Source organism: Dermacentor silvarum, chromosome 1 (assembly GCF_013339745.2).
Source record: "Dermacentor silvarum isolate Dsil-2018 chromosome 1, BIME_Dsil_1.4, whole genome shotgun sequence".
Classification (NCBI taxonomy): domain Eukaryota; kingdom Metazoa; phylum Arthropoda; class Arachnida; order Ixodida; family Ixodidae; genus Dermacentor; species Dermacentor silvarum.
The window spans coordinates 9,532,189-9,604,277 of record NC_051154.1 but is presented as its reverse complement, the minus strand read 5'-3'; the positions used below and the strand labels follow the sequence as shown (position 1 = coordinate 9,604,277).

General features: G+C 47.1%; 1 protein-coding gene and 1 long non-coding RNA gene across 2 annotated transcripts; one reads left to right on the top strand and one right to left on the bottom strand.

The window, feature by feature from the left end:
- The first annotated feature begins 32,676 nt into the window (after positions 1-32,676).
- LOC125944399 (uncharacterized) lies at positions 32,677-44,032 on the top strand. The gene is made up of 4 exons (XR_007466202.1): positions 32,677-32,952; positions 33,185-33,257; positions 33,350-33,412; positions 43,844-44,032. It is a non-coding gene; the product is annotated as an uncharacterized LOC125944399 (long non-coding RNA).
- Positions 44,033-51,664: 7,632 nt separating this feature from the next.
- On the bottom strand, positions 51,665-55,517 carry LOC125942683 (uncharacterized). Its single transcript, XM_049660945.1, has 4 exons — positions 55,284-55,517; positions 54,173-54,628; positions 52,962-53,081; positions 51,665-52,159 (listed from the first exon to the last, which is right to left on the bottom strand). Exons 1-4 carry the CDS (start codon positions 55,515-55,517, stop codon positions 51,665-51,667), a joined length of 1,305 nt encoding a protein of 434 aa, XP_049516902.1.
- Between the last annotated feature and the right edge of the window lie 16,572 nt (positions 55,518-72,089).

Genomic DNA, 72,089 nt, shown 5'->3' with positions numbered 1-72,089 from the left:
CCAAAATATTAAAAGTGCGAAACAATTACGGAAACCTGAAAATGATATAATTTTTTGGCGCGGTTGTGCACTATCTCCGGGATCGGCCCACGCACGAGGCCGCGTTTCCACCAGAAAGCTCGCCCACGTGGATAGCGTTAGCCGCCAATGTTTGCCAGTAACCACTACGGTTGCATAAGCTGCACTCGTCGGGAACTATGAGTAGCAGTCAGGGATCTTTGAATGATATCGCGTTCCACTCTTAAAAGCGAAGCTTATGCGTCCTCCCAATTTTTTTTAATTCTTATTCCTGGCGATATCTGCGACGGACACAGTCGGTGGCGGACAGCATGCCACGAAAAACGGGTATTGGATTGAGCTTGTAACAGCTTACGCTGTAAACAGTTCGGCAGGTGTTACACTCTTGTAACTCAAGAAGGCGAAAGCCTGCTGCACATTAAGTAATACAATCGGGGCTAGACTTCTTGCAAGACATAACGAGCCGCAATGGGAAGCACACGTGTGGCACTAAGGCGACCTCCTGAACGCCGCGTATGGACGCATGACGTAGTACTTTAAGTGCAGCGTGTTAGTGCACGCACTAGGCCACGCCTTAGTAAGCGAGATGGCTGCGACGTGATGTGTGCAATCACGCATGCACTAGGCACACCTTTAGTAAGCCACAACCTTGGAGCAGCCGTGGCTTCAGGGAAGCGTGTTTGATCGTCTCGCACCCCGGAGGCCCGGGTTCGATTCCCACCTAGACCGAAAGGTACCAAATTTCCTTTTCAGAGCCACTAATTTACTTTGTTTACAGGAACCTCCCTGAGAAATGTGACGTCATTCCATGCATTCTTTGCGGCGTTGGACATTCTGTCTGTGTCTCCGTCATTTCTTCATTTCCTCTTTTCTTTCCTCCTGAAAGAGTAGGCAGGCGTTGTGCCCCTCTCGGTGGCAGTTGTCAGCTTGCTCCCTCCCTATTTCCTTCGTGTCCTTGTGTTATATGTACACAAACCAAATAATAATAATAATTTTGTCCCGGCGAGTGAATTCAGCTTCGTGCTTCCCATCGCTTTAACGCGAACTAAGTGGCGAGAACACAGCGTACACGAAGCTGTCAGTACTCGGCGCTATCAGTACACAACGCATATTGCTTTCAACATAGGGCCCGCGCGGCCGCGCCATACGCATCCACCGCTGGAGTACGGTTGATCACAGTTTATAATGTTTCGACGCGGATTGATAGGGCGCTAAAGAGCGATAACGGCTTATAATGATCGGAACGTCATCAGCGAACCTGGCGCCACCACCTGCATGCTTGCCTCATCAATCCACCTTGCGCCGCCGTCCGCAGCAGTTCTTGTCGCCGCAGCGCTGTCGTTTAATTATACTGCATGGTCGGATCAAGTTTCACAACATTGATAATGACACCGAGCTGCGTGGAGATGAGCAAGTGGCACAATGCTCTGGCATGCTTACACTACTCCCAGAGAAGTTTCCGCGTAAGTTTTTTTTTCTTCTTTTTTTTTATGCAGCGACCGTGACTATATATGCGTTACCCTGACCAGGCCCCCCATCCTCCGCTTTTCTCTGAATTGCGCGGCAAACGTTGTTGACCTTATTTCATTAAGACAAAATGACGTCGACCTCGCGCCTACAGCAACCTTGAGATGGTGCGACACCGATAACAGGCTCGACATAACGACTATTTTCCCCTTTTTTTTTCGAAGCAGGGGAAGAATCGTCAGTGTTTTGTGTTGCAGCTGCTTTCTTTTATTGCCATAGCAATTATATGGACATTCAGCGGCATTACTGCCACCGTCGTCGCCGTCGTCGTCGCTTGAGGTTCCATATAAAGCCCAAGGGCGATAAGATCGTCGCGCGAGTGAAATCGTATGTGTGAGTGAAAGCGTGCGAGGGTGAGCCGGCGATCACGGCTCAATCTCGCGCACGCAAGGGAGGAAAGCGGGGAGGAAAGCGCGCCGTCTTCCGTCACCCTCAACGCTCCGGGGGGAGGGGGGGGGGACAGGCACGCATTACTTTGGGCGGCCCGCGCGACCGCGCACGCACGCCCGGGACGCTGTTTCTTGAAAGCCATATGCGACGGGGACAGAGTCTGCCCTGCACTGTGTCTTTGCGGCTTAGTTCGCGTTGATGCGAGCTGCAGCACGAAGGTCAATTCGCTCGCTGCTGCAGCCGCGCTTCCTCATTCCAGCGTTTTGACAGCGAGTTTTCCGTGGTCATCGAGTGATATGTGGTCATCTTTGCTTGTGCGCGCGTCACACTATGCTTGGAAAGTTTATACGGTGGATAAAACTACTATCCTTACTTCGTATAGCTGTCCACTAATTTGCTATCGCAATCGATGCTTCGCCTTTCTTGCGAAACTACGACTTTTTTTACGTGTAATACGCACGAGCCAGAGATGCCGCTACGAGTCATCGTGTCAAAAAAGTCCTATTTGGAAAGAGTTCTTCAAGGAAAATTCGGGCAAATATATCACTTGACAGCCCTATAGAAAAGAATTCAAACGAAGTTGTGCAACACCTGGACCATGGACTAGGGACTAACTTAGCCTTTGACTCACTCATATCACAGCAGTGCGACAGAAGATTAAAGAGTGTGGTAAAGTACCATTTCAGAATTGCACGAGCATAAACATGGAGCAGTTTTTAAGACGGGAATAATTTGATCTACAGACGACAGCTACTTGCTTCAATGGTAAATTTTACATGCAGAAATCCGGCATTTCATTTGTTGCAGTTCATTCCTACGGTCTTTGGCGTAAAGGAAACTGGAGCGCGTATGTGCCCGCGCGTACCCGTGCTACGCAGTGACAAACCTTATATAGGCTTCTATTGCATCATTTCTTCTTATTTAAGTGCAGCGGTCGCTTCCTGACCACTCCCCCGTTGTGGGTATGTACCGCAGAATAGGAACTATAATCATCATCAACACGCGGCAATCAATTCAAAGAGCTAGTTGGCGTTAGCTTGAAGTGAACCTCCCGTTTCATGTACATGTTTGAGTGGAATGGCTGATAGCGCCGAGTGCATCCTTCGGTGTCGATGAGACTATTGAACACCTACTGTGCTAATGCCCATTGTTTGAAAATGAGAACCTTGAACAAGATCTTGGGACCATGGCCTCGCATATCACAGCTAAAAAAGGCTACAAAAGCGCTACTGCGAATTTTTGAAACATACCTGATTGAGTGACCGTTTCTCATCCGGACTGAGTAACCGTCTCTGATATAGAGCAGAGAACTGTTACTACATCGGCGATATCCACAGCGGACTTTCTCTTGTCTTAATCTTTCCCTCCCCTTTTCCCTTCCCCCAGTGTAGAGTAGCTGGGCTCAGTCCTGGTTAGCCTCCCTGCCTTTCATGTATCATTCTCTCTCTCCCGCTTCTTGGCCAAATCCCCATCGAGGGCATGTGCATTGTACCACCCGCTTCTTCACCAAGTGGGTATATACCGTACAATTGCATGGAAATCATCATGAAAATCCACACGCGGATACGCTTCCTGGCCAGTCCCCCATTGCGCGCAAGTGTCGAACAAGGAGGTGGGATAGTTGGCTTTGGCACAGTGTATGTACCGCCCGCTTCATGGCGAATGCCTGTTGTGGGTATGTGCCATAATAAAGAAATCAACATCATAATCAACACGCCGATCCCCCGTTGTTGCTATGTGTCATAGTATGGAAATCAGAATCAACACATGGATACGCAATTTGGGTAGGCATGGCACTAACACTTTTGTGGATATGTGCCATACGTAGTAGTATGGAAATCACAATCATCATCAACACGTTGCGATCGTCAGAAAGAGCCAGTTGGCGTTGGCATGAGAGTTGTGTAGGTGCGAGGTGGCATATCTGTGCTTGATGGCTTGGCTTCCATGAAACCTTTTCTTAGCCGAAATTGGGGCTTTTTAGCTATGTTTAAATGTTTTCATATGTATTCATGCATTCATGCATGAAAAAAAAGCAATAAAGAAAGGAAGTGAGCTGGCCTAATGGTTCGAGCATCGAGCGGGACCGTGCTGGGGTTGCCGAGGTTCGACTCCTGCCGCAGGACGCGCTTCATTGTTTTAAAGTGAATGCGAATCTACTCGGCGAGAACCCGACCATCGACCGATCGAGCGAGAGACAGCCAGACCAGCCCAGGCGAAACCATCGAATGGCAGGCGAAGAACGCGTTGCTTTAAAAGCAACTATAATACGCAGAATTGAGGAAAAGAAAGGGAGAACAGCAAGCTTTAAGGCAACTTTTACCCGTCTTGGACACTTATCAAATGCAAAAACAAAATAAAACGTTTCGATGCAGTAACCAAGCATTACCCGAGGTAATAAAACCGCAAGGCTAACACCGAGATAAATGAAGCGCAGAGGTAAGTGCAAAGAGCAATATAAAACAAGACTATCGAGTACCATGCGTCAAAATTATGACGACGCAAAATGTGTGGGCAAAAGAACTCAAGTGAACCTTGCATTAACCAGAATGGGAAAAAATGTGGTTGATCAACGCAAAAGTGAAACGTGTCTTCAAGAAGTAGTGTAATGTTTATTGCAAAGTCCTAAAGCGCCCTTAATTGTACGTCTCCTCCATCACGACTCATGATGAGCAACCGTCGTGCAGGAAGCACTGCTGCACACGCTGCACAACGCGAAAGACGAAGCACGTAACTGACACACTAATACAACGCGCAAGACAAAGCACGTCTGAATCTGAGTTCAGCGCGTTCCTGCGATCAACTTCAGAAACATTTAGAGCTATATTGCGGAGGCACGCTCCGCTGTGCTGAAAGTAGCCCAGCCAGCGTCCCTTCGATGGGCATGGGCGTCGTATGCAGACCACCGAAGCGTACCTGCGCGTTAGTGCAACGCAAAACAACAAAGTCCAGAATTGTAAGTCAATTAGCACTGGCGCTGTGTTGTCCTGTTTTTCCTGCGATGTTTATGACACAAAGTAGCCCAGCTCTATGGTGGGATGCAGTACCTTCAGGAGAACCTGTCATAGTGCGTTCTGACTCGTATACAATTATAAGGAAGCCTTGCTAATCTTTTAGAAGGGATTTCTGATTACTTCAATAATTCTTCTGAAGGGTTAAAATTCCCTTGGGGAGTGCGATCTCATGAAGGCAACAAGTTCCTTGCGAGAAAAGTGCGCTTGTTGGGAACACAAGTCGAGAACAAGGAAAATCATTTTAGCTTTGACAATACCGCACTCGAAACTATAGCAAAATGAGGCATCGCAATATATTGTCTGCAGTATATACTAAAGAAATGGTGCGAGCCTCTAAAATCAGACAGCTTCGAATTTCAATAAGCGGATCAAATAAGCGTTTAGAAACTGCAGGTTATTCCCGTGGCCTAATTTCAAATTTCTGTGCACAGTTTTTAACAGGCTTTAAAGAAACGACAAAACTCAAGACTGCAGAACGGGAGAAGCTATACAAGCAATCCAATATTTGGCAAAGTCTCACAGAACAAGAAGCCGGAATATACGGTGTAGGCGTGTTTTTTCTGCACCATGCCGATTATCAAGGGCTTGTTCGATGACTCAAAAAAAGCTTCCGGTTCTGGCGCGTTTTCTTTCTGTTTCCTTTTTGATAAATCATCTAGCCAACTCTAAGATTATTCTGCCCCACACGCACTCATTATATTGCTCTTCAAAAACGAATATTTTGCCGCAGAAAATTTACATTTTAACAGCGGAGCTGTTTAAGCCGGCCGCAAGTTGTGCCGCAAGCCGCAAAACATCGATGAACAGTGAGTCACCTGGGTTGCCTAGCAACCACCCCGCGGACGCGGCGTGTGCTTCGCCTCCTCTCCGTGCCGTGCACATGTTGCCTTGAGACGGGACGTTAAGGAGAGGGAAGGTGAGCATGCGCGCGGCGCGCGCAATGCTCGGCAGAGGGAAAGAGAAAACGAGAGCAAAAGCGAGAGAGAGATAGAAACTGTAGCAGCACCACCGAGGCAACGCGCAGAGCTGCTGCCGACGCCGCTCGCGTTACCCCGTTTCCCCGCGTTCGTGACTGCAGCAGGCGCCTCTGGTGTCGGCTCGCCAGGTTTCGACCAGCCACGCCCCGGCAAGTGGGGAGGCGCAGCTTGGCCGTGACGTCACCGGGGAGATAAAGCTCGGAGCCGCCGCGACGGCGGCAGAACTCTCGTTGACTCTGTGGCAAGTACATGTACCCTTGACATGGCACGACCAAAGAAGATCCGGACACCCGAAGAAGAAACCGCTCATTTTAAAGTGCGTCGCGCGGCGAAGCGAGAATCTGCGCATCGGCGGCGTACCGGTTCGGAATACCGTGCCTAGCAGGACTTAGCATTTCCTAGCAACACTTAGCCAAGCCTAGTAAAACCTGGCAGAAAAGCTAGGTCGATCACCAGTTTCGATGTTTATTCCAACCTTGCACGACAAGTACAAGGTGCCCACGTCTTTTTACGTTTGCGGACAGACATTTCGCTAAAATAACTTATAGTATTATGTGCAAATTATTTGCATTGCGTCAACCTTAACCTATATTGTGTGAAATTAGACACTCGTGGTAACCAATATACAAGATAAAATTTGTCTTGAATTATCAGCCAATGTTGTGTGAACGCACAAAACGTGTAATATTTCATTCCGCGGTACCTACACTGCGCCTGCAGCATGCTTATCACTTGCTGGATGCCTCTGCTGCTGCCGAGAGCTTGAGAATACCCAACTGTCTATGTTAATGCTCATCTCCACAGCACAATGCACGCGCAGTGTAGGTAAGTATGACTATTTTAAAAAACAAGAAAGTTCACTGTTCTACTTATGGGAGCCTAGCCTTCCTTTTGTAGCCTTTTCTACCGCCTTCTGTAGCAATGGAGTGAGTTAGTTATATATGGAATGCCGAGGTGAACGCAAAAAGAATTCAATAATTGGCACACGGAAAATGATGTTATTCGTGCTCAAAGTTCAAGATCCGAGAAGATTACGAAGGAAACCCTACCCTTTCACATTTGGCTCTCTATGGTGACCTCACTGGTTACTTCCAAGCTCTGAGCGTCTCTCATAGAGATATACTGGAAGTCTCGCCTCATGGGTGGCTTTACAGACATCTCTTTTCTACGGCGTTGTTTCCATGATTACAGCGAATCTCCTCTCTGGACTGTAAGGTGGGAGTGCAAAGGAATGCCCGCCAGGGTGTGCAGTGCTTTTGCGTGGGGGTTCACACGCAATTACCACAGTTCTACGGTGCAAACCGTTGCACATCACACCTAGATTGATGTTGCAATTCTTTTTAAAATATAATAATCAAAAAACACAGATCATTTTGTGTTTGGGAAAGCACAAATGATGTTTTCATTTTTCTAAGCGTGTAATGGTGCTACTGCGCTTCGACTATTAGAATGTTACTTGCGACCTGGCGTGTCAAGCCATTGAGAACGCACAGCCACTGGGGTCAGTGTCACATGTACCATACGTCACTCCCGATGCCATAATTTGCCGTTGTGGGTAGCTGTGGTCGCAGCAAGAGGCGGTTTTTCCAATTAAATAATAAATACTTTGCTAACGGCATTCCCACTGGGGCTACGATATCGCCGCATCCCATAGTACCGAAAGAAGATATGAAAACCACATGCCTAATTTGTGTCGCAAAGCCCGTTTAAAACCCATGAGACCTGCGATGAAACGCCTCAATTTGAGTGGGTCACCTTTCGCGCATTCCCTGCGTCGAAGCGTCCAGAGTTCACTAAGTTAGTGTGTTATCAAACCTATCAATAAAAACATTTTAACTTTTTTTAAGTGCCGACAAATAATAACTAGCAAGAAGGAAGCAATGAAACTAAAAGTTCAATAAACGTTACTTGACAGGTGTTATATGCGTTTTTGCTCTGCGCGCAGGAGGCACTCATGACAGAACAAATCGTCCCCGTTGGCTTTATATACGCTTATATGTCACGGCCGTGTGACGAAAAACACAAGAGGAGAGGCCACTCTTGCGTTTTTTTTTTTTTTTTTTTTTTTTTGTCTCACGCTGGTCGACGTATTGCTCTATCATTCTATACAGCGGCAGTTCGCCGCCGTCCGTGGTTTAACCAATACGGAAGGAGCCCAGTCGGTTTTGTGGTCTACCCTTGCGCCTATAATTTACGTCAATGAAAGCCGTTCATTTTCAAGTTAATATTTAACTGTGACAATTGTGCGTTATGCACTATCCTGGCGTTCCAAACCGGTCAAAACAGATTCAGTAAAAGCATCCGGCAGTTGTGCAGTATAATAAATGGACGTAAATCTTCCATGAGTGCTCAATCATGCTCAATGCCAGGGCACTTGGCCTACTCTATTCGTTCTAATAAAGCATTGAAATCTCAGCATATAAATACATAGGAGTATCTAACACTAAAATTATGTATTAGAACAATCAGATTGATAACTTCTGCTGCAGCGCATTGAGAGTTTTATGGGGCAGTGATTGTAAGCTCCCCCGCTAAGCTTAGAGCCACTACTCCGGTCAGGCCTCGTCTCGAGTACGCCTGTAGGATCTGTACACTAAATAGAAAATATAAGTGCAGCGAGCCGTAGCCGGGTGCATCTGCAACCGTTTTAAGCGAACTGACAGTGTGTCGGAAACGCTGTTTCCTTCACCTAGAATCGGGCTTCAGTCTAAATATGGGACACAGATCCTACAGTTATTGAACCTGACACATGACGACAAAATAAAGTCAACAAGTCTCTTCGCCTGTGCCGTCTATTGCGCTATCACAGTGCGAACACTCCTCATAACAATGGTATAAAGTTCTAAGAAATGCTTGTTTTTATCGACACTTACAAACATTCGCTTATTTGTTTTTCAGGACTGTACGAGAATGGAATGTATTACAAGAAATTGAATATACATGTACGCCTTTTTCGAAAATTTTGCATAACGTTATATGTCTGTTCTATTATAATTTTGACGCGCTTAAGTTATATACTTGCACCTTTTTGTAATTGCACCTGCTTTTGTTCACTTCAAGTTGATCTCAGGGAAGTCTGCAGCATTAATAAGGAAAATAAACCTACATACATTTTTTTTCGCAGATTTCGGTAACCTGCCGTTCGTAATTTTGGAGCGCCTACTCATTGTGCTTCAATGCTCCTTTATTCGTCTTGGAATGACTTTCTTAGAATCCGGGACGCCGTGACTACTTGCCAACGGAACGCGTTGTTTCACTGCCGAAAGACTGTAAATACCAATCACGAATTCTGAGTATAGCCGACTGCACACCCACAGAGACATAAAAAATAACACATCACCGCAACGAAGGTTTTTCGGGCTAGGGCCAAGGTCGTACCATTGAACGTGTGTTGACCGATCATCGCTCATTAGCATTGATTTCCGTTCGACACAGTTCGCAGGCGGGGAACATGCTTACGCTGCTTAAAAGCCAAGCTGTCCCGACAGCTTTCGGTGGCCCAGAGAAAATTGTAAAACTGCAAGGCCATCGTAATCGCCCTCGTATGGTCATCGCCGTGGTAGAACTTTTGACACTACCTCTCCCACCTTCGATCTCCCGTAAACCATTTTCTTGGTCTTTCATCCTGTCTGCGTGACCCACGTGGACAAGCAAACCTTCAAAACCATGGAAGTAAATTTCTATGAGTCGCTGAACCACCAGGTGCGCTGCTGTATAGGGCAGTTTTCGAACAAGGATATTTAAATTACTGTAGATTGGCTTAGTTATTGTCCTGCAATTCTTCAGCTACTCTTGAATGCGCTGTTATACACCAGCAAATCCAACAACATTGAAATAGGACAGGATCGCGGTTTTATAGAGAATATTACTAACACAAGAAAGCTGCGTGCGAAATTAATAAGGCTGGCCAAATTAATAAGGCGTCAACTTAACAAGGCTGCGGCTAAAGGTACCTCCGACGTCTCCCTTCAACTTTCTTTACAGGTACGTTAGACGGATCTGACGATGTTTGTATTGAAGTACGTCCGACGTATCTCGTCGGTTTTTGAATTATTCACGTTAAGATACGTTACGCACGCTGAACAGCTAAATACAACTGCAAATAAAACAATTTTCACATAACACTCACACACAGGAACCTAACACTTTTTCGCATATGCCCCCTGCACCACAATGTAGTTTCGGTAACGTGCAATCAGCTTCTCCAGTCTGCGAAGGTGCTCGCGAAGCCACGTCTGCTCCCCTTGCTGGACCTCCACATCTGACCTTGACCGATGACGACACAGCGCCTCCTTCAAGTGGCCGAAGATGCAGCAATCCGATGGCTCCCCATCAGTGCTGTGCGGAGGATGGGGAGGTGCATGGCCACCGGTTCGATTCCCACCGACCACAGAAAGCGACTTATGGCGGGCTGTTCCTCGATGGTGCCGAAGCAGTGCGTTCATACGTGTCACCTTTTTTTTCCGCCACACTCTTCTGAATGGGGCAGTCTTCTACTTCCCCGCCACTCCAAGGATACATGAGGTGACGTCATACACACGTGGTCTTTGTTAATTCTGCAGTGCTAATGCAGGCTTCGTACATGCTTCTCTGGCGTTAGCGCTCATTATGTGTGTCTTGCAGTGCAGTGCACCTGAGTCGGCGTAGCCAACGCAGATCGGCGTGCTCACTGCTGCAACGGCCGCATCTGCTTCCAGAGAATTGACGCGCGCTTTGGCAGCAAGCACAAGGCACTCAATTTGGGGCCCCTCAACGCGACTCTATGACAACGTGTGCCTCTCGCAAACAGACCAATAAGGCAACCCCGCTGCCGATCCACTAAAGTGATTGGTGCAAATGCACCTGTGTTGTAGCATTTTGCAATTACCAAGGTGTCAAAGCGAAAACAGCAATCCACAAATTAACAGAAACGTTAACTAACCGAAGTCGAGAAGCGCAACTCTTCTCCGAACCGTTAGCTCCACTGATCGCTTTTGAAGTCACCTTCAGTTTTCGTTCGCGAACTGGCACGAGTGACAATTGTGGTACAGTTTGCTTTGTCGTTGAAATATGTTCTTGACGTTTCTTCGGGAGAATGCTTTCATACGGCTATGCACACCAATAATATAAACTTAAGATTCGTTGCGCGAGTTTAGGCCTCGTATGAGACGTCGTAGTTCTGCATAAGCTTAAAAGCATTTTCGGCCGTTTCCGTATCTGCACACTTCTACTGGGATGCTGTTTCGTTCACTTACAGTAGTCAACGATGTATAGATGGAGGTCTGCGCCAACGTGGCGGAGAATACACGTGCAGTAGCTCACTTCGATGGTTATCTGGGCGAACGAGGCTGAGAGACGCTTTTCTATACGAAGTATGCGGTGCCTGTTTGTGTTCTAAAGTTATAGATAAAAGGTTAGAGTAGAGTAGAAAGCACACAAAAGTTCGTTTTTAGAAGCGCCGATATGAACAAAAAATGTCGCAGTTTCGCCCCAAAGGCGAAGCATCGACTGCCATAGCAAATTAGTAGACAGCTATACGAAGTAAGGATAGTAATTTAATCGGCCGTATAAAGTTGTAAACATTCGCTTACTAACTAAATAAACAAGTAAGGTGTCACGCGCGCACAGGTAAACATGAACACATCTCGCTCGATGACCGCGAAAACTCGCTGTCAAAATGCTGGAGTGAGAAAGCGCGACCGCAACAACGGGCAAATTGACCTACGCGCTGTCTCTCGCTTCAACGCGAACTAAACGTCGAAAGCACATCGCATATACGAAGCTACCGGCACTCGGCGCGTGCACTTTGTCCCCATCGAAGATCGCTTTCAAGATACGGCACCCGCGTGGCCGCGCCGGGAGCAGCAGCCGTCGGCGCAGAACGCACCCCCCCTCCCTCTCCGTCGCCTCCCCGCCCCGTGCCTCGCGCGCAAAAGACTGCGCGCTTCCAGCCCGCCTTCCTCCCTCGCGTGCGCGAGACTGAGCCGCAATTGCCGGCTCACCCTCGCAAGCTTTCACTCGCACACAGCGTACAGCACGCGGCGAGGATTTTATCGCCGTTGCACTTTACACGGAACCTTACAGCGATGACGACGGCGACGGCAGAAATGCGCTTGGAGTATCCATATAATTGCTATCGCAGTAAAAATCATGCGGCAGAAACCTGAGCAGTTGCCGGTCAGTAATAATATTGCAAATATAGAAATGATCGCAAGTCGGCCGTTTTGTTAGCGTTACAGTAAACACTCCGATTGCTGTGCTGGGTTCCTCGGTTAAGACACCCGGTTGGGTTATGGGAAGAAAGGCGAAGAAACGCGAAGAGGGAAAGGGCGCGTGCTCTCGGGCAACCGAGTTGCGAATGGCCGAGGGAGGGGGGGATTAAGGTAGGGGAGGAGGGCGTCGTGTGGGAGCTCTTGCGTAATCAAGTGGTGGGGAGGTGCGGGAAGGAGTAAAGGGGGCGCATAGTCGCTCGTTTGTCGCGGGAAGGCGAGAAAAAGGGTGCGTGCTTTCGAGTAAGAGAGCGGTGGGGAGGAACTGAAGAGAGGAGGAGGGGAGGGGCTCGCTCGCTCATTCGGCGCACGTCTCGCTGGCCGCCTGGAGGTAGCCAGCCCATCATGAACGATGCAGTGGACGAGAATCCATAGCGGATTGTTGCTCACGAAAAATGCAGCGCAAGCAAAGGCGAGCGTTCGTCGAACGCGGACGGCGTTGAGGCCGACACGCCAATTAGAGCAAAGTGTGTATGCATTCGCTCTCCATGGGGAACCTGCGCTGTAGTTTGATGGATGATTTATTGGCATCCCCTTTGAAATGGGTTGGGGACAAATAGTCACCTAGCCTGCTTGAGCTAATCAGCTATGTCATACATGATTTTCAGTCTAGCATTTTTGTATACAACTCCTTAATCTTTCATCTCTTCCTCAAAACTTATCTACCTGCTACCGCTACCTATGCCTGTGACAGATCCGGTCCTATCAATCTCTTCGCTGCTTCTTTTTCCCACTAATACTCTAAGCCCCTCTTGCTTATCTTAACTACTGACCCGTTAAAGCTTCCACCCACTTTTGCGTTGCGCTGCTAAGCCCGAGAGCGAGGGATCAAATCCTGGCTGCGGCGGCCACATTTCGATGAGAGCGAAATGCAAAAACGCCCGTGCACTGTGCAGATGACGTTAAATAACCCTAGGTGGTCAAAAGTAACGTGGAGTCAACCACTGCGGTATGCTTCATAATCATATAGTAGTTTTCACACGTAAAACCCAAGAATTAATTTTTAATTTCGGCACCGTTATCTGAGAGTTGAGGGACCGTTTCAAGAAACTGAAATTTCTGGTAATTGACAAAAGTGCGCGCAGGAGATTTCATAGAAATAAGAGGGCCTACAATATCAAACATAATAGGGTGATCGATGGTCACTGTTTGAGGCGGAGCCAACCGTAGACGAGCAAGTGAAAGAAATCCCCGAACTGGCAAATGTTCTATCTAATGCTGATTTAGAAAGACCTTGATAAACGTAACTGATTTCGTCTTTAAACAGCAATTTTTTATTAATTGCCCAGTCTGACAGCCGTTTTCCCCATGTGTTCATTTTGAAACCCTAAGACACATGAATTGAAATCCCCGACAAACACAAATTCTTTCCTGCAAGATTTGCCAATGGCGTCAAGGTAACTAATGTCCTGAAGACCAGCGGGAAAATATGCATCGAATGAGGAAAATGGGGAACAACCAGGAATCGTTACGTCTATTGCTAGTGGCTCACACTCCAGAGATATATACAGATGGGATATTTTTTCTTTGTGGCATGTTTTAGTTGATATGAAGAAAGCAAGTCCTGCACCTCTCGATGGACTGTTCAATTGAAATAGCGATAATTCCTTATGTGAACATCTTGGCCACTTGACAGCCAAGTCTCCTGCAAAAGAATAATATAAGGAGAAAACTGTGAACAAGATATATTAAATCTGTAGCTGCGGAAATATTCGAACGGCAGTTCCACCGTAATTCCTTTAAAGAACCTATGCTAAAATTTTGCCTACTTTAAAAAGCCACATGCTCTAAAATGCACTATTTTAAAAAGTCGGTCTTCGAAATCCTGCCTTTAAGATACTTTTTAACACGAAAGTGTTTTATGCCGGGGTCCACCAAGACTTCACTGACGTATTTCCGTCACGGAAATACGTCATAGAACATAATACAAAGAAAGAAACCAGAAGAAAAAGTTCCACAAACATGCAAAATTTGGAAATCGAACCCACGACCTCTCGGTCCGCGACGATAGATCGCCGAGCGTTTAACCCATTGCGCCACAAACGCATTTGCAGAGAGCTACACAGACGCGCCTTATATATCTAACACTCCTCCGTGTACCCGCGCTCTTGCTCGGGGCGGTGCCGCCGCCTACGAGCAGAAAAGAGAAGTACTGCATTATGACACTAACGCGCACCGACAGTGAACGCTTCGGTGGTCTCAGCACTACGACGCCTCGATGCCAGCATTCGAAGGGACGCTGGCATCAAGAAGCACTACCAACGCCACCTAGGTGGCGTTCACCGTACTCAGCACAGCGGAGCGTGGCCTCCGCAATTAGCTCTGAAAATGTTTCTGAAGTTGATCGCGGAGGCTGCAATTACGACGCGCTGTACGCGCTGATTTGACTCGGTGACGATTCAGTTACGTGCTTTGTCTTGCGCGTTGTATTAGTGTGTCAGTTACGTGCTTCGTCTTTCGCGTTGTGCTAGCGTGTGCAGCGTAGTGCAGCTTCCATATGCACGACGGTTGCTCATGGTCATCGACGTTGGTAGTCGTGATGGAGGAGACGTGCCACCAGGCGTCAGCGTGGGTGCATCAACGCCTAAGGGCGCTTTAGCCACAAAACACCAATAGACATTATATATCAATGAGCAATAAACATTACACTACTTCTGTGAAGACACGTTTCATTTTCGTGTTCTATACCGATTCCTATATAAGAGGGATCAACCACATTTTTTTGGTTTTTCGCTGCAGTAAAGAATTCGAAGAATTGGGATTAGGAGATTTTGCGCGTTTAAGCGTCCGAGGATCCATTTCCAAGGCATGGTTGCTTTCTGACGCTGATTCAGTGAAGCATCCATTGCCGGTCTGCTGAGTTGAAGCTGATAGCCTTCTATTTTCAAACTTTTCTTTAACAGGCAAATACTATCAGTTGCTCAGCGTTCGATGCACAGAAATGAGCAGGAATTTGTGAACTAATATTAGAACTGGATACAGAACTGACAAGATGAACCATTTGGGATGTCAACACTTGAGCAAGAGTCTCTGACAGGCTTGTTCTAAGGCGTTCAAAAGCTTTTATCAGTGCGTTTTCGGTCGTGACCGCAATAGCATCGGAAAGGGTTGAGTCTGCACCTATTTCCTGACGGGCTATCACTCCATCATATCCCTTAGATCTTCCTTGGACCTCAGCAACAGCATCATGGCGAGAACAACGACTCCTTTCAATACAGTCTATGATTTGAAATTCCTGAGGTATTGCTGGACAATTCGAATAGTTTGCCCGGTAAGCACCGCCACAGTGGCATTTCTCTTCGGATGAGCAATTGCTAAAGCTGTGGCTGTCACCGCAAGCACGGCAGCGGGGAGCAGATCTGCAGCCCCTCACGCTGTGACCAAGCGCCAACATCTGGCACATGGTAGAGTGCGTGGAGCCGGGCTTCAACCTTGTAAATTAGGGGCCAGACCTTAATTTTTGTTCAAGCATTAACCCAGAAAATGTAACTATGACTGACTCAGTTGAGGTCTTATTATTGTCAATAACTCGACTACACTGGTAACGGAGACAACGCCGGCCACTGAAAACACGTCTAAAATCTCTTCAGAGGTTAAACTTACGTCAATACCTCAGATTATGCCTCTAGATCATGCAACATGTGGTGGGACGAAACAGCTCGCCGGATGTGAAGTGAATGTTCAACAATTTAACTTATCTGGCGAACAACATAAAATACCTCCTCTGCTGAACTGGCGAACTTCAGTAATCTGTCGGAAGTGTGCTGAGGCATTCTACAGTTGCGCCTGAATTGCCTTCGGATTCTTCGTATTCATTCGACCCCCGTCCGTAGACACCATGGCCACGGGGACGTTGCCGTTGCCACTGCGGACAGAAAACTCGAGCGGTAGCTCCTGGGGAGCTACCGAGGCTGAGAACGCGGAGAACCCAATGCCTGGTGAGGATATAAACATCAAGCAAGGCTAGCTAACTCAAAAACGCATAAGAATTTTTCGAAAAAAAAAATTCCGAAAGTTGTGTCCGTAGCGCGGAGTCGAACCAGGGACCCCTCGCTTCCGAACGCGCGGCGCTAACCACTACGCCACGAAGCGCACATAGACACACGCACCACGATGGCAATAAATACCCAACATTAACGAAAGGCCGCGTTTCTAGCGCGTTTCTAACGCGTTTGTGCTATCGCGTTACGGCACGTGTAAGAAACTGGTGTAAGACGCTGTGGCCTCTCCGCCTTACCTTCAACGCGTTTCGAACGCGCTGCCCAAGGCGGTGGCAAGTCAAGTTCAAGTCGAGGAGCGTTTATGAATACGGGGGGTATACTCTCTCAGCAGTCATGTGATAGCGTCGGCAAACGCGGTGCACGTTCCGGCATGTGTAAATGGCTGCGTAAGACGCTGTGGCCGCTCCCCCTTACTAGAGAGTACTGCACGTTTCTAACGCGTTTGTGCTAGCGTCCCCTTAAGCGGGAGATCCGATGATTCCCTCCGGAGCTTCGCCCACTCATCATCATTCACCCCGTGGATATGCTGTGATTTTTTCAAACGGAAAAGAGAGTAACGAAAACGAACATAAAAAATACCACCCGATAAATGATCCAAACCCCCAAAGCAGCAAATGATGAAGATAATTACCTTCATGTCTTTGGCACATGCCCACTCTCAAGGATTGGCCAAGATTCGGGCAGATTTTACATGATTGTTAAGTGAACTAATTCATAAATCCATAATAAACAACTGAACGCAGGAATGACCTCCTTCTTCGTCGCCTTCTTCTCGCTGCTCCTCTTCTCCTTCTTTTTCTCTCTCGCCGTGTGGACACCGTGGTCTCGTCTCCCAAACTTTGGCTCATACCCACTACGGGGGATTGGCCAAGAAGCAGGCGGTTTCAGCTGTATTTATTAGAAATTTAATATCAACTAAATCTGCATAGCAGTCATTAGAAAAAAAACTATCAAGAATTTTGAGATAAAAAAATTTGCCGTAAAGTAGGGAAATCCTTGGGGATAGGCGTTTTCTTTTTTTTTTAAGCGACCTGCGGACATAAGCGAACATGTTTTTGATCTTGATCCCAAGCACTGGCTCAGACCCACTTCGGGGGACTAGCAAAAAAGCAGGTGGTTTCCAGAGTTTTTATTAGGATTATAACAAAAAAAATGTCACAGTTTCGCCCTAAGGGCGAAGCAATGAATGCGATAGCAACACAGCAATGTCATACGAAGTAAGGTGAGCGGCCTTGGTAGCAATATGAATTGTAGTAAACATGAGCTGATTAAGTAAGCAGGTGTGCTGCGGCGTAAGTAGACCGACATGAAGAGAGACTCGATGACCACGAGAAGGCGCGTGTGAAACGGTGGTGTTGATGAGAAGCGCTTACCGTGGGCAGCGCGTGCGAAGGGACACACCTGTAGTGCTGCACTGCCGATCTGGGCAGCATTGCATGTGTAGCGTGCGTTGGAAAATGTGGCCCGACTATTACTAACTGAATGAACAAGCGTGGTGTGAGCGCGCACAAACAAACATGAATAGATCACACAGAATGACTGCAGCCAACGACTGTCAAAACGCTGGCAGCGGACGAAGGTACGTGCGGTCTATCGCTTCAACGGAAACTGAGCGGCGCATGCACGGCGCATAAAGGTCAGAGCCGTGTGGAGATAAGAGACGGTGCGGTCGAACGAACGACGAGCGCGGTTGTTGGCAGCGTAGAAGTGCGCCCCCCCCCCCCCCCGCTCCCTCCGGCGCTGGCTTCCCGCTTCCTTGCTTGCGCGTGGGAGAGATAAGAGACTGTGCGGACGAGCGACGAGGGCGGTTGTTGGCAGAGAAGTGCCCCCCCCCCCCCCCCTGCTCCCTCCGGCGCTGGCTTTCCGCTTCCTTGCTTGCGCGTGGGAGATTGAGTGCGTTCGCTCTCCGTGATAGCGCGCGTCCCCGCACGCTTCCGCTGGGGCATACGGCGCGCGGCGAAGATTTTATCTATACGGAACCTCACGGCGATGGCGACGCCGACGGCAGAAATCCGGTTGAAGTGTCCATATAATTGCTATCGCAATAAAATAAATTTCTGTAGCAGAGCGTGAGTTAAAGAAAAAATTACAAATGAGAAAAAATTACGGTTAAAAATTTTTGGTTCAAATGATTTACCATCAAGAAATGAAATATGAGAAATAATCGATAACTTTAGAAATTGAGCAAAGTTATCTTTTCCTGTCCTTAAAACATTTTGAATTGCGAGAAAAGCATCCCTTTGGCGGAATCCCAGTGAAGACGCCCTAAAAGAAGGGATGGTTGGCGGGGTTAGCGATAGGCTAGTTGTCGAAATGATACTTCTCGTCGTTTTCTGTGTCTTAAAAATCGGTGGCACGAGATTCAGGTACATTGAAACAATAACATAGAGGGGACACAGCCTGACCACACCTGTGCAAGTAAAAATTTAAAGGCGGAATGCGACATGTCAATTTTGTAAAGGAAACTTCAAATTGTGTTGAAGGACGCCAATTACTATTCTACGGAAAACAAGAATGATGGAATTCAGGAGAAAACGTTAGAGTGCATTTTGCGATATGCAGAAATTTCTATATCTAGCCTATACCTAGTGTTACATAAGCCGATGTCGACAAAACAGATGACAGGGCTAGTGAGAGATGCTCGTGCTAGTGAATCAGCCAATTCAAGCGCAACCCCTGGTGTTCCGGTACCTAAAGCAAGTAAACTTGCCATAAGCACGGAGGAACCATTGAACAGAATGCTCGCAGAATTCGTGAATTTGGGGATGCAGTAAATGCTGTGCATGTAGACAGCCAGTCGCTCACAATAACTGCTAATGAGGCATGTTGGGGAAGCTTTCGTAATGCTAATACAATCGCTAATAATTCTCCCTGAAATATGCGATTGAAGTCGGGAAGGCGAAGAGAGTAAGACAATCGAAGACATTCAGAGAAGATCCCCACTCCTTCCTTCTCATTGCACAGAGAAGCGTCAGTAGCTATATTAGGTTGTCGGTAGCTAGCTGGCTTAGGTTGGGGTGTAGTATATCAAAGTAATATCTGCTATGCAGTAGTTTAGCATGATCTGGAAATATATCCTCGAACTCAATTTTAAGGCCTGGTAGGCATCATTCGAATGGTTTTCACGTATGGACACATTCGAATGTTGTAGCTGTGCTTGCCCAAATATTATCTGAGGGCTATGTAATCTGCGACCACGATAGGTCGAAAACTTGGACGGTTCAGTGACAAATACTCATTGCATAAGTGTCTTTAAAATTTGTAAATTAAAAAAATCTCTGAACCGTAGCTATGCGGAATCTACAATCTGGGGTGGTTATGCCAGTATGGGCCCAACATACATCCTACATATCATCAGTAAAGTATCGCTGCGAAGACCAGAGTGACAGTGACTGAGCCGGTGAAGCATATAGCTATGACACGTTCTGCCTTAGCTGTAATATGTGCAATGTGAATACGCCACGCTAGCTTGCATACGCCATGCTAAAATCTCACTCGCCGTCACAATTCCACAAGGGACAATCTGATCCAACCTTACTGGATGAAATTGAGACTTTTTCATAATTATTTTTTTTATTTATTTAAAAGGGATTCTGCTGGCCTTAGAGCCATAAGCAGGATCGAGTGGGCAGGGGACAATGTCGCTCTCGTTGAACAAAATATATTATCATCATCATCATCCGCCTATATTTATGTCCACTGCAGGACGAAGGCCTCTACCTGCGATCTCCAATTACCCCTGTCTTGCGCTGGCTGATTCCAACTTGCACCGGCGAATTTCCTAAGTTCATCACTCCACCTAGTTTTCTGCCGTCCTCGACTGCGCTTCCCTTCTCTTGGTATCCATTTTGTAGCTCTAATGGCCCACCAGCTATCCATCCTACGCATTACATAGCCTGCCCAGCTCCACTTTTTCCGCTTAATGTCAACTAGAATATCGGCTATCCCCGTTTCTTCTGTGATTCACACCGCTCCCTTCCTGTCTCTTAACGCTAGACCTAACACTTTTCGTTCCATCGCTCTTTGTGCGGTCCTTAACTTGTTCTCGAGCTTCTTTGTTAACCTCCAAGTTTCTGCCCCATATGTTACCACCAGTAAGATGCAATGATTTTACACTTTTCTTTTCAACGACAGTGGCAATCTCCCAGTCAGGATTTGGTAATGCCTGTCGTATGCACTCCAGCCCAATTTTATTCTATGAATTTCTTTCTCATGATCAGGGTCCCCTGTGAGTAATTGACGTAGATAAACGTACTCCTTTACAGACTCTAGAGGCTGACTGGCGATCCTGAATTCTTGTTTCCTTGCCAGGCTATTGAACATTATCTTTTGTATTCTGCATAATAATCTTCAACCCCACTTTTACACTTTCTCGGTTAAGCTCCTCACTCATTTGCGGTAATTCGTCCCCATTGTTGCTGAATACGACAATGTCATCCACAAACCGAAAGTTGCTGAGATATTCGCCGTTCATTCTCACTCCTAAGCCCTCTCAGTATAAGAGCTTGAATACTTCTTCTAAGCATGCAGTGAATAGCATTGGAGAGATTGTGTCTCCTTGCCTGACCCCTTCCTTGACAGGTAACTTTCTACTTTTCTTGTGGAGAACCAAGGTTTCTGTGCAATCCTTGTAGATATTTGCTAAGATATTCACGTATGCCTCCTGTACTCCTTGATTACGCAATGCCTCGATGACTGCTGGTATCTCTACTGAATCAAATGCTTTTTCATAATCCACGAAAGCCATATAGAGAGGTTGATTGTACTCCGCAGATTTCTCTATTACCTGGTTGATGACAGGGATATGATCCATCGTAGAATATCCCTCCCTGAAGCCTGCTCTTGGTTGGCTAAAGTTAAGTGTTGCCCTGATTCTATTTGAAATTACCTTGATGAATACATTATACAATACTGAAAGCAAGCTAATGGGTCTATAATTCTTCAATTCTTTAACGTTTCCCTTCTTGTGGATGAGTATAATGTTGGCGTTCTTCCAGCTTTCTGGAACACTAGAAGTCGTAAGGCATTGCGTATAAAGGGCCGCAAGGTTTTCAAGTATGATACCTCCTCCATCCTTGATTAAATCGACTGTTATTCCATCTTCTCCAGCAGCTCTTCCCCTGATCATGTCTTTCAAGGCCCTTCTAACTTCATCGCCAGTTACAGAAGGGGCCTCTGTATCCTGTTCATGACTACTTCGAATGAAAGTAGCTTGGCTGCTCTGGGAACTGTACAGGTCAGTATAGAATTCTTCCGCTGCTTTTACTATTTCATCGAAATTATTGATGATATTACCCTGCTTATCTTCTAGTGCATACATTTTGCCTTGTCCTATATATGCCTAGTTTTCTTCTCACTGATTTCATGCTGCGTCCATTTTTTACTGCTTCCTCAATCTTTTCCACGTTATAATTTTGCATATCTCTTACTTTCTTCTTGGTGATCAGTTTCGACAGTTCAGTGAATTCTATCTTATCTCTTGAGTTTGACACTTTGATGTTTTGCCGTTTCTTTATTAGGTCCTTTTTTTTACTTGGGAGAGCTTACCTACTGGTTACCTTGGTGCCTGACCTTCCACTTCAATTGCTACTTCTGAGATCATCCTAGTTACCGTTTCATTCATTACCTCTATGTTGTCTTCATCTTCCTGCTCTAAAGCTGCATATTTGTTTGCGAGCACCAGCCTGAATTGGTCCGCTTTTACCCTTACTGCGTCTAGGTTGGTCTGTTTCTTCCTGACTAATTTTGCACCTTTTTCTCTTCAAATTGAGAGAAATCCTAGACCTTACTAACCTGTCGTCACTCCACTTTACCCTACCTAACATTTCTACATTCTGCACTATGCTTGGATCGGCAGAGAGTATGAAATCTATTTCATTCCTTGTTTCTCCATTAGGGCTTTTCCAGGTCCACTTCCTGTTGCTTCACTTCCTGAAGAAGGTATTCATTATTCAGAGCCTATTCCTTTCCGCGAATTCTACCAACATCTCTCCTCTAGTGTTCCTAGAATGGATGCCGTAGTTGCCAATTGCTTGCTCGCCAGCCTGCTTTTTCCCTACTTTTGCATTGAAGCCGCCCATGACTACAGTATACTGAGTTTGCACCTTTCTCATTACTAATTCAACATCTTCATAAAACTGTTCTATTTCTTCATCTTCGTGACTGGAGGTTGGGGCGTAGGCTTTTACTACCTTCATTCTATACCTCCTATTAAACTTTATTACGACCACTGCTACCCTCTCATTGATGCAGTAGAATTCATCAATTTTGCCCGCTATGTCCTTATGGACTAGAAATCCTACCCTGAATTCTCTCTTATCTGGAAGACCTCTGTAGCAGAGGACATGGCCGTTAGTCAGCACTGTATAAGCGTCACCAGTTCTTCTAACCTAAGGTCAAAAATATCCCTGGCAATGCCTGATAATTCCTCAAATAGCCCTTCTAAGCTAGCCTCACTCGAGAGGGGGCGCGTGTTGAACGTTGCCACGTTCAGTTTGCATTGGCGGCTTGTCCGGACCCAGACATTCTTAGCACCCTCTGCCACGTCGCAGGTCTGACCGCCGCCTTGGTCGGGTGCTCCGCAGCCGCTGGGGACTGAGGGCCATGGGTTAATTGTAGGAGTCATGAGGGAGGTAGTGGGCGAATAGTGCACCAGGGAGGTCAATTCCTGTTGTAGTGAGGGAGTGACTTTGTTGAAGCTTAGTGGGCCTTCCTAATTTGGTTACATCTTGACTAGTATAGCCCCACTTGCTCTCGGCGATATCTTTTTTCCTTTTTTTTTGCCGGTTCAGGCGCCACTTCATGCCTGAAAATGTAGTGGACTGGGAAAAAATCGAACACAGCACTACACGTCTATGCATACAACACCAAAATCCGCCAACTTAACTGCAGAATGACCCTAAATCATTGAGAATTGAAATGTAATATGTTCGTACTCTGCATCCGTTATTAACGCACGTAATAGTGCCACTAGAGCTCTGCACGGGCCGATTTTTGCAGCCCGGGCCCGGCCCGGGCCCGTTTTTACATTGGGCGGCCCGGCTCGAAACCGGCCCAAACCCGGCCCGGGCCCGTTGTTACATTGGGCGGCCCGGCTCGAAACCGGCCCAAACCCGGCCCGGGCCCGTTTTTACATTGGGCGGCCCGGCTCGAAATCGGCCCAAACCCGGCCCGAGACCAAAAAATACATGTTTTTCAGAGTTGAGACGAACGAGAATAACTCGCTGGACGTTACATGCGCACCACCAGAAAGCCCGAGCCCGGCCCAGGCCCGCGTCAAAAAACCCGAGCCCGGCCCGAGCCCGTGAAAAAACTGCTCTACCCGGCCCGGCCCGTGGGCCGGGCCGGGTCGGGCCCGGGCTTTCGGGTAAGCCCGATCCCGTGCAGTGCTCTAAGTGCCACTGAAAGCCTCGTTGACTTCACGGATGTACTATCAGACTCGCTTTCATTTCGCGGTCAAAACTCTTGCGTGTGATTCACGCATTAAAGAACAAAAAAACAAAAAACTACCGCAAATTACGCATTGAGGACTACAAGAAGATTTGCGCTTATTTATAAGTACTTCCACGCACTAAATTAAACTCAAATGCTGCCGTCGTCTAAACACACGTGCGAGACACGCACAGCCTTAGACATACCCTTGCATAATACGTCGAAGAGAAAAGAAATCTGTAGAGTACACCATTACTAAAATCGATCCGCTCAGCCCATTTCTAAGGCGCGGTACTCTCCACGTGCGTGTGGCAACAACCATGAGGCGATTTCTAAAAATCAGCTGAAGTAGACTGCAGAATAACCAGTATCTAACCTGATACAGCGTTATTTTTTCATAACTCGCGAAATCCGAAAACAGCTTTAGTTTAACGGAGACTCACGCAAACTTCCTACATATCTCCACTAAAAAAAAAAAAAAAAAAAACACCGACGCTATGCTTTCTCGAGCGTTCAGCTGTCACGCTTTCCTGACAGCAAGCATCAAATTATTTCAAAAATTTATCTGCTTCTACCACGATCAGAAGAGACCAACACTGCCCTCTGCCTAACAGAACGTTCCTAAAACTCAAAGTTGTTCCAAAGTATCCTCAGAGAAAGGAATAATAATAAATGTGACTTACCAAACATCCCTCGAAAGAAATGCACTACTGTCAAACAGAACACGACTTGTCACGAACTCGCGCAGAAGCCGGGCGAGCCTCATAATCAAATCGTGGTTTTGGCACGTAAAACCTCATAATTAACGATTGCGTTATTGCACAAGCACTTATACGGGGCTATCCCCCACTGCTTCCGCAAAACTTCAGTTGGTGAAGAGGCAAAATGAAAAAAAACATCGCGCAAGGCCTTTCCGCCAGTCTGAACACACAATTGGGAACATACTTAGTGAAATGCAAATAAAATTACACAATGCCTAACGTATACTGACAGATGTGCTAACGTCAGGACAACAAAAGGATAAGAACAGATACAGTGACAAAAAAATTTTGTTACAATTTTTTCAGCGGTGCTAAAAAAGAAGGCACTGTTGTTGCATCCACAACATCGCTCGGGAGACCATTCCACTCACGTACAGGTCGCGGAAAAAAAAGAATGCTTGTAGGAGTTAGTCCTGCAAGAATTTTTTTTTTGAATGACACGCCCGCGTGGGTCATTGCGTAACTTTTCCTATGTATGCACTCGAGGCAATGCCAAGCTTATCATGATAGAGCAAGTACATGTATTTTAATCTTTTAATGTTGTCCTAGTTGCAAGGATACCAAGTTCGCTGTCTGAAGAAGAGCACTAACTAAAATATGGCGACTGTACGAGCGAAAGATAAAACGAGCGGATATTCTCTGTGCGTTCTCAAGTTTATCATTATTTTTCTTAATGTACGGATCCCAAACCACGGCGGCATATTCCAAAACTGGACGGATATGTTTTATAAGCCAATAATTTCATTTCTTGAGTCGTCTGGCGTAGAGATCTTCTTACGTATACAAGTTTTTTTTCATGACTTTCTTTTCTATAAAAGTGACCAAGTCAATCCACCGGAGGTCTGAAGTGATTATTCCACCTAAGTATTTATAATAATTTACAGCAGTAAGACAGCGACCATTAATCGAAAAAGTCAGTGGTGCCTTCTATCTTGATATTGACATATAAACGGTTTTTTGTGTATTGATGCTCAATTACCTTTGTCACACCGAATACGAGGTCTGTTAGAAAAGTATCCGACCTTTAGCTGAAGATAAAAAATTTGCCCTAACTGGAGTGTTGGAAACATAATCGCCCTGAAAGTTGTCTCCTTGGGACTCACACTTCTCCCAGCGGTGCTGCCATTGTCGGAAGCATTCCGAGAAGGCCTCTTTTGGAATGGAGTTTAGTTCAGCTGTCGTTGCAGCCCTAATGTCCTCTCTTGTCTGAAATCGCGCTCCTTTCAATGGCCTCTTGATTTTGGGACAAAGCCAGAAGTCGCAGGGGGCCATATCAGGAGCGTAAGGAGCCTGCTGAACTACAGTAGTGTGGTTTTTCGCCAAAAAAGTCTCAATCAAGTGCGAGGAATCTGAAGGAGCATTGTCGTGATGGATGCGCCAATTTCCTATTGACCACAACTCCGGTCTCCTGCGCCGCTCAGCATCACGTAGGCGACGGAGGACATCCCTGTAGTACTATTTGGTGACTGTTTCACCTTGTGGTGCGTACTCGTGGTGTACCACACCACGGGAGTCAAAGAAAGCAGTCAGCATCACTTTGACGCTGCTGCGCACTTGGCGGGCCTTCTTTGGTGTTGGTGACGTGGAATGCTTCCACTGTGACGACTGGCATTTGCTTTTTGGGTCGTACCCGTACACCCAAGACTCGTCACCAGTGATTATGGTGTTCATGAAGTAGGGGCCACTGTTTGTGGAATCCAGCATGTCCTGTGAGACTTCAACACGAAGTTGCTTTTGTTCCACCGTGAGCAGCTTGGGCACGAATTTCGCTCCAACTCTCTTCATGGCGAAATCTTCGGTCATAATGGAATGTGCAGAAAAAATGCTGATGCCCACCTCTTCCGCAATTTCTCGGATAGTCACACGACGGTCCCGAATCACCACAGCGTTCACTTCGGCAATGACCTGGCTATTGCGGCATGTTGATGGCCGACCGGAGCGTCGCTCGCTCTCCACCGATGTGCGGCCGTCTTTAAACCGGTTGTAACACTCCTTAATCTGTGTGCTGCTCATAACTTCACCGAAAGCCGTCTGAATCTTCCGAATAGTTTCTACTTGGCTGTCGCCCAGTTTCTGGCAAAATTTGATGCAGTACCGCTGCTCCAGTCGCTCTGTCATTATCCTTGCAATAAAAAAACCGACGAGAGCACGGCGCACTACCTCACTCAAACGCTGCGTACCAGCGACTGACGCTATCGGCAGGCAGTAAAAAATTCGTGCATGCGCACGGAGGTTCAAGGTCGGCTGATGCAAGCGCGCTTGTTTCATTTCCGTCAGGTGTTCGCAAAAAAGGAAAATAAGGTCGGATACTTTACTAACAGACCTCGTATGTAGTTTGTCTAGAGCACTACATAATAATTTCTGGTCATTAGGATTATTTGCCTCATGGTAAAGGATGCAATCATCTGCGAACAACTTCATTTGTACAGGTATTTCTTTTGCGATGCCATTGATGAATAATAAAAAGAATAAAGGACCGATCCTTGTGGAATGCCCGATTTCACTGGTACAAGGCATGAACACGAGCTTGCGATCGATACACATTGGTTCCTAAATGATAAGTATGCCTCTATACATGAGAACAATTAATTATTTTTAGCATGCATTTTAATTTCAATAAAAGCTTTTCGTCCGAGGCACGATCAAATGCCTTCTGGAAGTCCAAAAAGATAATATCTATTTGATTGTGTTGGGTAACCATCGACATACCCTTACGGAAACCGTGTTGTCGCCGATAAATGACGTCATTTTACTGCAGAAAATTTCACACATGCTTAAAAATAATGTGTTCCAACATCTTTGAACAGGCACATAGTTAAAATATTGGTCAGTATAAAGTACTTAGTGAAGGGTTTTCCGCTTTAGGGATATGAACAACTTTCGCGCGCTTTCAATATGTAGGGCATAATGATTTTTTTAATATAAGAGACAGGTACCTCGAACACCATTCGCCATACCTTAGTAGAAATGTGTTTGGTATACGATCAATTCCAGGTGTTCTTTTTTTCACGTCAGTAATAAGTAGTGGTGACAAAACGCCTTCTTCACTCATCGTTATGTCAGTAATTTGAGGGACGTCCTTAGAAATTACAAATTCGGGCTGTTTGTCATCGTCGACCATGTAGACAGAACAAAATAACTTTTTAACTGATGACGCAAGTAGTGATTCATCGGTGACTAATTCACCGTCAATTAGGATTTTACACGCCTGTCGCTTCTTAGGTGTCAAGTGTCGCCAGAACTTCACGGGAGATGAAAGCAGAAAGTTTTTCAAAGATGTATTAAAATAGTAGTATTTAGCAGTTTTTATAGTTTCATTTAACTTGATAAGATGGAAGCTTGGGCGAGTTGGTGATTCAATATCGACATGTATGCACAGCGCAAAAGGCGAGGACTGAAGGAAGAACACAACACAGGCGCTGGGCTGTGTTCAGCGCCTGTGTTGTGTTCTTCCTTCAGTCCTCGTTTTTTGCACTGTGCATACATGTCGATATTCATTTAACTGTAGGCGCATATCCACAGGCGAGGCTTTTCTTTTATTTTTATTTTTAATGCCTCACCATAATTTTGTAGGCGCATATCGGAAAGTTTCGATACATAAGCCAGTGATGAGTTCTGGCGCAGCTTTTTGCGCACTTTCTTTGGCTATCGTCGCGTGCACACTACTTCTCTCTTCATCTATGGCCGAGCAGAATGTATTCTGATAATCTTTGAGGGTACATAACTCGAAACGCGTTTCATTACAATATTTCTGAAAAAAAAAACGCAAGCCGTCGACAGAGCAAGTGCGTGACTCGTACAAACTATTGAAATCAGAAAATGATATATCTAACAAGTCAAGAATGGCGATGTCATTAGCACGTGTAAAATTTGGCAATATGCATTTGTCTTTCACTTTTTTCAGTATACGCAGTGCAATGCTTAAAGACAACAATCGGTGGTCAGATACACCATGAAAGACGTACAAAGTAGGATTTCGACGAAGGATGCTGCCGCTCACAAGAAAAAGATCCAGAATAGATTGTGTGTTGCTTTGAACACGGGTGGCTTGTTTTACTAGCAGTGTTAGGTCATGGAAAAGGACAACGTCGACCAAGCGCTCAGCAGGGGTGCTATGCGGGATGCGCCGAGTTTCTCGTTCGCACGAGTTTTACCCGAGTTTGCTCGATGGCAGTCAGTGAATGGAGATAGCAAAGAACGCGCAACAACAGCAGGTAAAAATAAATGTCGAGATAAAGCCGCGCATGACGACATGAGCACACCCTGCGCGGCACAGTGCTTCCGCGTTTCAAGCGCACAAGAGTGCGCAACGAAACGCGCCATTGTTATCAGCGTATTATCACAATTTAGCAATACCGTCCCGCTGTCTATCTTCGCACTGGCCGTGAGCGGCTTGCCATGCCTTTCTCTCAATGCCGTGCCTCCTCTTTCGGGCATTATCTTGCTATCCTCCGTCGAATGCCAACAGGACACATGCGGTGCAGTCTTGCACCTACACTTTCCCTCAATCGAATACGTTAAAATAGAACGAATAAAATAACAAACATTTTATTTCCCAAAGTATCTGTTTTTCGTTTTGAATGCTATAAATTTATAATCACAAACGGAGATCGAGCGAATTATTATATTTTGCATTTCTTGCCACGAGTGGCGGCAGTGAGGCAAAAGCTTACAAGCCGATAGATTCTAGAGGACCGCACGCACGACGGAGATTATGCGGTGTGCAGTCGCCAGGGGCACTGCAGTGCTATTCTCGATAAATTCATTCATGACAATGATTTGTCCATTTCCTATCTATTAGGCAAATGGAAACGCATCCCCGCGACATGGCTGTTCACCGCAGGCGCTTCATTGAGGTTTAAGGCCGCCGCTTTACCAACTAGAAACGACACTCTAGCCATAGAGACGGGAGCAACGGCTGTAGCTGCAAAATGGTTGTACAGTATTCTAGGGTCTGCAGTGACACAGCACAGTGAAGATGTACCAGTTTATCTGCGTGTGCGAAGCCACCGCGATGCATTGTGAAGAAAAGCGTGCTGACCGGCGACACAATTCATCACTTGTAATCGTTTGCCTAGTGAACGTGCCTCCATGCGCATGTACATACGCAGTATTTGAGTGTGTTGTGCACTTCAATTTGTTGGCCGATTGCCTCTGCTGCTGAGATAACAGTGATCGCAGATGAATATCGTAACGACGCCGCAGCAATCGCATTTTGGCAGGTGAGGGCTCTTGTGTGCAGTTATGAAATTAGACTTCGAAGGGAGGGAGGTGTTGCAACTGTTTAGTGTGCAGTGCTTGTGATGAAGGAATGCCACCGCTCTGGGTCTAGAAAATCGAGCGATTCTCGACGCTGACCCTGTTGGCGACACTGCGGCTCCGATACATCACCGATGACACAGCAGCCATCTCAAACAACAGCTGCGAAAGGTTGCCGTTGGATAACACTACACATCGCATCATCGTCCACAACGACGCATTGACATATTCTGAAATTGACATATTCCGTATTCTGAAACGTCCCACTTCAGCGATATTTCGCCTAGGCGAAAGTCGCGTTCAATAAGTCAACCGACTGCTTACCCGTGACGTCAGCAGGCACTACCAACATGCGCACTCGAACGCTTCGCAAAACACACGAGAGGGCGCGCCGTGCGAGTGTAGAGCGGCGCGGGTGTGTCGTTTTCCAATGTATCGGCCACAGTACGACACAAGCGTGTTCATTTATTCAATACATGTCAGGAGCACCCACTGACACCGTGAAGTCAAAGTGACGTACACCGGAACTACTAGGTGGCGCGACTTCTTTTCCAGTTTTGCTCAACCAGCCAATCAGCGCGCGCCTGAAAGCGAAAAAAAGAAATTTCGCCCAAATGGAACGTTTCAGAATACGGCCCCTGCATCACGTCGCCATTGTCGAAAAATAAGTTGGGCGTGGCCCAACCGTGGTAGGTGCGCGCACAAGAGTTGCATGCCTCGCGCGGGGTGTGACCTATGGTTTTAATTGACAGGTGAACTCGCTCCAAACTCGTACATCGCGAAACCCCCTCGAGTTGAACTCGGGAACATGGCGGCGGCAACAGCAGCCTGTGTCATCGCATCCAGCGGCAGCAAGCGTTAATGTGACCGTCTGGACCAGTTCACCTACATGACTGACGTAGAGTTTCAGCGTCATTAAAGTGTTTAACTAAGCGCTTGCTGTCCGCCCTGCTCAGACCGGCATATGCTAGCAAATGCCACACAACCACTTAGCGTGAACGCTATTGCGCTTGCGCACGACGCTCATACCGGCAGCGGAACGAAGGCCGCATCCCTCGCTCCTCTACAAAGCCGACTGAGCGGAGCGTGACAGCGTGTCTACTTGGCCTCTTCGTCGTTTTGCAGCCGAGTTGATAGCGCGTCGCTCACGACTCGGCAAGGCGCGCTTATCAAATGCGAAATCTACGCAGTTCCCTGCAGTATCTCAGAGCGTGAAATCTGAGTGGAGCAGATCGTAAGCGGCGCTCTGGGCTGCGATCGCACAAACAGCTCGCTTTCCGCACGTTCGGTTTGACTGTACGTCACAAAGTGGGAAATCTGCGGTACCGCCCCGCTGCCTCTGATGGCCGCTGACGCAATCCCGATTCTGATCAATCCAGAGAGGGCAAGCGAAGGAACGGAAAAGCGAGCTGTTTGCGCGATCGCACCCCTGCTAATACTGTCTATTGTCGCCTTTCCAAACCGTCAGTGCGCTGGCTGTGTGACGAGTTAGGCGAAGGCCCTCGTCTGTTGAGACAGCGTGGCGGGAAAATTATGCTTTCCCAGCACAGACTGGTGTGACTAGACTTGTGAGGAAGAGTTCGTGCGATCACTTCGGCTTTCTCTGGCTTCAAGCGCTGTGCGTCCACCGCGCCTCAGGCCAAGTCCGGCGGCGTCATCGGAGTACTGGAGCACCTGTAAACACCTGGGGTTCAAACCGGATCAACCAACCTGCGAAGGCGAAGTGATCACATTATACAGGAAGACTGAGAATGGAAGCCGGGCTGCCTTCCGGTTCAACAGGTGCCGAAATCAGTTTTCGCAGTAACACGGTACCGCTGTACTGCACGGGCAGAGGCGCGAAGGAAGTTACTTCGCCAACACGGACCGCCTTGACCGTCCGAACGACCACCTCTCCACGCGGCAAATGATTTGGGTCACGTACTACGTGAGCAAAAGCGTAGACGTGTGGCTGTTGAAAGAGATGACCGGCGACTTGTTTCCTCTATCCGAGCATGCCATCGCCGACTAGACGAACTACGCCCGTGAGATCGGGAGGGACGAGCCGCTGGCGCGACCTCCCCTCGGTGGCGCTTTAGGTGGCCCCGGGAAGATAGCGCAAATTGACGAGTGCCTTCTTCGCGGCAAGCGTAAGTACAATGGAGGCCGCCTGATGACGGGCGACAACGTTCGGTCGAGCCGCCAAAATTACGGCGGCGGTAAAGATCGTGGACCATGGGTCTTCGCCATGGTGTGTGTGACCATAGGGGTGCTCCGACTTTTCAAAGTCGACCGACGAGACGCGGCGACGCTAGGCCCCATTATTGCGGCCAACGTTCAACCGTAGACCATTATTCACAGTGACGAATGGGCCGCATACAGCTGTATCCCAAAATTAGTGTATGATAACGGGGCGAGCCTCAATCTGCATTGGGAGACAGTCAATCATAGCGTGAACTTTGTGGACGCCATCAAGGGCGTTCACACGCAAAAAGTAGAAAGTTATTGTCAAAAAGTGAAGTGCCATGTCGTCAGCGGTGGGTACAGGGTAACTGCACTGCTGCTGCAGTCCCACCTGGGATGGATGTGGTTGCAGTCAACTACTGGCCACGTGCGCTGCAAAGACTCTTTCTTGCGTTTGTTAGAAGCAACGGATTGCTCGGGGCTACCCAGTGTAAAGACTCTTTCCTGCGGTTGTTAAAAGCCATCGCTCGGCGCTAGCCAGTATGTAGGGGCATCACAAAGTAAAAGAAAATAAAACGTAGTTTTCTGACCCTTTACATGTATGAGTGCTTTCCGGCATTCCTGAGTGCTTACACGGTGAGTGCGCGGTAAACCACTTCTGCGCTAGCCGACGGTCACTTCGTCTCGCAGCCTTACCATAGATTAACATATACAAGGATAAGAGAGGACACTTCCGTAGGCCCCTGCGGCTGATTCTAGGGTGCCTCGATGTCAGCGCCGCCTCCCGCCGTACAGGGTGGTGACACCCTTTGACAGGCCCGCGCCGCGCCGCCGCCATATTGTGTCAGAGCGGTTGACACGGACGCACGAGTGCGCGCCTTGTGTTGTAGCGTTGTGTAGTGTTTGCAGTTTCCACAAGGCCGCGGTCATATTTGCTGGGGTGGCTTGTACGTTTCGGTATGTGCAGTGAAGCGTGTGTCACAGTTTTATAGACAGAAAACTCTACCATGCCAGGCTGCTGCGTACCTTTGTGCACCAGCGCAACAGAGAAAGGTCATATAGGTGTCTTCGGTTTCCCCGTGACTCGGAACGCAGAAAAAAAGTAGGAAATTCAAGGGAAACGCGACTGTTGGAAAGCCACGGAAAATTGAAGAATTTTCGAGGTAGGTAACTTCCCTTCTATTTATGTATTGAATTCGCGGTTTAAGCGGCCTTCATGCTTACAATTAATTTTATCGTGAAGTTAGGCAACTTGACAACCTAAGCGGGAGAAAAAGGGGTTCCGGTTTCCCTCTCGTATCCTCGGTGCAATGTTTCCGTACCTACAGTCTCATGACTCAAACATTCAAAACACTTTTTTTTCTTCTTCTTTACCTTCACTTTGATGACGACCAGCTCGAGGGGAGGCGGCAAGATGGTCGTCGGCTTCTTAAATGAAGCTCTCTGCCTACACTCTTCGACTTCAGGCGTAAGTGCGATAGCGCCAGAGGCCCTCTTTTTTGTATGAAGTTTAAAGTGCCACGTCTAGCATCTGACAGTCTGTTTTTTGGTCTTGCACAGCGGCACCCACGCAAAGAAAGAAGCCAGCATTTCGACTTCCCTTAGCTGGTGTTAAAATTCAAGGTAATGTAACCACATCACCACTTCACTCTACAGGAGAACCAGATGCTCAGATGTTTTCTACGGAGAGCCGCGAAGAAGAGTGGTCCTCCCAAGAAAGTATGCACTAGCTCTGCAGCTTTGGAACAAATATCTCCTTTATGTCCGTAAGTGAACTGCGTAAAGCACTTCAAGATGCTGAAAGAAAAAACAACGAACTGAAAGAAAGCCTGACGCAGGCAAGTAGGGAGTTGAAGGCGAGTTCAAAAAAAGCGAGGTAACTGGAGGAGAACGTTTCTTCATTGACCGCGAACCTTAAATTTCTTAATGATGATCAGAAAGCCGCTTCGCAAGAAACTAACAGGAAAGGTTGTGTCTGGAACAGTGAGACCATAAAGAAGGCACTGCAACTAAAGTTTGCATGTGGTTCAACTGGGTATTACTTGCTGTTGGAACAAGGCAACCCATTACCTTCACGACGAATGCTGTGCTGACGACTACAGCATTTTTCTTTCAAGCCTGGCGTCCTCACTGAAATCCTTAGTGTCATGGAAACAAAACTGTCAGCAGTGACCGACATTGAAAAGGACTGCGTTCTTTTCATGGATGAGATAGAAATTAGAAAAGGTGTGGAGCTTGACCGCGGCTGTGACTCCTTCCTTGGCAAGATAACCCTCCCTGAGTGTGATCAGCCTGCCAGTCCATGTACTCGTTTTTATGGTTGGTGGCATCAATTCGCGTTGGAAGCAGGTGATTGCATACCATTATACTGGCTCATTTGTCAAAGGAGGCAAGCTTAAAGACTTTGTTCTTCATTTACTGAAACTTTGGGCGGACATTTCCTTGCGTGCGCTTTGTGTCACTTGTGATATGGGCAGCTGTAATCGCGCAATGTGGAGGAGTCTGAACTTGTCATCTTCTCGTCATTCTGTCACAGTATGCAATATGCTTCATCCGCAGAACAGCAGCAAGTCACTGTTTTTTTATTCCAGACCCATCCCATGTTCTTAAGAACATCAGAGGCCACCTTGTGCACAAAGATGTTATGCATCTGAGTGAACAAATCATTTCAGAATTCTGCTTGCCTAGTAGCGAGGTCCACAATAGATCATTTAGAAACTGTTTTGAAGTGGTACACAGAACAGCTGCGAGTGGTTCCAAATCTGAATAGTGCGCATCTGTCGAATGGACATTTCACAAAAATGAAAGTAGGAATCGCAGTGCAGTTTTTCCGAGAAGCGTCAACAGCCATAAGATATTTCATCAAGTACTGGAAAGCTACCATTGGAAGCAGAAACTACTGCCTGGTTTTTCGACCTCATATTTAAATGGTACACTCTGATGACATCTCGCCACCCAGTTGTCGGTTTGAGTTTTACAAATAAGAGTAAATATGGAGAAGCCATTGAAACACTTCGACTCACAGTAAGAGTAATGGAAGGTTTGGGAATTGGGGTCAAGAAAGTGTGGAAGCCATGTCAAGCAGGCTTAATAATGACAACAACAGTGGTGCTGAAACTACACTCTGTCCTACTGCTTGATTGTGGCTACAAGTTTGTTTTTTGACAGGAAGGTTGACACACGACTGCCTAGAAAACTTATTTTCAGTCGTAAGAATGGTTTCACCGGTGCCAAGTGCATACGGCTTGAAAAATGCTCTAAAAATAGTGCCGGTCAGCCAGTTTCTGAAGGTTTCACATAATTCAAGCTATTAAATTGACGATAGCAGCTACTTGGTAGACTTCTTTGCTAGAGAAATCAAGGAGGTACAAAGCGAAATCACAGAGTCAGTAGCGAGCCATGACATTGGTGAAATAGAACCTTTGAGTGAAGCTGAAAGCGACATCGTGGCCCACTTGGCGGGGCTTTTTGGTTCGTCATTTTGTAAAGACACCAAAGGCTTGCCGTTCGTGTGTGGAAATTCCTCACAACTGATGACATTTCCCAGGAGCATGCTCTTGTTAGCTTGAAAGAATACGTGAAAGACGGCAAGAACCTTGTATACGTAAGCCATGTTGTGTTAAACTTTGTGTCTTCATGTGAAGCTGTGTTCAAAAAATTTTCCGAAGAAAAAAACATTTGCCGTCTAACACAGCCAACCGAGACACTAAGAAGCCTGCTTGAGCACTATGTTTCATCACCATCGGTTGTATGCGCTGAGCACCCAAATGTCATGAAAAAGCTCCTGGAGAGTTTTGTGACGTTGCGGCTCCGCATTTATTTGCACTGGCTGATCCAACCAAATAGCAATGAGGAGGATGGGTATGGCAGCAAGACAGTTGCAGGTGTTAACTTGAACTGAAATTATTTCATCTCTTAAGCAGCACATAAACTTACTCCTGTTGAGTCTATGCACCCAATGTTTGTACGTGTGGCCGCTGAGGCTTCAGCCAGATGAAAGCTTTGTTGAACTGTATAGGATGTCATTTTATATATTCTCTGGCTGCCTTCCTGTGGTTTTATGCAGTTATGCATTAGTAATAAACCTTTCCGTTCTTTTTGAAATATATGTGTGTTGTTCTTGTTCATTTTGGAGTGTCATAACAGAATTTAAGTGTGCTTTCGAGCAAAATATTCATCACTGCTGAGCGTTCGTGCAGGAAGTAATTTAAGAGACCCAAGAATTATCCTAGATGGCTGCATTGATATTAATTTGTCAGTGTGTAAGAAAGTACACCACAGCTTGCATTTATAGCGCACATGTTCTTTTGCGTTGGTACATCTCGCACGCGCAATGTCTCCCTCCAAAATAAATCAGTTATCGCTAACGCTGCCGTGTCTTTTTTTGCCTTGTTTTCTGATATTGCAATTCACGACTTATCTGATCTACAACGTAGTTGAAAACGTCTTGCGGTGGTTACGTCCTTCTGCACCTGTAGTTTGAATGGTAGCTCCATAAACGTTCGGTCTGCGCCACAAGTGCGAACTTTATTTCGAAACATTTCGTGAGATAAGCGAAGGCGCACCGAAAACGATTCGCGGTCTGCGAGGCTCGAAGCTTACTCTGGCACTTGCTTTATTGCAAACGTTCAATTCACCTCTGCTTTTGAGGTGAGATGTAAATATAATGATACATATTCGCGTAAAACCGCAAAAAAACTAACTTTATTTCTAGAATCAGCAAACCCAGATCCTAAATTTGCGGTGTCTGCCGCACCGCTACGTGCGCCGACACAATATGGCAGCGTTGTCGGACGTGTCACCACCATGAATGGAGTAGCGCGGATCGAGGCACCCGAGCTGATTCTAGAGTTACTGTATAGGCTAGGGAGCCAGAGTTGCGCCACTGTTTTCCGCGCGCCGCTCGCTCCGCCTCCAGTGATTCCAGCGCCACTATTCGCCGAGTGCCATCACGTGGTCGAAAATGGTTCCGCTGCGCTGCGGAGTAGCCAACACTTCGCAGGCGACGCCAACACTCCGCGGGTTCCGGCAGGCCAAGCGCACTTGACCTCGGCACTGTTATTATTCTTGCTGCTGTTTCTTCGATGCTGCTGGTCGCGAGACATGTGATCACAAGTGTATTCTCGGGTGAATTGTAGAACCAATGTCATATGACGCACCGACGACTTTTCAGTATGACAGGGTGTTGCGTGCCGAACTGTTGCAACCACACCGAAAATAGTAAGGCATTTTTCGCGGTGCCACTGCGCTGACTCCACTGCCTGCTGCCTGTGGGCCATGACAGGCGGACTCCGAAAAGACATAGAATATGCGATGTAACTGTCACTTCGCTCCATAAGAATGCCGTTCTTGTATTCATATGGATATTACCGCCTGTATCAAGGCTCAATCTGTGCGCATGTCTAGGACAAGTGTTTTTTTTTTTTTCATGTTTGTACCATTTCCACGTTCGGGTGAAGTGTGAAAATTGCTTTGTTTTCTGGCAAGGACTGAAAGTTTATTAAAATAATTGCAGGGTGACGGTAACAGTTAGCAACGTTGTATTATCAAGTGTTGCCGTTTGGCCGGTCTCGTTCACTTCTGATCGTGATCGTGGTTATCGCTTCATTGCTTGTCAACTGTTAGTTGGCTTTTGAACACTGCAATTAGTTAGTCTGCTTTTGTTTTTGTTTAATGGACATCACTGCGTTGGGAACCAGAAATTGCAATAAAATGCACCTTATTGCCTGGCTCGTTGGCAATTTCCAATAGCGGAGTAGCATTAAGGAAAATTGGTGGTCATTCTAATTCGCGTTATCAGCTGGAATCTCAGCATGTGTATAAAAATTCTTAGAAACCACCTGTACTGTGACATTTAACTTAGCCTTGGCACATGGCTATGGCATCGTTTAAGCAAACCAGCTATTCGCATGCTCATGTCAAAACGTTATAAAGATTGTAGTGTGTTGAACAAGCAAAAACTAAAAGCGTGGTTTCTTTTTATCTAACCACGGCACTGCAGAAGTTGCAGAATTTATTGTATCCAGAAGAACTTTACATGTACAATAAATACGTAATGCATGCAGCCTTAGTCAGCGCGTGTGTCGGCTAGATGAGACCCATAACACATATAAATTTGTCCCTGACGTATACTGTATAGTCATGGGCGACTTCCATGCAAAAGTAAGGAAAAATCAGGCTGGTGAGCACGCAATTGGCAACTACGGCATCGATTCTAGGAACACTAGAAGGGAGATGTTGGTAGAATTCGCGGAAAGGAATAGGCTCCGAATAATAAATTTAGTCTTTCTTTCAATTTGAAGAGCGAAATAATTAAATTAGTCAAGAAGAAACAGGCCAACCTAAAAGCAGACCAATCCAGGCTGGTGCTCGCAAACAAATATGCAGCTTTAGAACAGAAAGATGAAGAAAACATAGAGCTAATGAATGAAACCGTAACGAGGCTGATCTCAAAAGCAGCAATTGAAGTCGGAGGTAAGGCACCAAGGCAACAAGTAGGTAAGCTCTCCCAAAGTAACAAAGGGATGTAAAATAAAGAAACGACAAAGCATGAAAGTGTCAAACTCAAGAGATCAGAAAGAGTTCGCTGAACTGTCAAAACTGATCAACAAGAAGAAAGTGAGTGGTATTCGAAATTATAACGTAGAAAAGATTGAGGAAGCAGTAAAATACGGACGCAGCATGAAATCAGCGAGAAGAGAACTTGGCATAGGACAAGGCAAGCTGTATGCAGTGAAAGATCAGCAGGGTAATATCATCAGCAATTTTAATAATAATAATAATAATAATAATAATAATAATAATAATAATAATAATAATAATAATAATAATCCTTTATTTATGAAAATATCACGCACTCAATAACCGGTCAGCCCAAGCCATGAAGGCTTATCGGGCTGTACCCGGCAGTCAGCGACAAGTACTCAAAAAAAAATAAAGCAAGGTTAGCAAGCTATAAACTGAAGCAAGCTACAAAACAAAAGCAAATTACAACACAAAAGGAGGCTACAACACAAAGGCAAAGTACCAAAACAAACGCGAGCTACGAGCAAAAGCAAGCTATAAAACAAATGAACTGAAACAAACCAGGGTACACACCAATCTAGACCGAACGAAACTAATCGAAACTATGGCACGGGCTCCAATGACAACTAAACAGAAGAATAATTGGTTTTAAGGTACAGTTTGAGTGTCCATTTTGATGAGATCGAGTACAGTTCAGTGGCTAAAGAATTAAAAACGTTAGGAACATAATATTTTCTGGTATAATCACCAAAACGGGTATACTCAGCAACAATGGGGATGAATTACCGCAGATGACTGAGGAGCTTAACCGAGAAAATCTAAGAGTGGGGTTGAAGAATAATATGCAGAAGACAAACACAATGTTCAATAGCCTGGCAAGGGAACAAGAATTCAGGATCGCCAGTCAGCCTCTAGAGTGTGTAAAGGAGTACGTTTATCTAGGTCAATTACTCACAAGGGACCCTGATGATGAAAAAGAAATTTACAGAATGATAAAATTGGGTTGGAGTGCATACGGCAGGCATTGCCAAATCCTGACTGGGAGCTTACCACTGTCGTTGAAAATAAAAGTGTACAATCATTGCATTCTGCCGGTGCTAATATATGGGGCAGGAACTTGGAGGTTAACAAAGAAGCTAGAGAACAAGTTAAGGACCGCACAAAGAGCGATGGAACGAGAAATGCTAGGCCTAACGTTAAGAGGCAGGAAGAGAGCGGTGTGGATCAGAGAACAAACAGGGATATCCGATATTCTATTTGACATTAACAGGAAAAAATGGAGCTGGGCAGGCCATGTAATGCGTAGGATGGATAACCCGTGGACCATTAGAGTTACAGGATGTATACCAAGAGAACGGAAGCGCAGTCGAGGACAGCAGAGAACTAGGTGGGTTGATGAAGTTAGGAAATTTGCAGGCGCAAGTTGGAATCAGCTAGCGCAAGACAGGGGTAATTGGAGATCGCAGGGAGAGGCCTTCATCCTGCAGTGGACATACATATAGGCTGCTGCTGTTGATGAAGATGGTTTTGGTTCACGTTCTAGTAGTTCAATTGGCATTTCAATTAGACCTCGATTAGACTATCTGTGTTATATCCTCTTTCATTATGTGGATAACACAGGAGTTGTCGGTCTTCCGTGCTAGTATCTTGCTTTGCGACACCCAGCAGTACTTCTATTTCTTTTCTTTTTTTATCTTTTCAATCGTCTTGCCTAGTAGCATCTTATTTTCAGCACAAAGGTGCTCATTAACGTAGACAGCACTGCTCTCTTCGAAGTCGGCAGTTGTCAACGTTTTCTTTCTTGCGGCCTGGAGGAGCCGACCGACATGTCAATCGTATGTGAACATAGGTTCTCAATGCCTTCCCGAGAGTTAAAAGCTGATTTAAACACATCTTGCTGCACGTCGTCGCTCTCTTTGTTCTATTTCTTCATTCAATCAACCATGGTGCGCAATTCACCAAGGACATGGCCTTTGTACCCATAGCTTTACGCAAGATGCTCACTCCGACTCTGATAAGGGGGTCTTCTGTACTCCATCTCAAAAGTAACTTGCAGCACTGCCGAAAGTACGAAGTCTACACGTGCAATATCCTTGCACAGCACAATATAGTTCCGGGTGTAACTGTCTCATTAATTGCCGAATCAGAGAGTTTTAGTTTCACTTGATACATCACACGTTACAGCAATACGTGACATGTCAGGCGGTTTGCGCATGCACGTCGTATATTGCGAATTATTGTGGTGGTGTACGCCGGTAACCGCAATAGCCACCCTAACCATGATTATGTATAGCAACATGGCAGCGCCGATACAGCCCAGACCACTCACTTCGATTTGAATGCATGAGTGTTGCTAGCCCTGATAGCAGGAAATCAATGGTAGAATTTGCCATCGCTTTGCCACATCTAACGCTAAGGGCAAAGCATTAGGTATGTTTTGTCGTTATTATTGAGATCAGTTGCTCGCTCTGACACTGCTAGCACTACAGAGGCGGCGCAGAGCCTTAAAAAGGGGTTTGATTTCCAGTCAGGCAGATGACGCAACAGTATTAGCACTGGCGATGCGTTGACGATGTGGAACCGTATAAAGGCCTAATTGTTCACTGCACGATTAATTTGCTACTCCGCTCTATAGTACGGAACTCGACCATGGTGGCGTGAGCAAATTCCAAATAGACGCCAAGCAGACGATGCGGCGCGGTTGAAAATTCATAGGGGCGTTCACCCTTACTACTGGCCACGACCTCCTCTATAAACTTCCGACCTGCTCATGCCGACGCTCCCCCTGACGCCAGATATGCTTTTGCTTGTCTTGTTTTTTTTTTTATTTCGCCTAACTGCCGCCGCATGCCGTGGCGCCACCACTTACCCCTATCACTTCGCAATCAGTGCTGTGGCCGCATGTGCTCCGCGTGGTCAGCTTCTTCGGTTGGTGTGGTAGGCGCTTGCCTTTGTGACATTCGGAGTTGATCATGTGTCACTTAGCGACTGCATAGTCAACAACAGCATTAGGGTACGGTAGCAGTAACACCGTTTCCCGGAAATGGTGTACTGTTGCGTCGCTATCTGCAAGTCGAGCCGGCGGCGGTCAAGAATCGCGACTGGGGGATATCGTTCCGCGAGTTTCCCTGTGACATGTAAAAATTAGTGAAAAAAAAGGATGATGGATATAATGTGGCGGACAGACAGCCAAAATGCATGTCCTTTTCAAAATGGAAATCTGATGAAAAGGAAAAGTTTCTCTGCGCAAGGTTTTTATGGGTAGAGTATCAAAATTAGTCGTACTAAATCATTTAAGCTTGGCTGTTCGTATACACAACATTCCCATGGATCAGCATAGTGCTCGCAAGAGCTACAGTTTCTCTCCTGACGCTTTTATTTGAAGCATATTCTTAAGACGATGCAGCAGAAGCAATGATGAACGCGCGGGAGCAGTGCCGATGCGATATCGCGGCAATGCCAGTGAAGCTCGCGCGGTGGCCGTAACCGTGAGAACTAACCGTGTTAGGGATCATTTCAAAAATATTGTAGGCGCGAATAGTCAATGTAGCAACGTAGCGGTACGCCGACAGTTATGTTGCACACTTTCATCCTTAGAAGGTCGCTATTACTATAGGCCCCGACGCGTAAAGCACGATCGTTCCTTCCGCTCGCTTTTATTTTCCCGTGTGGCCAGCATGATAAAGGTAATCTTGAAACGCGAGCTTATGCAGAGGGAATTAATAGGTCATAAAGATAAACGACTTAGGCGAATGACCGTGTACGTCGTTTATATATATGTTCTGTTCATTCGCGCTGCAGAAACTCGGGTTTCTATATCAATGTACCAACTAGTCCATGCACGAATTACCCCATGGGCTAGTTGTATCAACTAGTGAATGGATGTTGGCAGCAGCCAACGAGGCGGCGCTGCACGAAATGAAGCAAGGAAATGAATATAAGGATTGCATTCTCCATGCCATGCGCTGTATATTTTTGTTTGTTTGTTTGTTTGTTTGTTTGTTTGTTTGTTTGTTTGTTTGTTTGTTTGTTTGTTTGTTTGTTTGTTTGTTTGTTTGTTTGTTTGTTTGTTTGTTTGTTTGTTTGTTTGTTTGTTTGTTTGTTTGTTTGTTTGTTTGTTTGTTTGTTTGTTTGTTTGTTTGTTTGTTTGTTTGTTTGTTGTTGTTACCTACGCGTTCGATCCCGCTGCAAAATCGCTCGTGCAACTGGGTCAGGTAGTCAACATTATTTCGGAGCCCTCTACTACGGTCCTTCTCATGGCCAGACAGTTGCTTTGAGACGTTAAACTCCGTGAATCCGTCAATCTACGCGTTAGAAACACGAAAAACAAACAGAATAACGTGCACAGCAGTGCGCCAGGACCGAAGTGGGCTACGTCGCATCGTCTGCTGTGGGGGTTAGTTCAGGCGGCACCTGGCGGCACTTTCGGTCTCTACGCATTGGCTAAGAAGACTGCAAGGATCTGCTGAGAAGGCGTACAGATAATGTGAAGCACCGCTGTCGCATTCATGTGAACGCAGTTTATGGTTACGACACCGAAACATTTGCAGCGGCAGTCCACTACCCGTGGAGCCTGTATCGACAAAATGTCAAGCAGACACTTAGCAGATGACGAGGCACGGATGAACATATCTTTAGGTGCATTCGGCATTCCTAATGGCTAAGGAGTCCGGCAGCTTTCACAGTGCTGTAAGAAACTATTGAGATAGAGCATAGTATCCAGTGGGCAGTTTTCACTGGTTCTTGTAGGTTTGTTCGTTGGATTACGTTGGCTTCAACTGGTAGCAGTGGCTCGGCTCGATTCCAGAATTTTTGTGTAAAGACAGATTCACCAGATGTCGGCAATAGTGCTGCTGCTCCCGTTGTGACATAACGAGCAGCACACACAAGGTGAACAGTCAAAATAATACGCTTCATTTATAACTATTTGCGTAAAAAAAACGGCAAAGCTTGCACTAGGCTGTGTCTCGATATTGCGTCATAACCTAAGAGATACCTGGCAGATACCAAGCTCAATTCAGGCATAGCCAAGGCTGAACCTAGCTGCTACCTAGTTCAACCTAGCTACTACCAGGAGACGCAATCGATCTGCCAGCTTCGTTGTGTCCCGAGCTTTGCGCGGCCTAGTGCAAGCTTTGCCTCCCCATTACGACGACAGAAGTGAAATTGCACGCTGGAATGATTAGCGGCCATGCAGCCAGCTATGGAAGAAAACGAACGACGACGACGAACGCGGGAGCAGTGGCACGAGCGCGTGCCGAGCACGAGTACGAGCGCTAACCGAGGGGCGCCAACGAGCCAGCTGCGGAAGAAGACGACGACGCTCGAGCCAATGCTGATGATGATAGTTTCGTGAAACGCGCACTTTTTACGGCTGGCTTGAACAGCTTCGCTGTTAAAACTGCACAACCATCAGCCGCGGCATTTGATGCACGTGACTCACCCCTTCCGCCTCCCTCCCAAAGTGTCCATTCAAATTGCACCTAAATGGGCTGATCTAAACGTTCGTTGGAATTGCCCTTTAAACAGCCACGCAGGCAGCCGTCGAAGAAGAGGAAGGAGCAGTTATGCAGGACGGCCGGCGGGAGACCGCGGACCGTGGCGGCGAGGAGCACCGCTGCGGCGCGAAGCCCGAGAAGAAGAGGGCCGCAGTGACGCCACTGGTCGGTCTGCGCGAGTCCAGCCGAGGCGCCGTCGGCATAGACCTGAGGCAGGCCGCCAGGTAGGTGCATCGACATTCACAACGGCGGGATGCCCTTTCAATTGTAATAACTGCGTTTAGTACAGCCCCAGATACAAGGATCACGTTTCCGAGAGATTTTGGGGGTCGGCGTCGTACACGTCGTATGGTGTCACCAAGAACAATGCATGCGCTTGGGCGACGCTCGCTCGACGCCGAAGTCCGTCCATGCCACCGATGACCGAAGTAGATAGCAAAGCATGAAATACGTTGGGAACTTGTTCGGAAGAGCATGTACGGTGAGCGCAAACAGCCGCGCTTTTTTTTTTTCGTACAGGGTGATCGTCACCTAACAAGGGAACAAAAATGCAAGCCGTATAGATAATAGCCAGAATGATGCCCACGTAAGCAATTTGTTTTTCTTATTGTGGTGTCTGCATTCGACTAACTCTAATCGGCACATACGTTTCTTTAAAAGGACATTTCTGCATCTGTCGTCATCTGACCATCTATAACACCGCATATAGAGTGAGTCAATATTATTAGAAGGAAAATCCAGCTCATGCACATCACTTTTGCAATTCGTCCAGTTCGTACGGTCTTCCACTCTCTCCTGCGTGTGTTTTCAGCATGTATTGCGCAGTGAAGTCCGCCATTTTATCGCAGCATGCAACAACACATATTCCCCAAAGGCTTGTCATCTAGTGCGATCAAGAAAGGAGTGCAGGATTTACTGCCTCGGAGAACGGTATGCTGTAGCATATGAGTACACGAGACTGCCGTCTGGGGTATGCCGTCACTTAAGCGTCTGGCATCTCTCACATGGGAGTCCTTGACGGAATTGATGGAAGTTTCCTCTGCCATTTTAAGTAGTTTTTTATATAATCTCAGCATTTTCATTTATACCATGCTCCTTTTTGTTTCCAATTAGACGGTGCAGCAATCACGGTAGCAGTACAATAATACATTTCGTCTTCAATCACGTGTTTGCTCAATTCGAACGCAAACCCAATTTTTCTAGTGAGATCCACGAAAAACGCAACTGACTCGAACGGAACATGTGCCCTTTGTCTCGCGCGCCGAAATGCGTTGTTCTCGCTTGCACAAGTCATGTGCAAGAGGCGCATTTTTGCATTCGAAACTCTCACATTGGCTCGGTCGGGGGAAACTATTCCGCACATTTAACGTCTCCTTCTAGCGCGCCATAGGATGACTCGCTTGGTTCTCCTAATTACTGCCAACAGCAGTCATAAAACCTCGGCCTTCTGGATACGTTTAGAGAATGCCATTTGAAATTTAACACCACTGATACTCCCGAAGAATAGTGAGAGCTGCGAAGTAACAGGCAGAACTGCTAGAAACAAGAAGGACGATACCCGGCAATCTGATAGAGCATATTAGGCATCAGCACAGGCGTCGTCCGCAGCCCGTACAATGGCTGCACGGCATGCGATTGCATCAAACACCGAGTGCATCAACTGAAGCCCGTAAACGACATGCTGCTGCCAGCCATAACTGTAGAGGAAAAAGGACAAAGGCTTCGATGGCCAACCTGCTTCTCAACGACATTTGATGGCGGCTGCATATAAATAGTTCACTAAGCATTTCATTGAGGACCCATTCAGCGTTGCGTGCAGAGTGAGTTACCGATTCGGGTCACACAAGCTATTGTTCACCTTGACATTCTGTGCTGGTTTCTGCGCAATTTTAGGGGCGAAGCTCCTTAGGGTGTGGGTCTGTCCCTCCTCTGTAGTATGTAGTAGCTAGTAGTAGTAGTAGTAGGTAGCCACGTCTACTTTTATGAGAAAAAAATTTCCCAAAGTTGTATCCGTAGCGCGGAATCGAACCAGGGACCCCTCGCTTCTGAACGCGTGGCGCTAACCACTACGCCACGAAGCGCACATGGACAGACGCACCACGATGGCAATAAATACCCAACATTAACGAAAGACTGCGCGTTTCTAACACGTTTGTGCTAGCGCGTTACGGCCCGTGTAAGACGCTGGTGTAAGACGCTGTGGCCTCTCCGCCTTACCCCCGTATTCATAAACGCTGATGGCGTCGGCAAACGCGGTGCACGTTCCGGCATGTGTAAACGGCTGCGTAAGATGCTGTGGCCTCTCCCCCTTACTAGAGAGTACTGCACGTTTCTAACGCGTTTGTGCTAGCGTCCCCTTAATCGGGAGATGGTGCAATTATAATGAAGGGCGCTGTTATAAAATAGGAATGACGTCACATATGGCGCGTGTCATTGGTGGAAGTCAATCGTTCGATTTAGTGCGGCGAGACTGGGCGAATTACACGGAAGATTCACGGTTTACCGATGATTCCCTCCGGAACTTCGCCCACTCATCATCATTCACCCCGTGGGTATGCGGTGTTTTTTTACGTCACATTCTGCCGTGTCTTCAAACCAAAGTGTTGATAACTAGTGTCCCCAGTCAAGCTAAAACCACGCACGTCAAAATCCGCCCAGCAAACAATTTTCTCAGCCACACGCTGGTCATTGAAATCTAACAGTCCCGTGCGGGGTGCACCACGGCCGAATCGCCCTCCCACGTGGCGGTGACTCGTGCGGTGAGTAACAATGGCAGCTTTTAAATACTGCGTTGAATTGAGAAAAAGAACATTTGAAGCCTATTATTTCGCACACACAGCTGAATGAAGTAGAACAATTATTGTTTACTGCAGGTTGTTTTTATGGCCCGCTTTTATTGCCTCTCGTCACCATTTTGCGTGCATTGACTACTTTGTTGCATGATGGGTCGCGAAGCGCCCTGCTGGCTTCTGTCTTGCAGGATGGGTCACCAATGCTCAGTGCTCAAACTCACTTGATTGGCCACGTTGTGGTCGTGGTTGGCTGACAAAATGTCATTGTACGCGCAAGCTGAGATGCCCGTCTGTCGAAACGGCGAGATTATTTTTGTCGCCGCTAGGGAAGCGAGAGCCGGAGGAGGGCTGCAGGTGTAGACGCAGTGCTTGCTGTGCATGTTCGCGGTGTCTGTTGTGTAGCAATAGGCGCTTTCCCTGTGGCACACCAGGCGTTACACCCTCGAGATCAATGTAGTGTGCGCGCCCTTTCTGTTTGTGCTTCGACGTCGCGGGGCTCGCTGTGCATGTTCGCGGCGTCCATAGGCTTGCGCGCGACCCGCACGTCACTGTAACTTTTTTTAAATCCTTTGCATTTTCCTTCTTATACCTTGCGGCTGCAGTCTTGCCGTTCGAGGAGACAGTGCAAATCACTCATCTGTGCAAACCTGTCCCGGAGAAAGTGCAAGCAGGGGCGGCCCGGAGTAACCAGGGGTATTATACACTGATAACAAACGCCAACGCAAACTAAATGAAGTTGAAGCACGTACCATGTGCCGAGCTCAAACCTATTCGACATGCAGTGCATTATAAGGCGAGCGCATGCTGGAGCATTTCGCCCGCACAGCGGTGTTCAGCGTACGCAAAGCATTGCTTGGAACGCGAGGACACATGCGCTTGCTGTGCCAAGTCGGGCGTCACAGGTGCCAATAAGTACTTCGTAATGGACGGGTTCTCTTCAGTATGTCTGAAAGACTGGCTTGTGACGCAAGTGATCTGCAGAAGTTTACGTTCATCCAAGTGTTTCACGGGGGAAATATGTCCAAAGTCATTTTGTGGTCTAACTGCTAAGCGGCCCAGCTTTGGGCCCACCAGCTCATTGTAACGCCACCTTGGGGTACAGTGCATTTTGCCTTGATGATTGCGTATATTTTATCAGGTACTAATTGATTTCCATGATCATAACTATGTTCGACGTGCTCAACATGTGTCAGTCGTGGGGCATGCAGGTAGCAGCAATAGGGAATACGGGTATCAAATGCAATCTGACATCAATCATAGGGAAAATGTAGTATGCAGAAATGTATTTACTACAAAGTGACATGCAAACGCCAGAAGCATTGCACAAGTAGTTAAACTATTAACTCACTTTGTTTAATTACAGGAACAACCTCCAGCTGTGCTGTCATTTCACATCAATGTTCACAAATGCTACTCAGAAACACTTCAGTACACAAAAAAATGTCACAGTTTCGCCCTAAGGGCGAAGCAATGATTGCGATAGCAACACAGCAATGTCAAACGAAGTAAGGCCTTGGTAGCAATATGAATTGTAGTAAACATGAGCTCTTCAAGTAAGCAGGTGTGCTCCGGAGTAAGTAGACCGACATGAAGAGAGACTCGATGACCACGAGAAGGCGCGTGTGAAACGGTGGTGTTGATGAGAAGCGCTTACCGTGGGCAGCGCGTGCGAAGGGACACACACCTGTAGTGCTGCACTGCCGATCTGGGCAGCATTGCATGTGTAGCGTGCGTTGGAAAATGTGGCCCGACTATTACTAACTGAATGAACAAGCGTGGTGTGAGCGCGCACAAACAAACATGAATAGATCACACTGAATGACTGCAGACAACGACTGTCAAAGCGCTGGCAGCGAGCGCATACGCCGCGCAGCGGGCGAAGGTACGTGCGGTCTATTGCTTCAGCGGAAACTGAGCGGCGAATGCACGGCGCATAAAGGTCAGAGCCGTGTGGAGATAAAGAGACGGTGCGGTCGAACGAACGACGAGCGCGGTTGTTGGCAGCGTAGAAGTGCGACCCCCCCCCCCCCCCCGCTCCCTCCGGCGCTGGCTTCCCGCTTCCTTGCTTGCGCGTGGGAGAGATAAGAGACTGTGCGGACGAGCGACGAGCGCGGTTGTTGGCAGAGAAGTGCCTCCCCCCCCCCCCCCCGCTGCTCCCTCCGGCGCTGGCTTTCCGCTTCCTTGCTTGCGCGTGGGAGATTCGAGTGCGGTCGCTCTCCGTGATAGCGCGCGTCCCCGCACGCTTCCGCTGGGGCATATGGCGCGCGGCGAAGATTTTATCTATACGGAACCTCACGGCGACGGCGACGGCGACGCCGATGGCAGAAATCCGGTTGAAGTGTCCATATAATTGCTATCGCAATAAAAATAGGGGCAGCTTCACACTAGGGGTGCGAAGATTGAGCGAACAGCGAAGCTGGTGGCCCTTCCCAAGCTTTAACTTGACTTTTCTATTAGCTTTAACTTGGCCTTTCTATTAGATTGGCTTTTCTAGGCTTTAGTTGGCGGTGCTGGGGAAACTCGGGATCGGTGCGAAGTCATCGGAATCTATCTTGAGTGGCAGCGCGGCGCTTTTCGCGCCGCTCCTCCCCTTTGGGCGTGACGATCTTCTTCGGACGACCCATGTGCTCGGCGCAAACTCACGAGGCAAAGTGTGTCTCCGCGCCTCGGTGACGCGGAGCTACATACTCTGGAGTGACGTCATTGCCTAGATTCGCCCCCGCGCTTCTGTGGGGACAAGCTAGGCTGAGCTACGGCGGAGGAGCCAGCGGCGCTGCTGCGGAGGTTAGGCAAGGCGTCGATAGGTGGCTCTGTGGCGGGAGCGGAGAAGAATGCAAAGAATGGAAACAACAAAGGACCATGGATATTTGCAAGAATGAGAACAAAGAAATTAGAAAGGAAAATCTGTTTCGATAACACAAAGGGCAGTGCCCTGCTATTTGAGGCTCGAGCCGGTTGCCTAAGGAACAAAACATACCGGAAGAAATATTCGGAACTAGTTGAGGCATGTGTATGCTGCAGTAAAGATCCGGGGACCACTCAGCACATCCTAATGGAATGCGACGGGATTCACCCAGCAAGAACCATAGGTAACGTACAACTTCCAGAAGCGCTTGGGCTTAAAGTGGAAGGAAACATCAACCGATCAGCCGTAGAGATAAGCAAGAGACGAGTAGAGTACTGGTAGGAAAAAAGCAGGGAAGAGATAGATGCGACCTGATCTCTTAAAATCATAGGTAGCGGTACAAGGTAAATTTTCATTTTATTCATTTCATTTCATTTATTTTACCCTCAGGGCCAATTGGCATTACAGAGGCGAGTGGGTTGTTATACAAAGAAAATAGTTGAACAAAAAAACAGTCAGTACAGTTAATTCTTACAAATGAAGCTAGTAATTACACAATGCACACAGAAATAAGTGAACAAAAAAAGCAATCAGTACAGTTCGTACAAATAAAGGTCTTAGTTATACAATGTTAGCGAATGCATCATGGAACATGTGATTATCGTTAATACTAACAATGTCAGCGGGAAGTTTGTTCCATTCTTTTGACGTACGAGGCAAAAATGAGTTCAAGAAGGTTTTTGTGTTGCATGATGGAATACCTACTTTGTGATGATGATCGATGCGGCGGGATATGTACTGTGGGCGAAGGAGTAGTTGGTCATGTAGGAAAGAATGGTGATACAACTTGTGAAACAGTGTTAAATGAGAAACTTTTCTGCGAGATGCTAAACAAGGAAGTGCTAGGGAAGTTTTCATGGCGGAGATGCTCGCAGTTCTGTCATAATTAGATAATATAAAACGAACGGAGTTATTCTGGACGAGTTCAATGGAAGTTACTAGATTGTCATAGCTTAGGTCCCACACGGCTGTAGCATATTCCAGTTTAAGGCGTATTAGTGTCTTATAAAGCTGCAACTTTAGGCCAGATGGAGCAGTAGAAAAGTTACGACGTAAGTAGCCAAGCATGCGGTTAGCATTGTTAATGTACTCAATATGTAGCGACCAAGTTAGATTAGTCGTGATGTGAACTCGTAGGTACTTGTAACAGTTAACAGAATCCAAAGGAATGTTATTAAGATAATAAAGAGGACAGCTAGTGGAAGTTCTAGATACACGCATGACTTTGCACTTTTTAATATTTAGGTCCATTAACCATTTTGCACACCAGTTAGATATAGCATGAAGGTCAGATTGCAATGCCTTAGTGTCGTCATCGTTAGTAATTTCCCGAAAAATGACACAGTCATCAGCAAAGAGATTAATGTTAGATGATATAACTGATGAGAGGTCGTTAATATAAATGAGAAATAACAGGGGGCCTAAGACAGAACCTTGCGGAACGCCGGAATAAACTTCGCAAAAAGAAGTATGGCCGTTTGCAGCAACAAATTGCGATCTCTTAGTGAGGAAACATGCAATCCACTTTAAGACGCTACTGTCAAGATTTAGTTGGTGCAGCTTGAAAAATAAGTCTGTGGCAAACCTTATCAAATGCTTTTGAAAAGTCGAGGAAAATGCAGTCGGCAAGCGATGATTTATCAAGAATCTGATGTAAGTGATTCGTAAAGGATATTAACTGTGTTTCACATGAATAAGTTTTCCGGAAGCCATGCTGTGCTGACGTGAAAAATTAATTAGATTCTAAAAAACTGACTAGATTAGTAAAAATTATGTGCTTGAGCAGTTTACAACAAATACTAATTAAAGAAATAGGGCCCTAATTAGTTGAGCAGTTTTTATTACCAGATTTATGCAGTGGAACGACCTTCCCAATTTTCCATTGTCTAGGAAGTGTAGATGTATCCTTGGCACCTGAGTAAGACGGCACACACAATGGATGGGCATCAAAACTGGCTTGTCTCTGTATTAAGTGCTCTTTTATAGCATCTTGCGAGAGGGTGCCGCATGCGCCGAAGTGGTTAGGGGAAAGAAGGACGCGCTCGCTATCAGCTCGTCTGCTTCCGTGATAGCCAAGTATGATACATCGCCTTTCCCTTAACGAGAAAGCAAAAAGAAAGGCAGAACTTTATGACCACAAAGTAAGAAAGAATAGCTAGGAGACTTGACAAAAATTAGCTTCGTATTGCAGCCGTTGGGGCTTGTTGCGCTGACGGGTCGACCTGCGGGGCTCTGCTTCCGACGCCCCCACTTTGGGGACGACCTGTCTGTTGGCTTGCGGATGACCAATGAACCCGGGTGCACTTTGGCCTTGTTCTGGAAGCTCCCGTCTTTCATTTTGTAGGCTACCATTTTCAGCGTTGCTGTTGTCGTCATCTTCGTCTATCCTGCGGTATTTTTCCTGCATTTGAAGCAAGTGTTGTCTGTTACGCCTTAGAAGCCTTCCATCCTCTGTCTCCACGATATGGGACCGGGGAGCCACTTCTTGAAGCACTCTTGCCTTATGTGACCAGTTGTCGTCCAGTATTCGCACCGTGTCTCCTTGCTGCAAAGGGTGCAACGTTTTGCCCTTGGCCGGCTGTTGATGCTGGTGTATTGGGCAACCCAGCTCAGTGCTGTATTCCGGAACGTTTGTGCGTAGGCGTCGTCCCTGTACCAGTTGGGCAGGTGAATGGCCATCCTCTAGAACAGACACACGATAAGACAAGAGTCCTAACCAAAAATCGTCGCACGATTCAGTGGTCTTTTTCATGATGCGCTTAACTATCTGTACGCCCTTTTCAGCCAGTCTATTTGATCTCGGAAATCGCGGGCTTGATGTAATGTGCTCAAAATCATATCGACTTGCGAAGTCGGCAAACTCTTTGGATGCAAATTGAGGCCCATTATCTGTAAATACTTGCACAGGGATCCCGTAGCGCGCGAATATCGCGGATGTTTTTTGTACCACCTCACGGGCCGTCATTGTAGACAATTTTTCCCACTTCAGGAAAATTGGAGTGCGCATCGAACACTACTATGTTCTCTTCCCCGGCAAAATTAAATATGTCGATACCTACTCTGTACCACGGCATACTGGGTGTCGGGCGCAAAATAAGGGGCTCAGACTGCTGCTTGTACGCATATTTTTGGCATGCGTTGCATGAACGAATCATTGATCCAATGCTACTGTCTAGCCCGGGCTAAAAAATAAGTGCACGCGCTCTTGCCTTGCACTTATTCATTCCCAGATGACCTGCGTGCACCTTTGTTAGCATTTCGCTTCTCATGAACTTGGGTATAACAATTTTGCTTCCTTTAAGCAGTATCCTGTCAATGACAGATAACACAGCCGCAAACGGACGTAATTCCCCTTCAACCGCTGTTCCACGCGACAGTTGATGCATTACAGTACTCAGATAGGGATCCGATAGTGTCTCGTCCTGAAGGCGACGTTTTGTCGATGGGGTTACCATGCACGAGACGACACGAACTGCATGAACCTCGATGTCCTCCGTTGCTTCCGGGTTTGGTGAAAGGGTGGACGCACGGGAGAGCATGTCAGCCAGGAGCAGATCCTTTCCAGTAACGAACTGCAAGTCATAAACTTATTTTAGAAGGCGAACAAAGAAACGCTGTAGTCTGGGTGGCATTTCTCCGATGCATTTTTTTGCGATGGCCAACAACGGTCGGTGGTCCGTCTCTATGGGGATCTTGCAGCCATAAGTAAACTGGTGGAATTTTTCACAGGCGAACACTATGCCAAACGTTTCTTTCTCGATTTGCGAATATCGCGTTTTGCTATCAGTTAGCGTTCGCGAGGCGTACATGACTGGGCGCCATTCATTCTGGTGTTTTTGCAATAGCGATGTGCCAATGCCGATGGCTGACGCGTCTGCCGAAATCTTTGTTTCTTTAGTTTTATCCGAAAAAAAGCCAGGAGCGGCGGAGATGTTAATGCCTCGCAGACGTTTTGCCACTCGCGCTCATGGGCTGTGGTCCACTCAAAAACAGTATCGTCCTTGACGAGGCTTCCTAGCAGCGCCGTTTTATCGCTTAAGCTGGGAACATACTTTCGAAAGTAGTTAACAACACCCATCATTCTTCTCGCAGCATTTTTTGTCTTCCGGCGCGGGCATGGCTCGGACGCCTTCAATCAATTCGGGGCTTGGGCGCACGCCGCCTTCATTGATTATGTCACCTAGAAATTTTATCTCCTTCATACGAAACACATTTTTCAGGATTAAACGCGAGTCCTGCTTTTTCTGCCTTTTCTAGCGTGGCACGCAAACGTTGGTCATGCTGGGTTTTGTCAGTACCCCAAATGAGGACGTCGTCGACGTAAACGCGTACTCCTGGGATACTTTCAAAGATCTCAGTCAGTGTCTTTTGAAAGACCTCACTGGCAGACGAAATGCCGAACGGTAGCCTTAGGAACCGATATCTCCCGAAGGGAGTGGCGAACGTGCAGACGCGCGATGTAGCTTCATCAAGGGGTATGTGGTGAAAACCCGAGTTGGCATCCAGTCGCGAAAAAAAATCGAGCCCCTGGCAGCTCACTTTCTATATCTTCGCGGGTAGGCATCGGGTAGTGCTGACGTAATATATCTTTGTTTACTTCTCTAGGGTCCATGCATACTCGGAGAGTGCCATCTCTTTTTCGTACCACAACCAGGGGACTTACCCATTCGGTGGGTTCTTCAACTTTTACGATGATGGACGCTTTCTCCATGCGTGCCAGCTCGTCACGCAATGGTTGCTTCAGTGTCAAAGGTACTTTCCGAGCAGGTTGTACGACTGGAACCGCGTCTGGTCGCAAAACCATCTTGTACTTTCTTTGCACGCAGCCCGTTCCGCGAAACAGATGCGCAAATTCTGTTTCTATCCCTGCTTCACCACTTCGCTTGACTGAGTCGATATTTGCTGGGACAATGCCGAACTCGATGCATGTGCTCAGGCCAATGATTGCTTGGCGTCCTTTCTTGACGATAAAGAAGGCAGTATCTCTCGTTGTACCGTTCATCTCTAGTGCTTTAGTGGCAACACCGAGATGCTTGATCTCGGAACCGTTGTAGGTAAAGCAGTTGTAGGCAGTCAGCACTGCTGCGCTCTGGCGCAACGCGTTCACTTTCGAGATGCGCTGAAAGATATTAAGCGGAATCAAGTTGGCCTGGGAACCTGTATCGACTTTCAGTTCTATCTCGTGACCAGAGACCCTGCCACGCACTATCCAGTCTTTTCCTGGTTTTGTGCTTATGCCACAGATGCTGACGTCAAGAACATCAAAGCTATCTTCATGATCTTCCTGAATGCCGTGAACTTGCGGGTTCTTGCAGCACGATGAAAAGTGATTCTTTTTACATGCGTAGCAGGTTTTTCCGTAGGCTGGGCATTGCCATGGCGCGTGCACCCGACCACAGTGCTTGCACCGGCCTTTCTGTTCTTTGCCGCGTTCATATCGGCGAGAGTAGTCCACTTGCATGCGCTCGGTGGCCCATGCAGCATTTTGTTGTGCCGCGGCTTCAGCAGCTTTGCACGTTTTCGACTTTTTGTAGAGTCAAGGTTTTGTCCCGCAATATTTTCTCTCGGACAATCTTGTTATTAGTCCCGAATACAATCTGGTCCCTAATGAGCGACTCTTCAAGGGTCCCGAAATTGCAAAGTTTGGCTTTCGTCTTCAGATCACGTGCAAACCTCTCGAATTGCTCTCCCTCATCTTGAAGTCGCATACCGAAAACATGACGTTCGTAAACCTCGTTCCCTTGCGCAATACAGTATGCGTCAAACTTCCGCACTAGTGTCTCGTAGTCATCCTTGAGCTCACTTTCGGCGAATGTGAAGTTGTTATAGACCTCAAGCGCTTCGTCACCCGCGGCGCTCAGGAGGATGGCCGCCTTGACCGCTTCTGTCTTGGGATGGTCTGTCGAGGTAGTCGTCAGGAATAGGTCCAGTCTTTTGTTGAAGAGTTCCCAGTTCCTTCTGACGTTGCCGGTCAACTGTAGTGGGTAGGGTAGTTTTAAGGCGCCCATGGCTTGCTTCCTGCCGCGCGGCTGCGGACACTTCTGACACCATGTATCGTTGGCGCCTGAGTAAGACGACACACACAGTGGATGGGCATCAAAACTGGCTTGTCTCTTTATTAAGTGCTCTTTTAAAGCATCGTGCGAGAGGGTGCCGCATGCGCCGAAGTGGTTAGGGGAAAGAAGGATGCGCTCGCTATCAGCTCGTCTGCTTCCGTGATAGCAAAGTGTGATACAGTAGATATATCCAGTGAATGTTGGAAAATTTTTGTTAGTATAATGGAACTGTAAGCACTAGTATTTTTCAAAAATTTTGTGTTAATACCGTCATAGCCAGGAGCAGAATCCTTCTTTGTGTGCTTCAATCAGTCGTACGGCACCAAGTGGTTCAACAATCACTGGTGACATAGGTAAATAATTGTGTGAGCTCACAGTAGGTAATTCATTATGGCTATCCAAAGAAAAATTTTTAATGAAAGATTCGTTAAGAACAGTGGCGCAATGGTTTTCACTAATCTGTTTACCGGATGAGTCAATCAAGGAAATATGGTTGTCAGATGGTGGGTTAATGACTCGCCAAAATTTTTTTGCGTTAATTTGTAACATAGACGGCAAAACGTTAGTCAGAAAGTTATCTTTAGCGGATTTAAGCGCACCTATGTAGATGGTCGATGCATATTTGTAAGCAGCCCAGCGGGGGTGGTTATTAGGCAAACATCTGGCGGCACGATAGAAGCGTTTCTTTCGGTTAGATAGACGTTTGATATAAGTATTGTGCCATGGCGCATGTGCGTTCGAAGTGATAAAGCGATTAGGGATATATTTATTTGTTAGACGTTCGACTTCATTTACAAACATATCCCAGTTCGACTGCACTGAACGGGTATCGAAATTGCTTAAAGAGATGTCTAAAAATGTGTTAGTTCCATGTTAATCATGTCAAAGTTGGCTTTCTTGTAGTCCCGTATCATTTTCTCTTTTTTTGCCTTAGGACAGGGTGCATTCAATGAAAACGAAAGTAATGAACGATCACTTATTCCTGGTGCATAGGTGATAGCGGTAGCGAAATCTGGTCGAGTCGTTAGTAGTAGATCAGGAATGCTGGTACTGTTATTTGATGTCCTGGTCGGCAACGTTACTACTTGCGTTAGAGAAAAAACTGAACATATGTTAAGAAATTCACGAGGTTGGGGCAAAGACGGCAATGAATAGGGTGGACTTGCTTTCCATATTATACTCAGAAAGTTGAAATGTCCTAGTAGAAACAAAGGATATGAAGGAAATCGTGTACAAACTATATTCATTGCATCATGCAGTTCATCGGTAAATGTTGAAGCTGTAGAGGGAGAGCGATAGAATAAACCTAATATAATCTTGTGGTAACCAATGGTTACTATGGCCCAGACTAATTGAAGTTCAGTGTTAATATGAATGCATGAAGAAGGAACGTCCTTTGAGACGGCAAGAAGGACGCCGCCTCCCCTACGCATTGTCCGATCACAACGGTATCTGTGAAAGCGGTTCGCGTCGTCAAAGATTTCATGATCGCGGACATGCGCGTGGAGCCATGTTTCCGTTAAGGCAACTATATTCGCGCTACAGCTGATGATAAAGAATTATACTTGTTTAGTACACTTCTGACGTTAGAAAAAAAGAACTGATACCTGAGGACGTGATTCGCGGCCAACTCCTCTCACGCGTCCCTATGTAGACGTGCTAGCCGAAGAAGTATGGGCATGACTGGCATGATCCAAGCGCTTTTTAACCTCTAGAACTTTATCACACTCTGAAAAATACATGTAGCATTTGTTATTAATGAGCAATTTGTTGTAGCGTAACTTAAATAGTGGTGAACCGAGCTGAGCTTTCCCAACGTCAATGAGTTTTTTACGAGCCTGTCGTGTTGCGATTGAAAAGTCTTCGCTGACTGTGATGTTCTTATCCTTTAGTTGATTACGTAGTGACAGTACTTTCTCTTTTATTTTGAAGTCAGTAAACTTGGCAACAATGGGGTGACACTTAGTAGGTGAAAAGTTACCTAAACGGTGCGCCTTTTGAAATGATTCACTGGGAAATCTGTCAAAAACGGTAGCAATGATATTTGTTAATTTTACTTCAGTTTCCTGCCAGGTTTCTTTCGAATCTGGAACTCCGTGAAATATTAAGTTGTCCCGTCGCGATCTCTCCTCTAGATCAGTTAGTCTGGATTGCACCTGATTATTCTCATAGGTTGGTTCTGCCACAGATTTTTGAATATTTGTTAGTTCTTGTGTCATGTGATCTAGCTTTTTAGATTTTTCTTCTAATTCGTCAAGCCGCTTCCGGATGCCAGTAATTTCCGTGTGAATGCTTTTGTGCCCGGTTTTATTTGCTTTAACATCAGCGGCAAGGTCACACTGACTTTTAGAGATCTGTAAGGAGCAAGAGTGTGCGTCTTTCAACATGTTGTATAGTGCATTCGTTTGCTCGGCAGGATTTTCGGATAAGTCATCAAATTCTTGTGGCACTGTGGTACGGGTGGTAGGTCCAGGGTTAGTTTCATTGTCACCGGAACACAGCAATAGATATGCCATTGAAAAACATTCGCTCAAAGTATCGCACAGGACCCGTGGGCACGGGAACAGCAGAAGACAACGGTTGCTAGATTTTTTAGCATATAGTGAAGGTTGTGTACACACCTGCATGGTGAAGAAGTAGTGTCTTAGAGCGGTACAAGGACCACTGTTCCCATGCCCACTGAATCCGATGTCCAGGCGTTCGTGGTTAAAACGGTTGGCGGCAGTTGCTGTTGGTGACGATGGGGCTGGTCGGTTTTCGCAGAGTACCCAGGGGGCGTCATTTCTCGGCGTGTGTTGATCGATTGCACTGACGAAGCTCGTTGTTGGCAGTGATGCACTGACATGCGCCAAGCCAGCTGTGGACGGCGATAACCACGGCAGGGCAATCGCAAGCAGGGCCTGCATGGTGAAGAAGTAGTGTCTTAGAGCGGTACAAGGACCACTGTTCCCATGCCCACTCATTTTGGAAAAAAAAGAAAGATTAATAAGAGGTATACAAAAATGATAGATAAAGAACGTGTATAGTAAACCTGGTTAAATCAAGCAGGCGAGGTGACTATTTGTCGCTGCCCCGTTTCAAAGGGGATGCCAATAAATCATCATCATCATCATCATCGGCGGGGCGACGACATGGCGGTGCAGCTGAGGCAAGGAGGTAGCGCTCCGTTGCTAGGCGACGCCTGTGACGTCATCGCCAGGCGAAGGAGTTTTCTGCGTACACCACCGGACTACCTCCAGCTTAAACACATTTGCTTTTAAAAACATGTGAATAACTACTGTTGCGTTAAATGCAGCATTCGGAGCACACTATGAATGCTAGCTAGACACCATTTGATATGCCATTAATGACCCGGTAACAAGATCCCGAAAAATAACCATCATGTGGTTGTATGGCTACAAATGAACTACTGGAATATATTATCATCATCAACATTAGACTATTTTTATGTCCACTACAGGACTGGGCGAACTATAATTACCCCTGTCTCGCTCTAGCTACTCCAATTTCCACCGGCAAATTTCCTAGTTTAATCCTAGTTTTCTGCCGTCCTTGACTGCGCTTCCCTTCTCTTATCACGATTTCTGTAACTAATTGTCCACTGGTTATCTGCCCTACGCATTACATGGCCGGCCCAGCTTCATTTCTACCCGCCGCGGCTGCTTAGTGGCTATTGTGTTGGGCTGCTAAGCACGAGATCGCGGGATCAAATCCCGGCCATGGTGGCCGCATTTCGATGGGAGCGAAATGCGAAACCACGCGTGTACTTCGGTTTAGGTGCACGTTAAAGAACCCCAGGTGGTCCAAATTTCCGGAGTCTCCCACTACGGCGTGCCTGATAATCAGAACTGGTTTTGGCACGTAAAACCCCATAATTTTTGCGTCCATTTTTTACTTCTTCCTCAATCTATTCCACGTTATAATTTCGGATATCTCTTACTTTCTTCTTGGGGATCAGTTTTGACAGTTCAGTGAATTCTATCTTATCTCTTGAGTTTGACACTTTCATGGTTTGTCGTTTCTTTATTACATCCTTTGTTACTTGGGCGAGCTTACCTACTCGTTGCCTTGGTGCCTTAGCTCCGACTTCAATTGTCGTTTCTGAGATCAGCCTAGTTACGGTTTCATTCATTCGCTCTATGTTTTCTTCATATTTCTGTTCTAAAGCTGCATATTTGTTTGCGAGCACCAGCCTGGATTGGTCTGCTTTTATCCTTACTGCGTCTAGGTTGGCCTGTTTCTGCTTGACTAATTTTACTCTTTCTCTCTTCAAATTTAGGCAAATCCTAGACCTCACAAACCTAGGGTCACTGCACTTTACCTTAGCTAACACTTCTACATCCTGCATTATGCTGGGATCGGCAGAGATTATGAAATCTGTTTAATTTCTTGTTTTTCAATTTGGGCTTTTCAAGGTCCACTTCCTGTTGCTACGCTTCCTGACAAAGGTATTCATTATTCGGAGCCTTTCCTTTCCGCAAATTCTACCAACATCTCTCCTCTAGTGTTCCTAGAATCGATGTCGTAGTTGCCAATTGCTTGCTCGCCAGCCTGTTTTTTCCCCACTTTTGCATTGAAGTCGCCCATGACTACAGTATACTGAGTTTGCATCTTTCTCATCGCTAATTGAACATCTTCATAAAACTGTTCTTTTTCTTCATCATCGTGACTGGAGGTTGGAGCGTAGGCTTGTACTACTTTTATTCTATACCTCCTATTCACCTTTATTACGACGACTTCTACCCTCTCATTAATACTGGAGAATTATTCCCTGTTACCCGCTATGTCCTTATGGATTAGAAATCCTACCCGTACCATCTCTTATCTGCAAGACCTCTGTACCGGAGGACGTGGCGGTTAATCAGCGCTGTATAAGCCTCACCAGGTCTTCTAACCTCACTAAGGCCAATAATATTGCCACGAGACAGTGAAGGGGCTGCTACTGTCCGTCGGACGAAAACGATGGCGACGAAGTGGCCATAGGCGCGCGACAGCCTTGCATCCGTCGCCACTGCTTGTCTCAATCTTGTATATAGTAATACTTTCAAAATAAACGTTATCCCCGTAACAATATCCCAGGCAATGTCTGATAATTCCGCAAATAGCCCTGCTAAGCTAGCCTCACTCGTCAGCGTTCGCGTGTTAACGTTGCTATGTTGAGTTTCAAGTGCAAGTGTAAGAGTGGGGTTGAAGATTAATATGTAGAAGATTAAGACAATGTTCAATTGCCTGGCAAGAGAACAAGAATTCAGGATCGCCAGTGAGCCTCTAGAGTCTCTAAAGGAGTACGTTTATCTAGGTCGATTAGTCACAGGGAACCTTGATCATGAGAAGGAAATTCACAGTAGAATAAAAATGGGTTGGAGTGCATACGAAAGGCATTGCAAAATCCTGACTGGGCGCTTACCACTGTCGTTGAAATAAAAAGTGTACAATCATTGCATTCTACCGGTGCTAACATATGGGGCAGAAACTTGGAGGTTAACAAAGGAGTTCGAGTACAAGTCAAGGACCACACAAAGAGCGATGGAACGAAACATGTTAAGCCTAACGTTAAGCGACAGCAAGAGAGCGGTGTGGATCACAGAGCAAACGGGGATAGACGATATTCTAATTGGCATTAAGCGAAAAAAATGGAGCTGGGGCGCTATAACGTAAAGCTATTCCCCCCCAAACTGTTTTTATTCCAAACCCCTGACGTCAAATTTACGTAACCACCGACTCAAGCATCGGGCAGTGACCCGCAGCGTTGTCTGAACAACTCAATACCTCCTTGTTTATAGGAGGTCACCTTTGTTCGCTTTCAAGACCAATAACATTGCCTATACTCAGCGGTTTTTCTTATCTAATTGGCTGACAAGAGGCGAGGAGCACACTCTAGTGGAGATGGTTTCGATGGGGCCGAGCCAGCACAGTGAAAATAGATAACCGCATGAAGAGGGTGGTGCCGGCTTCTCCGATTGGTCCGCTTCGCCTACATAGCTTACGGTGGCTGGTCGAAAATGGAGGCGGCGTGCAACGGTAGGATAAGAATGCCACTAAAACGGATCCTCAGCAAGTAAGAGTTGGCAGAGAGATGTCGTATACGTGCCGAAAGGGCACGATAACATTTTAATGCCACGCAAAAAGGTTTATCATGCGCAAATAAATACATGCTCTACGGTAGGAGCGAGTAGCGAGGGCCTGAGCGATCGGCGGCCGGCTATCTTCTATTCCTTTCGGAACGGGGCAGTCTCTGGCTATTCAGAAACAATTTCAGTTTTGTTCGGCATATTAATGCATTTTTTCGTGTACACGTCACTTTCACGCGGTAAGTTTTCGCGGTTTTGTGCGGTCGCGTGACAGACAGGCGAAGTGGGCGTAGCCCGAAAACATTGGACCAATAGCAGAGGGCTAATGGTGAGAAGGCGTCGAATCAGGAATATTTTATTTTTTATTTTGTGCGGTTTAATCATGTATAATCAGTGTGTACACGTTATATCAGATGGGGAGCTATCGCGGTTTTCGTGACGTCGCTTGACAGACGCGAAGTTGGGAGTGCCGCGAAAATGTTTTGACCAATCGTGGTTGGCTGATTGCAGAAATTGGAATAGAAAAGCTTGGAATAGCTTTACGTTATAGCGCCTCTGGGCAGGCCATGTAATGCGGAGGATGGATAACCGGTGGACCATTAGACTTACAGAATGGATACCAAGAGAAAGGAAGCGCAGTCGAGGACGGCAAAACTAGGTGGGGTGATGAAGCTAGGAAATTTGCAGGCGCAAGTCGGAATCAGCTAGCGCAAGACAGGGGTAATTGGAGATCGCAGGGAGAGGCATTCGTCCTGCAGTGGACACAAATATAGGTTGATGATGATGATGATGATCTAACCATCAGCATCGGGGAACAAACAAGAATAACAGGGCCGATGGCAATTGCGCTTGGTCGGCCGGCACCTGCAAAATGTTGGCGTTAAGGGCGGATTGTTGGCTTCTCGGCGGCGCAGCGGAGCCCGTTTTGACCCCGTGACTGCACTCGGCGAATAGCGGCGCTAGAATCGCTGATCAAGGGGGGAGGGGGGGGGGGGGGGGGCAATGGAGCCGGTGCGAGCGGTTCGCGGAAAACAGTGGCGCAACTCTGGCTCCCTGCCTATACAGTAATTCTAGCGCACGTTGGCTCTCCTCGCACTCAGCGGATTCGGTGAAACACATCAATCTCCGAAATGGCCGCCGCGTGCCCCCGGCTCTCGGAGACTAGGACTTCATTTTCGGTTTCGTTTCTTGACCAGTGATGTTACATCCATCATCGAGTAGTTTCATACAGGTGCTTGCGCCACGCTGTCTACATTTTGCGACGAGTTAAAGCTTCTTTGCATTCATGTTGACTACGTTGCAAGCTGTTACTTAGCGTAACAATCGTACCAAGTGTGACTGAAGGATTAGAACTTATCGTTTGTGAAATTGTCCTTCTAGTACTTCACAGGCAACAGAGTATCTGAAATAAATCCTTTGTGATGGTACTTCAATATTGTCACGTAGTAGTGACGGTAGAGAAAACAGTCACAAAACTGTGTATGACGAAACTGGTTGTTTATTGGGCGAACCTGTGCCCACAAAAGCAAGCTACACTCAAAGCACAACGATAGCGGCGAACACAGTCGGCGATCGTCGAAAATCTGATCAGCGGCGAAACGCGTCGGCTTTTATACCTGAGTCATCGAAGGTTCCAGATTAATCCCTGATGCCCGCGTGTCTTCCAGAAAGTTCTAGACAATTCGCGTCGCTCATACAATCAGATTACATGGGCGTCGGTGACCACAGACGACGGATAGAAGCATTGATAACGTCCGAGAAGCTTCCAATGCAGGCGCGTCCTGCGCCGAGCGATAACGTTTAACATTTGTCAGCCAGTGTGGAAAGCGGCTACCGGTGAAAGATAAACATGTGTACGTGTCAATATCAACGAGCTTTCTTGACGGCCAAGAACAACAAAATAGTACACAATTTAGTACATCAAAACTGTGAACAAAGTGGCAGGCCGTAAGGTACACGTGAAAATTTGAACTATTGTGGGCAATACTCAAAAATGAATTTCGTGCTGGCAATAAACTTCTACGCAATCATAACAATAGAATCAATTCATGTTACAAATAGCCCGATAATGAAAAAAATCTACACAGACAATCCAACAATAAGATTACTGCGAATGACAATTACTCGGAAATGCAGGAGGGTTAATTAAGCGCACACAATGATGTGAATGTTCTGCAGGAGGTTTGAGTTTACTCAACGATATATTATTGTTAGTATCGCCTGTGACGTGAGTCTGTGCGCTTCTTTGTGGTTGTGCCTTGGCGTTACAATATATTGTTGTGTGAATGGTTGCGTGCCAAGACAAAATAGCAAGTTTATAACCATTTTGATGGAAATTATGTGCATGTTTGGAGTGTACTACATGATAACTGGCTGTCTGTTTTTCTACGCTTGACGAAAAAGAAAGCAGCGAGCTAAACCTGTCCGCATCCAGCTGCCTAATCAATTGGGCTCGCGCCAAGATCGTCTCTAATATGCAATTTAATGAGTCTCTCACTAAACAGCTGCAATATATTCGCATCACGGCCAAGCATTTCGACTGTGCTGGGTGTCTTCACCAGCTGTCTTCGCTGTCTTGCCATTATCTTTTCATACTTAGAAATTTGCTGCATCATGTCGTTTGACTGTGGAATGTATTCTGAGCAGACCGTATAACTCTCAACTCGCCATGTGTAAGTAGATCAGATGTATTAGGAGAAAATGTACAGCTTTACAAAACCTTGTGTTTGCAGCTGTTTGGCGAAAGGCAAATGTTTTGTTCAAGGTTTTTCCAACACTTTACTATTTGAACATATATTTGATTCAGAGCATCTTTACTCCATAATTTTTTACTTTCGTTTATTTTGTGTGCTGTCATGGTGAGGTTACCTTGTAGTCTCACTTTGTAGGTTACCTTGAAGTTCTGTCAAATTATCAGTTGTCATATTTTCTGTTTCAATCCATCAGTAGGACAATGTCAAAGCACCTTCCTTCCCGAAATGTCGGCAGCATGATGTTTGAGATGACAGTTAAATATGAAGTTTCCTTAAACTATTTCTGAAAATCAGTTTGTGTAAATCAATGTTTAAGCTACGGAAAGAGGGATTACGCAGTTGCTATATTAAACGTTTCTTGCCTTTCAGGCTCGGTGAGTAGTTTTGAAGGCCCTGGTTGGGGATTAATAAACTCTAAGGCCTACTCCAAGGCGAACTAGGGTCAACTAGGGTCAATCTCTAGGGTCAATGTCGTGAGCAAGATGACGCAGTTCATACCTACGATACCTAAGCGAGGTCGTTTTTTTCGCTAAATATTTGCAATACTTTTATATCGGGTACTTAAACACTGTGAATGCTGTGAGCGACAATGCAAAAAAAAGAAAAAAAGACTATGTGGCATTGTAGTTGCCTTATTGTTGGTATTGGCATTGTCGGTGCTTTCTTGGTTGTTTTATTTTTATACCAACCGCTTTATTCTGGACGCATTTTATATATGTCATGTTTCAGGCTGGTCATTGTTCTGTACGAATCTTTTTTGTCGACGCTGTTTTCATGAGGATTACAACGAAGAATATGGCTTATCAAGATCAATTTGTATGCGATGCACATATTGTATCCGCTTAGAGTATTGCTTGCATTGGTACGGCATTGTTCTGGCCTCCGAAATGCATGCGCAGACGTCACCGCTGAGTCTGTGTGGGACAAACTTTGCAGTAATCGCCCAGCGCTGATGTTGCGCAATATCTTCGTGGGGAGCGCGCCTAACTGCAAAACGCACATTGCTGCAGTGGCAATCCCACTGGTAGCGGTTGGGGACAAAGTGTCATATTCCGTCGCCCTATGGCGATATTGAATTTCGAGATGACGAGGTAGCCTGGCGACAAGAACACGTCGATGACTACAAAGGGCATCGACAGCGTAACGGAACGGACGGACGTACAAGGAAAACCGAAGCGGTAATATCGTAGACTCATCAGGTGTCAGACAACCTTAGAAAGTAGCGCAATGGTCAAGTGCCAAAAGATTCCAATTTCTCTATCTCCCCCCCCCCCCCCCCCCCCACCAACCTGAAGCTGTGCGGACTCTGCACATTAACTACATCCTTGTTCCAGAAGGCCGCCAGTTTGCACTGTAGACAATGACCAAAAATTCGTGTAATGCCAGGCAGCAGTATTTTGCAGAATTCCAGTTACTCGCCGCTGTGGCGTTGTGGCTTCAGCGTTGCACTGCGAAGGCGCGGGATCGAATCCCAGCCGCGTGGCCGCATTTCGATGGGGGCGAAATGCAAGAATGCCCGTGCGCCGTGCATTAGGTGGAAGTCCCAGGTCAAAATTAAATCGAAGTCCGCCACTATGGGGTGCCTAACAATCATACCGTGGTTTTGGCAAGTAAAACCCCAGAATTAAATTTAATAATTCCGGTTTCCCGCAAAAAGGTCTAATATATATATATATATATATATATATATATATATATATATATATATATATATTGTAGTGGGGAAAATGCATGTAGGCGCCGTGGGCATTGCCATCGCTTCGGCGCGAGACCCGAGCTCGAGCTACGGATGCCAAAACAGCTAGGACTGTGCCTACAAAGCTACTTGCGATCCCTCGGACGAGTCTCAATAAATCCCCCTTTCATTTGGTGGAGGTGCTGGGTAACCTCGAAAACGAACTCCGAAGCCGGACGCTCCCCACTGCTACGACCATGCCTGACGACACCGCCCAGGAAGATACACCTCAGCCTCCAGCGGTCATCGTTTCTGGTGTGTTGCGCCAGCGTGATCCTGCCGTCTTTAGCGGCACCGATGATCATGACGTGGAGGATTGGTTGTCATCGTACGAGCTGGTAAGCCGGCACAATAAGTGGGACGACGCCAGCAAGTTGCATAACGTGTTGTTTTACCTTACCGGCGTCGCAAACCTCTGGTTCCAAAACCACGAACACGATTTCACCACATGGACTGCATTCAAGACCAGTTTTGCAGAAGTGTTCGGGCGTCCCGCTGTGCGCAAGCTTCGCGCTGAACAACGCCTACGTGGGCGCGCGCAACTTCACGGTGAAACGTTCACCAGCTATATCGAAGATGTCATTGACCTGTGTAGGCGGGTGAATTCGTCAATGGCTGAACAGGACAAGATAAAACACATTATGAAAGGCATTGATGATGACGCCTTTCAAATGTTGTTAGCGAAGGATCCGCGTACTGTGGCTGACGTCATCAACTTGTGCCAAAGTTTTGACGAGCTACGGAAACAACGCATCTTAGCTCGACGCCCACCACCCACGGAAGATTCGCTAGCAGCATTGGTTATTGGCGACAACCAGACAACTTTGCTGACTCAAATAAAAGAATTTGTGCGGGAGGAGGTTGCGCGACAGCTCTCCATTTTGCCGACCACGGAGAAGCCTTGTCACTCTTTGGCTCCAGCGATCCGGCAGATGATTCAAGAGCAAGTGACCGAAGCTCTTCCATCTTCGTCTCAGCCGGCTCCCGTGGCCGCACCTCTGACGTATGCTGAGGCGGCTGCACGGGCTCCTCGCCTACCGGTGTTCTCTCCTCCGCCTTCAGCGCCTCGCTCGCCGCTGTTCTCTCCTGCGCCTTTGCCTCGGCAGCCGGCGGCTCACTTCTTCGGTGCACAACAGCAGGATACAAATCCTTGGCGCACTGCTGATAACCGCCCCATATGCTACGCCTGCGGCACCCCGGGACATGTAGCGCTCTTCTGCCGCCGGCGTTTCCCGGCCTTCATGGGCACCACGCGAGCCCCCAACTACGGATTCCGACCATTTCGTATGCCACAACAGCCGCCACCGGAAGTCTACGTTGCTGATAACGTACCAGCTCCGGAGTACCAGCCCTTTGGTGCTCGTCGCTCGCCTTCCCCTCGCCGCCGCTCCCTCTCACCTATGCGTCGTCGACCCAGCGCCAGTACTGAGGCGGAAAACTGATTTCCGCAGTTCCTGAGGCACGAACTGCGTCGTCGTCGGAAAATCAAAGTCCTCGCTTCTCCCCCGCTAACGTTATTGAAGTGTCAGTGGATGGCATCAAATCTTTTGCGCTCGTCGATACAGGTGCCGCCATATCCGTGATTAGCGAAAAGCTTTGCCGTTTATTACGTAAAGTGACCATGACGCCTTCGGTAATATCGCTTCGAACAGCCACCGCTCAACAAGTTCAGCCCGTCGCTATGTGCACTGCCAGGGTGCTGATTCGAGACATTTTGTACTCGATTGAATTCTTTGTGCTAACCTGTTGCTCCCACGATGTGATTCTCGGCTGGGATTTTCTGTCGCGCCATCATGCCGTCATTGACTATGCACGTGCTGAGGTTCAGTTCTCCGTTCTGTGCGATTTGCCAACTCACGACTTGCAAGTTCCTGATGTTAGCAGGATCTGTGTAGCTTCAGATACTGACCTTCCTCCACACAGTGCTGTATTTGTCCCTCTTTCATGCACATCGCTTGCCGACGTGACGGTCTTGTTCAAACCCGCTGCCATCTTCAGTCGCCGCCACCCTATATCGTTGCCTTTCGCCCTCCTCACGGTTCACCATGGTGCTGCGGAAATACTGGTTTCTAACCCAAATTCGCACGTTTTGGCTTTGCGCTGTGGCGAGACTATTGGCACCATCCAGACTGTGGACGATGACGTTATTGTGTCTTTCCCTGCTGCCGACGACCAGGCTACAACTAACGTAACAGCACTGACGCCCCATGTCCCATCTGACCGGATCTCACCAGATGTTTTTTGTCGCTCTTGCCGATGACCTCAACCCGACACAACGTGAGCACCTACTTACCCTTTTAACTGACTTTCACGCCTCTTTTGACTTGAACCAAGCGTCATTAGGCCGCACAAGTACCGTTTCTCACCACATTGATACGGGGCGACACGCACCATTACGCCAGCGACCGTACCGCCTGTCATCCACCGAGCGTCGTGTCATTACTGAGCAAGTTTCGGACATGCTTGAACGTGGCGTTATCAGACCTTCATGTAGTCCTTGGTCGTCTCCCGTGGTACTGGTTAAGAAAAAAGATGGCTCGATTCGTTTCTGTGTTGACTATCGTCGCCTTAACAAGATTACACGAAAAGATGTCTACCCTCTACCGCGTATAGATGACGCCCTGGATTGTCTACATGGTGCCGAATTTTTTTCTTCTTTGGACTTGCGATCGGGTTATTGGCAAGTCCCGATGGATGAGTCCGACTGCTCGAAGACAGCTTTCATTACGCCTGACGGCCTGTATGAATTTACGGTGATGCCATTCGGCCTATGCAATGCACCTGCGACATTCGAAAGAATGATGGACAATCTTTTGCAAGACCTCAAATGGAAGACGTGTTTGTGCTACTTAGACGACGTAGTAGTTTTCTCCCCTGATTTCACCACTCACCTCACTCGTCTACGCGAAGTTCTGACTTGCCTTGCCACCGCCGGCCTTCAACTTAACTTGAAAAAGTGCCGCTTCGCAGCCCGCCAGTTGACCATACTTGGTCACGTCGTTTCCAAAGACGGCGTCCGCCCCGACCCTGACAAGCTTCGTGCTGTCGCAGAATTTCCGCGGCCGACTACAGTGAAAGAGCTCAGAAGTTTTGTCGGTCTCTGCTCTTATTTTCGTCGCTTTGTGCGCAATTTCGCCTGCATCGTCGCACCTCTGACGAAGCTCCTGGCTGGGCCTGGTGACCTTCGTGATTGGACTCCGGCATGTGAACAAGCCTTCATCACTCTGCGTCGTCTACTTACCTCACCGCCCATTCTCCGTCACTACGACCCGAGTGCTCCGACCGAAGTTCACACGGACGCCAGCGGCGTTGGTCTTGGAGCCGTCCTTGCGCAACGCAAGCCTGGCTTCCCGGAATATGTGGTTGCCTACGCTAGTCGTGCCCTCACAAAGGCAGAAACCAATTACTCTGTAACAGAAAAAGAGTGTTTGGCTATAGTTTGGGCTTTAAGCAAATTTCGCCCTTACTTGTATGGCCATCCCTTTGACGTTGTGACAGACCACCACGCGCTGTGCTGGCTTGCGTCACTGAAAGACCCGTCGGGGCGTCTTGGACGTTGGGCTCTTCGACTCCAGGAATTTGACATTCGCGTCATCTATCGCTCCCGGCGTCAACATTCTGACGCGGATGCCCTCTCCCGGTCACCCGTGCGATCCGACGTCACGCAACCCGCATCCACGGACTGCGTGGTTGCTGCGCTTACTGTTTCTGACATGCCTTCTGAACAGAGAAAGGATCCGTGGATTGCGTCTCTCATTGACATTCTAACTACTTCTTCAACGGATACATGCTCTCGAGCCCTTCGCCGCCAAGCCACCCATTTTGTGCTGCGGAACGCCATCTTGTACCGCCGGAACTATCAGCCAGACGGTCGCAAATGGCTGCTCGTCATCCCTCGCCATTTGCGTTCCGACATATGCACTTATTTCCACGCCGACCCACAACAAGCACATGCTGGCGTCCTGAAAACGTACGAGCGGCTCCGCCAGCGGTACTACTGGAGAGGCATGTATTCTTATGTGCGCAAATACATTCGGTCATGTGCAGCCTGTCAGCGACGCAAGACAACTCCTCATACGACAGGCCCACTGCAACCTTTACCGTGTCCTGCACGTCCTTTTGACCGAGTCGGGATCGACCTTTATGGGCCCCTTCCATGCACTGCTCACGGCAATCGTTGGATAATTGTCGCAGTAGACCACCTAACAAGATACGCCGAAACTGCTGCTCTTGCTTCGGCTGCTGCTCGCGATGTCGCAGCGTTCCTCTTACGGCATTTCATTTTACGGCACGGCGCACCGCGAGAGCTTCTCAGCGACCGAGGCCGCGTCTTCTTGTCGGACGTTATTAATGAGCTACTGGCAGCGTGCCGCACTATTCACCGCACCACTACGGCGTATCACCCACAGACTAACGGTCTAACGGAACGGTTCAACCGTACTCTTGGTGACATGCTCACAATGTACGTTGCGTCGGATCATTCCAATTGGGACGACGTCCTCCCTTTTGTGACTTACGCGTACAATACCGCCACTCAGGCTACCACAGGCTTCTCACCATTTTTTCTTCTTTATGGACGTGAACCATCCTCTACCCTTGACACCGTACTTCCGTATCACCCGGACGCCTCTGAATTCACCCCGCTTTCAGAAGTTGCTCGACATGCTGAAGAGTGCCGTCAACTGGCTCGCTCATTCACATCGGATACCCAAGGCATCCAAAAAGATCGCCGCGACCACGATCAGCCAACACAGTCCTTCGCCGTGGATTCTCACGTTTGGCTTCGGCTGCCATTCCAATCTCCAGGCCTTAGCCCAAAGCTTGCTCCAAAATATCAGGGTCCGTACCGGATCGTCGAATGTACATCGCCTGTCAACTACGTGGTCGAACCGGTGACACCGTCTTCGGACAAGCGCCGCCGCGGCCGCGAGACGGTTCACATCAGCCGCCTGAAGCCGTACCACGACCCCCTCATCGTGTCATCACCTTAGGTCGCCAGGATGGCTCACCTTTGCAGCGGGGGCAATTGTAGTGGGGAATATGCATGTAGGCGCCGTGGGCATTGCCATCGCTTCGGCGCGAGACCCGAGCTCGAGCTACGGATGCCAACAGCTAGGACTGTGCCTACAAAGCTACTTGCGATCCCTCGGACGAGTCTCAATAAATCCCCCTTTCAATATATATATATATATATATATATATATATATATATATATATATATATATATATATACCTTTGTCTCCCATCCTTAGTATTTCAAATCCCACCCCCTTCAAAAAAATGCTTTTACTATGCTATACAGAAAAGAACTTCCGTATATCACAAAGATGATCAATTCCCAACTTACCTGACAGCAACACTTTCTTTCGATAATATCGCAAAATTTATAATTATTATTTACCTCATATATCAAGTAATTCGTTTTTCCACATTCTTACTTATTACAGTATTCTACGTCCGCATCCATGCCGTACCCTGTAACCACTGGCTTCTTGCCCTCGTAGTCGGTGAGTGCAATAATCTGAGGGAAAAGCAGGAAAGCATAAACAAGATAGTAGCCGTGGGCCAATGCTGCTGTCGTAGTAAATGAATCGAAGAAGTCTGCTGCCCTTCTTCTTTGGTTTTTGCGTTGCTGCTATTGAGAAGACTGCTTTGTTTATCCATCATGTGCGTGTCCCGGCGATCGAAACATGATCAGGATAACCCGTTGCCTTCAGGTGACCGACTTTCCCAGACTTCTATTCTCCACGCATTTTATGCGCATTTACGTTCTCGTTATGCTTAACCAACTCGCACACCCAGCTGTGTCGACCAAATAGCTGGCGAATGCACAGGTGGCTATAATTATGTGTATCATGGGAACTAAATGTTATACGTCGGATTGTTGCGGATGCACAGGCCACGCCTTCGCTATAACAGGAATATTTCTAGTTACGCTTCGGCAAAAACAGTTTTGCCGGCGCC

Bases quoted from the DNA above. Each gene is read 5' to 3' on its own strand.
- LOC125942683 (XM_049660945.1), bottom strand. From the start codon at position 55,517: ATGGGCGCCTTAAAACTACCCTACCCACTACAGTTGACCGGCAACGTC. The intron at 54,629-55,283 runs GTGCGGAAGTTT...AATATCTTTCAG, and splicing joins AGGATGACTACGAGACACTA to CGCATCTCGAAAGTGAACGC. The intron at 52,160-52,961 runs GTAACCCCATCG...CAACTGGTACAG, and splicing joins TTCGTGTCGTCTCGTGCATG to GGACGACGCCTACGCACAAA.